This window comes from Lithobates pipiens, unplaced genomic scaffold, assembly GCF_037356315.1.
Source record: "Lithobates pipiens isolate NorthernLeopardFrog02 unplaced genomic scaffold, aLitPip1_a1.2 Scaffold_8, whole genome shotgun sequence".
Taxonomy (NCBI): Eukaryota; Metazoa; Chordata; class Amphibia; order Anura; family Ranidae; genus Lithobates; species Lithobates pipiens.
In genome coordinates, this window is record NW_027507903.1 from 631,177,081 (window position 1) to 631,240,767 (window position 63,687).

At 41.9% G+C, this 63,687-nt stretch overlaps 2 protein-coding genes across 2 annotated transcripts; both read left to right on the forward strand.

The window, feature by feature from the left end:
* The first annotated feature begins 9,402 nt into the window (after window positions 1-9,402).
* LOC143961512 (olfactory receptor 1468-like) lies at window positions 9,403-18,490 on the forward strand. Its single transcript, XM_077470807.1, has 2 exons — window positions 9,403-9,854; window positions 15,691-18,490. The coding sequence occupies exons 1-2, from the start codon at window positions 9,822-9,824 to the stop codon at window positions 16,639-16,641; spliced, it is 984 nt and encodes a 327-aa protein (XP_077326933.1). The 5' UTR covers window positions 9,403-9,821; the 3' UTR covers window positions 16,642-18,490.
* Window positions 18,491-43,250: 24,760 nt separating this feature from the next.
* Window positions 43,251-48,682, forward strand: LOC143964071 (olfactory receptor 1468-like). Its single transcript, XM_077473777.1, has 2 exons — window positions 43,251-43,774; window positions 47,404-48,682. Exons 1-2 carry the CDS (start codon window positions 43,766-43,768, stop codon window positions 48,325-48,327), a joined length of 933 nt encoding a protein of 310 aa, XP_077329903.1. The 5' UTR covers window positions 43,251-43,765; the 3' UTR covers window positions 48,328-48,682.
* The last annotated feature ends 15,005 nt before the right edge of the window (window positions 48,683-63,687 follow it).

The following is a 63,687-nucleotide window of genomic DNA, read 5'->3' on the forward strand; positions in this document are numbered from 1 at the left end:
GGGGACGCCCCCCCTCCCGCCGCCCTCCGGTACTTCTACCGACTCACCGTTTCCATCGGTGAGTCGGTCACAGGATCCGCCGGCCCCAGCAAGTGATCATAGTGATTTCCGGCAGACTAGATTGTCCCCGGAGTCTCTATGATCGCTTGGTGGTCGGGCGCGATGTTATGACGTCACGCCTGGCCTCGGTATTCAAATTAACGGCGCCAATCTGACTAGGAAGCCATGATCGTTTTATTTTTTTTATTTTTTTATTCTTCCCAGTCTAGAGGTGAGATATGGGGTCTTATTAAATAGATCCGATCGTGCCATATTCCTATTACAAGGGATGTTTACATTCCTTGTAATAGGAATAAAAGTCATCAATTTTTTTTTTTAAGTGTAAAACTAAAAAAATAAAAATTAAATTAACAATAAAAAAAAAAAAATAATTAAATCGCCCCTGTCCCCGTGAACTCGCACACAGAAGCGAACGCATACGTAAGTCCCGCCCACATATGAAAACGGTGTTCAAGCCACACATGTGAGGTATCGCTGCGAATGTTAGAGCGAGAGCAATAATTCTAGCCCTAGACCTCCTCTGTAACCCAAAATATGTAACCAGTAAAAAAATTTAAAGCGTCGCCTAACTTGGGCTAACTTTACTGTTTTTTTTTTTTTTAAGCATGAAACTGTTTTTTTTCTGAAAAAAACGCGTTCAAAAAATTGCTGTGCAAATACCGTGTGAGATAAAAAGTTGCAATGACCGCCATTGTATTCTCTAGGGTCTTTGCTAAAAAAAACATATATAATGTTTGGGGGTTCTATGTAATTTTCTAGCAAAAAAACTAGGAATTTTACATGTAGGAGAGAAATGTCAGAATTGGCCTGGGTCCGAAGTGGTTAAATATTATTTTGCAAATTGTAATTACATGCCCCTGTTAAACAGGGGCAGAAAAATTGGGCCTTGGGTGTTGGTGGTGCCAGAACACTGCAACCCCTCACAGTTACTCTTGTTGGGCGCAGGAACGGTCCATGCTGTTAAAAAAAAATCAAAAATTGTAATTACATGTCCCAGTCAAACAGGGGCAGGACAATTGAGCCCTGGGTGTTGTTGTTGCCGTAAACCAAAAATATTGTTGAAAGATAGCATCATCAAGATTCAGGAATAGAATAGACAGCATAGGCAATCTTCAAGGGATCCCAAATTCCTAGCAAATTCAATTAGTTACATTAGCATCAGGGGCTTGATAGCTGCTGAGCCAGGACTGATTCATTTTTATAAATGTGAGCCTATCAATGGAGCCTGTGGACAGGCATATACTTTGATCTGTTACAAACCCTCCAGCAGCACTGAATGTGCATTCAGAAAGCACGTTGTATGCAGGACAGGCCAGTAGCTCAATTGCATATTGAGCAAGTTCTGGCCAGTGGTCCATCCTCAAGACCCAATAACACAATGGATGCTCAGTTGGAAAGGTCTCCAAGTCTGCTCTTGACCCTAAATATTCATGCACCATATAATGCAGATGCTGCCGATAGTTGCTTAACCACTTAACAACCGCCCATAGCCGATTAACGGCTTCAGGGCAGTTGTTTAACTCTGAGAGGCCGTTAATTAACAGCCTCCCAGAATTCTGCTCTCGCGCGCCCCCTGGGGCATGCACTCGAGAACATCGTGGCCATTTGCCACGTGATCGCTCCATCAAATGACGGAGAGATCACTTGTAAACAAACCGGCGTCATGTTATGATGCCGGTTCCTCCCTCCCCTCTCTGTATCAATCAGTACAGCAGAGGGAGAAGAGATCAGTGTCAGCAGCGCTGTGGGCTGCATCTGCAGTGCCCACATCACTGCTCACCGAATTTAACCCCTTAATACCCTGGCAATACTCTGCAATACCAGCCAAAACTCTGCAATACCCAATATCCTGCCAATACTCTGCAATACCAGCCAATACTCTGCAATACCAGCCAATACTCTCCAATACCCTGCCAATACTCTCCAATACCAGCCAATACTCTCCAATACCAGCCAATACTCTCCAATACTCTGCCAATACTCTCCAATACCCTGCCAATACTCTCCAATACCAGCCAATACTCTGCAATACCCACCAATACTCTGCAATACCCACCAATACTCTGCAATACCCCGCCAATACTCTGCAATACCAGCCAATACTCTGCAATACCAGCCAATACTCTGCAATACCCAATACCCTGCCAATACTCTGCAATACCAGCCAATACTCTGCAATACCAGCCAATACTCTCCAATACCCTGCCAATACTCTCCAATACCAGCCAATACTCTCCAATACCAGCCAATACTCTCCAATACTCTGCCAATACTCTCCAATACCCTGCCAATACTCTCCAATACCAGCCAATACTCTGCAATACCCACCAATACTCTGCAATACCCGCCAATACTCTGCAATACCAGCCAATACTCTGCAATACCAGCCAATACTCTGCAATACCAGCCAATACTCTGAAATATCTCTATGAATGTGGACACAAGGTGTCAAAGGAAAAGTTACAATGGTGTCAGGAAAGTCCTGATTACCTTGGCTTGGGAAAGGAAAATCAGTCACAAAAGAGCTACAGCGCTCATGGGTCTATCCTGCCTACAGACCAAGAAGGACATGCTAACCTTCTTGTGGGTCATTGGCTACTGCCACCAATGGATGCCTGATTGTTCCTTCTATGACAACATTCTGAGACAAGCCACAGGTTCTGAAATGTCAGATATTGCATCATGGTCACCAGATATGTTAAATGCATTCTTGTACTTAAAAAATGCTATGGTTGTAGCTCCAGTGGCTGGCCTCCCAGATTATGGAAAAATGTTTCATGTATATGTAAGGGAAAATTGTAAAACCATGGCAGTGTCCTCGCCCAGGAACACAGTGGCAAGCTCCACCCTATAGCTTTTTTCTCGAAGGTGGTTACAGTTCAGGTTCAAGACATGCCTGCGTGCCTCCGAGCATTAAGCCCCTCCCGCTGCCAGGGGCTAATTAGCACCCTGTACAATGGTTGTAGGAATGGCTACATCACTTACACTCAGTAGACCAACCATTTTGTACACTACACACAATATGACCCTCTTACTTAAAAAGCATCCATACCCAACACATGTCTTCACAAAGGTTGAGCGGATATGAGGTAATCCTACTATCCAATAGTGATCTAATTATCAAGCATGCTGCCCTAGCAGCTGCCCAGCTGCAGTTCTGAAGGCTCTGCTAGGCCCTGCTAGGTCTCAATCACCCATAAATCCGTTATAAGGGGGAAAATCATTCAAATGATGGCTAAACTTAGAGCAGAACATAGAGAGGACATGATTAACCTTACTGAAGACTTCCAATCCCTCACGAAGAAACACAAACAGCACCCCTCGCAAAGAAACACAAACAGTCCCTAGCTAATCTTGACAAGGCCCGGGCCCTCCTTAACTTGACCTTAACAAAGGCTGCTAAAAAGCACCTCAGGTGGACAAGAGTGAAATTCTACTCTCAAAAGGATAGGATTGGCTCGAGACTAGCTGTTAAACTTAGCCACAAACCCCACTCCCTAGCATTCCCCAAAATCAAACTACACTCGGGAGACTTGACTCAGAACCCAACCAAGATCACGGAAGCCTTCCTTCGGTTCTATACTGACCTATACAAGCTGAACCCCCCTCGACCGACACAGACTATGTTCCTAGACTCCCTCCCCCTGCCTACCCTGTCCAGCGACCATAAGGAATAGGGATGAGCTTGATGTTTGAGTCGAACGTATGTTCGACTCGAACATCGGATGTCCGAATGTTTGGCGAATGCCGAACCTTATGGACCATTCGTGCCAAATTTATGTGGCGCTCATGACCCACGATGCACTGCGCCATCGCAGTGCATTGCTGGCTCATAATTGGCCAAGCATGCACTGTGACCCCACATGCTTGGCCAATCACAGCGCCAGCAGTGAGGAAAGCAATAATTGGCCACAGGCAAGATGCCTGTGGCCAATTATAGCTCAGGGTTGTTTAGTATATGCCCCACACTATATAAGGTCGCCAGCACTCCTTATATAAAAGGCATCTGCAGTAGTTAGTGGATGTTGTGTGCCTCCAGCACAGCACAGTATACACCTGTATCTACCCTTTATTGCTGCTGTTCTCTCATACAGGCATCTGCAGTAGTTAGTGGTTGTTGTGTTCCTCCAACACAGTACAGTATGCACATGTATCTACCCTTTATTGCTGGTGTTCTCTCATACAGGCATCTGCAGTAGTTAGTGGGTGTTGTGTGCCTCCAGCACAGCACAGTATACACCTGTATCTACCCTTTATTTCTGGTGTTCTATCATGCAGGCATCTGCAGTAGTTAGTGGGTGTTGTGTGCCTCCAGCACAGCACAGTATACACCTGTATCTACCCTTTATTGGTGGTGTTCTATCATACAGGCATCTGCAGGAGTCAGTGGGTGTTGTGTGCTTCCAGCACAATATACACTACCCAATTTATGGTTTTCCCATCTCCCTGCCAGCCATTACTATGTCTGGAAGTCCAACAAGGAGAGGCAGACAGTCACGAGCCAATAAAAGAGGGCAAGCAGGCTCTGTGTCTAGAGACAACAGTGCTGGTCGTGGATGCGTTGCATCATCATCAGCACATGGCCATGGGACACGCTTGTTCTTTTTTTCAGCAGCTGGACGTGTTGAGCTGCATAATGCTGAAGACTTGGTAGAGTGGATGACCACGCCCTCTTCATCCTCTCTCACCCAGGCTCAGGGTACTAGCAAAGCAGCTGCCAATGCATCCTCTTCCCTCGTCTCCATGTCATCATCAGTCACTCCTTCCCTAGACAGACCATGTCCTCCTGAGGAGTCCCCCGAACTGTTTGAGCACAGTGTTGAGTGCATTCTCCAGGAGGATGCCCAGTGTTTTGAAGGCTCTGATGATGATACCCAGCTAGAGGAAGGCAGTAGCATGAGTACAGAGAGAGGGGATGCTCAAGAAGGACAGAAATCTGGCAGTCATGCTCCACCAGCTGCAGCATACTGCCAGGTTTGCTCCAGTGATGAAGAGGGAGGGGATGATGAGGTCACTAACTCCAGGTGGGTGCCTGATAGGAGACAGGAGGAGGAGGAGAAGGGGGAGGCACATCTCCAACGAGGCAGGATGCCCTCCGGGGGCCAGCTTAGGGGCAGCACACCGACTGAATCACACTGCAGAGCTCTGCCTGTGCAGGGTGCTGCTTCTGTGCGTTATTCCAAAAGTTCTTTGGTGGGGCCTTTTTTGAGATGAGTGCATCAGATCGCACCGCTGCTATTTGCATATGTCTTAAGCATATCTCGTGTGGCCAAAACATCAGCCGGTTTGGCACCACATGCTTGACCAGACATATGTTGACCTGACATGCAGCTTGTTGGCAAGCGTACCTTAAAGACCCACACCAAAGAACAAAACGGACCTCTTCTTGCTCCTCATCAGCTGGGATCTCCAACCCCACTAGACCTTCAGTCTTCTCTGAAACCTGCACTAAGAGGAATGAAGGTGTAGAATTAGGTGTGTCACAGCCAAGTACTAGCAGGCACTCTGCAAGCTGTACACCCATGTCCAATTGTAGCAGGCAAATTTCCCTACCCCAGCTGCTGGACCGTCGAAAGAAGTTCACTCCCAGTCATCCACATGCCCAGTGGTTGAACGCTAGCTTGGCTAAATTGCTAGCACTTCAACTGCTGCCTTTTCAGTTGGTAGACTCGGCCCCCTTCCGTGAGTTTGTGCAATGTGCGGTTCCTCAGTGGCAGGTCCCCAAATGCCACTTTTCTCACGGAAAGCGAATCTAGCTCTCTACCGGCATGTGGAAGGCAATGTCTTTGCCTCGCTGGACAGGGCGGTCAGAGGTAAGGTGCATATTACCGCTGACTCCAGCAGGCATGGACAGGGACGTTACCTATCTTTCATGGCCCATTGGGTCAATCTTCTGGCAGCTGGGAAGGATGCAGGATAAGGTGCAGTAGTGTTGGAGGTTGTTCCGCCACCACGCCTCCAAAATGCTACTACTGGTTGTGACACACCTCTCGTCTCCATCCCTCCTCTTCTTCTTCCTCCATGGTCTCTTCCATTGCTCTGTCCTCTGAACCTGTGGTGCTCCGTAGGCGTTCAAGGGGCTACGCAAGTACGCAGGCAAAAATATGCCATGCCGTGCTTGCGCTGGTTTGTTTGGGGGACAGAAGCCACACTGGGGCAGATATTTTGTCAGCTCTGCAGGGTCAGGCTGAGAGGTGTTTGACACCACACCAGCTTAAGCCAGGAATGGTGGTTTGCGACAATGGCACCAACCTTCTCTCTGCCCTCCCACAGGGACAACTGACCCATGTGCTCTGTGTGGTCACGTCCTTAACCTGGTGGTGCAGCGGTTCTTTTGCAGCGGTTCTTTTACCCGGGCTTACAGGATGTCCTGAGGCAGGCCAGGAAAGTCTGTATGCATTTCCGCCGATCATTTAATGCCAGTGCTCAGCTGGCTGAGCTCCAAAAGGAGTTGAACCTGCCCAAGAACCGCCTTATATGTGACATGCCCACCAGGTGGAACTCAACGTTGGCCATGCTGCAGTGACTGCACATGCAGCAAAGGGCCATCAATGAATACCTGTGGGACTACGGCACCAGGGCAGGGTCAGGGGAGCTTGGTTTTTTCTCATCACGTGACACTGTATCTCTTGTCCACATGTTGGCGCATACGCTGCATGTAATAATGGACAGGGCACTTGAGGGAGAACAGAGGCAGGAAGAGGAGGCCTCCTTTATCCAGACTGCTGTCCCACTCATCACACAGGAAGAGGACAAGGAGGAGGAGGAGGAGGAGGATTGTGTCAGCATGGAGGTGGAGCCTGGCACTCAGCATCAGCAGCAGCAGTCTTTTAGGGATGGTTTACAGTCCCAGGAAACCCGTGGACTTCTACATGGCTGGGAGAAGGTGGCTGCGGATCATGTTGTCCTTAGTGACCCAGAGGACTGGCAGAATGCCTTAGCTAACCTACGCTGCATGGCCTCCCTGATCCTACAAAGCCTGCAGAAGGATCCTTGTATTCTTTGGATCAAAGAGAGGGACCATTACTGGCTGGCCCCTTTCCTTGATCCACGGTACAAGGGTAAGGTTACGGACCTTATCTTGCCATCGCAGAGGGAGCAGATGATGAGACATCTCTGGGAGGCCTTGCAGAAAGGTCTGTGCAACATGTTCCCAGAGACTGGGAGGCTACAAACTCCTGGTCCTGGACAACGTGTTGCTGAGGCTTCAGTCAGTCACAGAAGGAGCGGTGGAGAAGGTGGCTGTCTGACCGATGTGTTCAGACAATTTTTTAGTCCGCAGCCCCAAGGTGTGATCGGTTCCAGCAACCATCGCCAGCGTCTGATTTACATGGTGCAGGAATACCTAGGGGCAAGGTCAGACTTGGACACCTTTCCCACTAAAAATCCTCTGGCTTACTGGGTCTTGAGGATGGATCACTGGCCAGAGCTTGCACAGTATGCAATTGAGCTACTGGCCTGTCCTGCACCCAGCGTTCTGACAGAACGCACCTTCAGTGCTGCTGGTGGCTTTGTTACCGATCACATGGTGCACCTGTCCACTGACTCGGTTGATCGACTGACCTTCATAAAGATGAATCAGTCTTGGATCACCATCAGCTACCAAGCACCTGAAGCTGATGTAACCAAATTTTTTTTTTAAAATTTCACATCCCTTCAAGACTGCCTATGCTGATGCTGAGTGACTGTCCTGTTATGTTGACTGACTATCCTCTTCCTCCTCAATGATCCCGCTGATATCTTGGAAGAACATTTTTGGTTCTGGGTGATGCCACCAGCCCAATTTTTCATCCCCTGTTTAACAGGGGCGTGTAATTACAATTTTTGATGCAATGCTTTGCAGCAGGGCTCATTCCTGCACTCCTAATAGAGTATATGGGAGAGGTTGCAGTGTCGTGGCACCAGCACCAGTGCCTAAGGCCCAATTTTTCAGCCTCTGTTTAACAGGGGCATGTAATACAATTTTTGATGCAATGCTTTGCAGCAGGGCTCATTCCTGCACTCCAACTAGAGTATCTGGGAGAGGTTGCAGTGTTGTGGCACCAGCAAGCAGTGCCTAAGGCCCAATTTTTCAGCCCCTGGGGCATGTAATTGCAATTCTTGATATAATATTTCCCAGCAGAGCCCGTTTCTGCACCCACCAAGAGCCACTTTGAGGGCTTACAGTGTTGTGGCAACACCAACACCTTAGGCCCCCATTTCTGCAGAGTATATAGGGCAGGCCTCTACTTTCAAACATTCAACTTACAAACGTCTCCTACTTGCAAATGGAAGGAGACAACAGGAAGTGAGTTGAAAAAAGGCATGCGGAAAAAAAAAAATTATACAGGGTTAATAACCCTTCCCATGTTTTCCAAAAAGCTTAAAAATAATTTTTTTGACTGGAGCTACACTTTCAAAATGTACCAGTTCAAAATTAACACAACAAATTAAATTAACACAACAAACCTACACAGTCCCTGTCTTGTTTGCACCACCTGTATACTGCTGTTCTGAGTATATAGGGCCTGGAGGCCCCACGCCTTTCCTTTTTTTAATTTGGGTACGGGGTTCCCCTTGATATCTGTACAAGATGCAAAGGGGCTGTTAATGGGCAGGGGGGCTACCCATGCCATTTTTCGCAATGATTTTCATCCATATTGCCAGAACCAGATATTACCTTAAAACTGAAAGCAAAAGTTTTAAAAGGGACTGTTCTAAACATGGAAAACATATGCCACTTCACAGGCATACTATAGACACCCCCCAGGCACGATATTTAAAGGAATATTTCACTTTTTTTTCACTTTAATCGTCATTAAAATCAGTGCTCCCAAAAAAATGGCCAATTTTAAAAACAATTTTGGCATTGACCCATGTCCTCTGGGGCAGGAGCCAGGTCCCCAAACTCTTTTTAGGACAATATCTTGCATATTAGCCATTAAAATTAGCACTTTTTATTTTGAACGTTTGAGTCCCATAGACTTAAATGGGGTTCTAAAGCTCGCACAAATTTTCGGTCCGTTCGAAAGTTCTGGATGGAACCGAACCGGGGGTGTTCGGCTCATTCCTATTCACTATTATTATTTTTCTTAGAGGACTATTTTCATCTCAATACAGTATAGACTACATATCTATTTCAACACAGGTTCCTTTAAAATGTTACACTGGTGTTTCCTGAGCAATTATTTACTACATTGGATTTTGAAAAAATATTAAATATAATAAATACATGTTATTTTTTTATAGTTACAAACGTAAACCCAAAGAGATCTTGATTACTCTCTATGGAATCTTTAATCTGCATAGTAACATATAAATGTTTGTGTGAAAACAGGTTTCCTATTCAGTCAACTGTGCTTATCCACCGATACACATCATTTGTTTTACATTTTCAGTAGATATATAAGATACTTATTAATATTTTATCTCTCTCTCTTTCTGTTTTTTCTTTCCATTCATGACTTCATCTAGATCTTATTTTTTCCATGTTAAATAGAAAAACTCTTATGAAGACGATTAATGTAATATTGAATCAGAACAATATATAATTTTTTTTAATTACTTTGACATATTTAACATTATTTTGACTGTCACACTTTTTTATGTATTTATTGTTTTATTTATTTTTTACAATCTTCCATGTTAAATAGAAAAACTGATAAAAAAGACAGTTTGTGTCATATTGTTACATTTTTAATATTGACACTTTTCATTTTGCCGAAAATAAAATCTTATTTTTTTGTTGGTTTATTTAAACTTAAATGAAATAATAACCACATATGGATTTTCATCAGACATCATTAATGAATAGAGTAAGTAAATTTTTTTTTTTTTCAGACAAAATTCACCAACCTATAATGTTTTATGAATGAAAATAACAATGGTTATGATCAATTTGATTTTTTTTATAACTTGGTGCTTTATGTTTTTTTTTTGTTTTGTTTCCTATCACTGTTATGACATTAAACTGTACTTAAAGCCAGACAATAAAATTGTATATATAACTCAATTTTTGCCTTTTAAATGTAGTTGTGCAAAGCTTTTTTTACATATTGTGTATATATCTCTCAAGAGGTGACGAAATGAACAAAATACTACAAAAATCACCTTGTGGCGCTATAAACGCAACACTGCTAAATACCAGTGTACAAAAAGGTCCAACTGGACTCCGTGAATAATATGAACTCAAGTGCATAAATAAAACACACATTAAAGTAAATGCTAATACAATCACAGTCAAAAATCACATGTGAATGATAACAATCAAAAAAAAAAAAAAAATATCGCATGAACTTCAAATGAGTGAAAATATATATGAATCAAAAATATGTGAAAAATTAATATAGCAAATAAATCAAGCAAAATATTAACTGCTATAAAGGTGCTCAAATAACAAAGTGCAGTCCCAAAGAAAATGTGGTTTCACAAATCCAATAATAACTCAGACACACTCAATGTCTGATTGTGAAATGATGATCACAGTGATTCAAAAAATTCTTCTCCAGTGATAGTTCTAAAGCGGAGTGTCCATAAACGCAAAACCTTGACCGCACCCTCAGTGCTCGTGCCCCCCTTGTCTAGAACACTCACCAACAGTATTGCCCAGCACTCTCGTGTCGGGCAAAAAACGCTTATAATGAATACAGATGGTAGCAGTTCCTCCAGCCCAAATCTTGTACCAGACTCCGCGGCAGAGGTTAGTGGGTTAGTATCTCAGAGTTACATGAATCAAATTAAAATTAAAAGCAGGCACTTCAAATAGACATTCCACTGATCAATCAGGAGATCCTATACTCTTAGGCATTGGTGAGCACATCAGAAGCAAGTCCAGTTGACATCAAAAAGCACCGAATCTATAACAAGGCAGCTGTGCGGTACCTGACAGCAGACAGCCCAGTTTGAAAGCAGCGCCAACACGTGATAACCAGTCCTTCAATATGTACACACATATTGAAGGACTGGTTATCACGTGTTGGCGCTGCTTTCAAACTGGGCTGTCTGCTGTCAGGTACCGCACAGCTGCCTTGTTATAGATTCGGTGCTTTTTGATGTCAACTGGACTTGCTTCTGATGTGCTCACCAATGCCTAAGAGTATAGGATCTCCTGATTGATCAGTGGAATGTCTATTTGAAGTGCCTGCTTTTAATTTGATTCATGTAACTCTGAGATACTAACCCACTAACCTCTGCCGCGGAGTCTGGTACAAGATTTGGGCTGGAGGAACTGCTACCATCTGTATTCATTATAAGCGTTTTTTGCCCGACACGAGAGTGCTGGGCAATACTGTTGGTGAGTGTTCTAGACAAGGGGGGCACGAGCACTGAGGGTGCGGTGAAGGTTTTGCGTTTATGGACACTCCGCTTTAGAACTATCACTGGAGAAGAATTTTTTGAATCACTGTGATCATCATTTCACAATCAGACATTGAGTGTGTCTGAGTTATTATTGGATTTCTGAAACCACATTTTCTTTGGGACTGCACTTTGTTATTTGAGCACCTTTATAGCAGTTAATATTTTGCTTGATTTATTTGCTATATTAATTTTTCACATATTTTTGATTCATATATATTTTCACTCATTTGAAGTTCATGCGATATTTTTTTTTTTGATTGTTATCATTCACATGTGATTTTTGACTGTGATTGTATTAGCATTTACTTTAATGTGTGTTTTATTTATGCACTTGAGTTCATATTATTCACAGAGTCCAGTTGGACCTTTTTGTACACTGGTATTTAGCAGTGTTGCGTTTATAGCGCCACAAGGTGATTTTTGTATTATTTTGTTCATTTCGTCACCTCTTGAGAGATATATTTAAAAAAAATTTTAAGTGGCAGCTAGGAAGGGAAAGGGGTTTTTGAGCGCTGTGATGATATACTAGAGGGGAGGCCATTTAGAGTACCGTATATACTCGAGTATAGGCCGACCCGAATATAAGCCGAGGCCCCCAATTTACCCCCAAAAAACTGGAAAAAATTATTGACTCGTGTATAAGCCGAGGGTGAGACATGCCTGTCCATCCCTGTGTGTCCGTCCATCCCTGTGGGTCCATCCATCCCTGTGTGTGTGTCCATCCATCCGTGTGTGTGTGTGTGTGTGTCCATGCATCCGTGTGTGTGTGTCCATGCATCCGTGTGTGTGTGTGTGTGTGTGTGTGTCCATGCATCCGTGTGTGTGTGTGTGTGTGTGTGTGTGTGTGTGTGTGTGTCCGTGCAGCCTACCTGTGTCCAGCCTGCCTGTGTCCGTCCAGCCTGCGTCCCGTCCAGCCTGCGTCCCGTCCAGCCTGCGTCCCGTCCAGCCTGCGTCCCGTCCCGGCCCGGCCCGTCCCGTCCCGTCCCGAGCCGAGCCTCCGTCCTTCAGCTCTTCGTCGGCGGCCATTCTAGGATTCAAAAGCCGCGCCTCCGTCGGTGATAGGCGGAACACTCAATTTCCCACTGACTGCTGGGAAATTGAGTGTTCCGCCTATCGGATGTCCGTGATAGGCGGAACACTCAATTTCCCAGCAGCCTGTGTTCCGCCTATCACGGACATTGTCTCATCCTCGTCCGTAGTACGAGGATGAGACGATGTCCGTGATAGGCGGAACACAGGCTGCTGGGAAATTCAGTGTTCCGCCTATCACAGGCGAAGGCGGAGGCGGAGGCGCGGCGTTTGAATGTTAGAATGGCCGCTGTCTGTCTGCTCGATACGCTGATCGAGCAGGCAGACAGCGATGACTCGAGTATAAGCCGAGGGGGGCACTTTCAGCCTCAAAAAAGAGGCTGAAAATCTCGGCTTATACTCGAGTATATACGGTATATCTTGAGTCTTTTTAAATATTGTGTATATACTATACATACAGTACGTAATTTATTATTTGCCCCGCTATGTTCCACTTTATATGTGTTATAGTTAAAAGGAACGACATACTTCTCCTAAATCTGCATGTCATCTAATTCAAGAACAGAGTCTGTCCACTTAGCAAAGGAAACATTTGCTTAGCCTGTTAAACTAAATAAAGCCATTGTCACCTCAATCAACCAAATATGTGTTAGAATAAAAATATTGTCTTTTTAAAAAAATATCTTTAATGTTTTTGCTGCCAGGCCCTGCTCTCAACTTTTAAACTCAGGTGGCCAGACCAATTTTGCAATTTTTCCATGAATTTTGCAATTTTTCACTTACAGATTTCAGAGTTTGTGAAAGATCCCCCTCTCTTTCCAACCATATATGTTCTAAAAGAATGTGGCCGTTAGAATAAAAAAAAAAAATGTGCTACTGACTTTTTTAGGCCTTGTTATGTTTGCACAAATATTTATCATATCACAATTTTTACTAAAAATAAATTAAAATCATTATTAGTGGATACATATGTGGCGACATTTACAAAACCCCTGCTAAATTCCTACTAAATAAAGAAGTTAAAACTGTACTGAGTTAATAAATAACAAATATTTGTACATTTTTAATTGCGTCTCTTTGTGAAATGGTGAAAACTGAAGGTGCATAAATCTGTAGATGAAAAAAATAATAATATTTACTCTAAAAATCTGAGGTTATAATTTTTCAATTACAGCTTTCAGAATTTGTAAAAGACCCCCCAAACCATATATTTTCTAAAAAGCATATGACCTGTAGAATAATAAATAAAGTGCTACTGATTTTTAGGCCCCAGGAATAGTTGCGCAAATGTTCATCAACTCGCAATTTTTACTAAAAATACACTGAAGTTATTATTAACGCACACAAACATAATGTAACTTGCAAAATTCCTGCTAAATTGCTACTAAGGCCTCATTCACATTAGGCATACTAAAGTGTTTTCCTGTGTTTACCGGCAAGGGGATGCCATGTTTACCTTTACAGGTGTTCCATGAATCCCTGTGCAAGCAATCCTATTCATGCCAACTGAGATTCTATGGCTGCACAGGTACAACTGTTGCTCCCAATTTGACATCCATGTGGGTGTGGGTGCACAACCCCAAATACCGACTGTGAGCTCAGGACATGCACCTGGACCTACATGGATGTCAAATATTTTTTGGGGGGCAGGAGATTTGTTGATTTTGATGAGATATCAGAGGTCTAAACTTACCACTGATGTCTATTTTTTGAGACAGAGAAAAAAGGACTGAAGTCAGTCTCTTTCTCTGCAACCTGAGCTGCACTGTACATGAATGAATAGAAGTCTTTATAGAGGCTCCTATTCATAAACAAAACAGAAGCATAGTAAGGATAGATAAAGGAGCAATCGTTAGTGATTGTTCACTGTGCCCATTCAAGTTAAGAAAAGGGGCTGGTAAATACATGTTTACCACCCCCCTCCCCGCTCCCTACCTGACAGCTTGTCTGTGTGCCCCAGAATCTGCAGCTGGCATAAGGAGGAAGACAGAGAGCCAGCCAGCAGTACAGTGGGACCAGAGCCGGACAAGAGCAGGACTGATGCCAGGGGATCGTTAAGAGGGGAGGTATTGCGGGGGGGGGGGTCAGAGTGACAGATAGAAATGTAAAAGCTGGCAGGATGTCAAAGCCGATGAGAAGGATAAAGAATCCAGCCGCCGGCAGGATGACAGAGCCGGTGCTGGCAATGTGGACATTTACAGTGATTAGGGATCAGGGAGGGGTAAAGAGAGGGACACTGGAGGGGGGGGCACTGTAGGGGGGCACTGGATGGAGACACTGAAGGGGGACACTGTAGGAAACATTGTAGGGAGGCACTGGATGAAGACACTGTAGGGGACACTGAAGGGGGACACTGGAGGGGGGCACTGGATGGAGACACAACACTGAAGGAGGACACTGTAGAGGACACTGGAGGGGGGCACTGGGTGGAGACACTGAAGGAGGACATTGCACGGGACACTGGAGGGGAGAACTGGATGGAGACACTGAAGAGGGACACTGTAGGGGACACTGGAGGGCAGAACTGGATGGAGACACTGAAGAGGGACACTGTAGGGGACACTGGAGGGCAGAACTGGATGGAGACACTAAAGAGGGCACTGTAGGGGACACTGAAGGGGGGTACTGGATGGAGACACTGAAAGGGGACACTGTAGGGGACAAGGGCAAGTAAAAAGAGCACACTTCTGGCATGTGGATGCAATCTGCAGCCATGCTGCTGCTTGATTACATTTAATCAGAAGCTTGTTAGCTGCTGATTACCTTCATTCAGTAAAATACAAAGTGGCAGCTTCCATTTGAGTGTAAATTCATGGTTGTTGAAGCAACCATGAGCAACCATGAGTTTACAGGCACAGAAAATGCAAGGTCTATATGGCATACAGACCTGTCCAGCTGGAAGAAGTTTTCAATGTACTGGCAGAAAAAGGGTTAAAAGTGGTTGGGTATTAAAGCCACAGGTTCCCCTTATCTACTAATAATCATTCCGCAAACTGAACATACATTGTCCCTACTATGGTTAATACTTATAAATATTATATAAATCTTTTCTGCTTCCATACAGACCACACATAAAGGTAATGTCACCACATTCTTTAATGGATGGATTTAACAGCAAGACTGTATATAATCTGCTGCTCTTCACCAGTAAACTTGTTCTCCTTATTTACTATGATTCATTAAGCAACATGAACATAGATGTATTTTTGTACTGCTAAAATAAATAAATATTACATTAATAATTTGTTTTCTTATGTCACACAGACCACTCATAAAGGTAATGTCACCACTTTCTTTTTTTTGGGATTCAATAGCAATGCTGTATATAATCTGCTGCTCTTCACCTTGGTCCTTATTATATGTATAGTGACAATATGTGGAAACTTTTTGATCATCATGTTGGTATATTATAGCAAGACCCTTCATTCTCCCATGTACTTCTTCCTCTCCCAACTCTCTATATCTGACATCTTGCTGACCACAGATATTGCTCCTAACATGTTAAATATTATTCTACATGAGATGACCTCCATATCATTTTCTGGTTGCATCACTCAATATTATGTCTTTGCTTCAACAGAAGCATTTGAATGTTACCTTCTGACAGTGATGTCCTATGACCGCTATCTGGCCATCTGCTCTCCTCTGCATTATACCTCCATTATGAAACAAACACTTTGCATTAAATTTGTTTTTGCATCCTGGATTTTCAGCTGTTCTTTGGTATCAACATTAACATTTGCCATAAGTCAACTAGAATTCTGTGGACCAAATGTTATTGACTATTTATATTGTGATTTCAATCCTCTTGTGGAACTTTCCTGTTCAGATACATCCAGTATTCAAATGGAAAAAACCTTGTTGTGTGTTCCTGTGATAATCTTACCCTTCCCAGTGATAGTGGTTTCATATATTTATATTGTTTTAACACTGTTAAAGATACCTTCCATTTCTGGAAGACAGAAATGCTTTTCCACTTGTAGCTCCCATCTCACTGTTGTGTTTCTATTTTATGGAACCCTAATTGCTGCATATCTGATTCCAAAGGAAGGGCAATCACAAATTATCAGTAAGATAATGTCCTTGTTGTATACAGTATTTACTCCCTTGATAAATCCTTTCATATACAGCTTGAGGAATAAAGATATCAAGGACAGTTTAAAAATATTGTATAGAAAAAAAAGTAATTTTTATTCAAAACATATGCAAAAGTAGATAATTAAAATATAGGGAACATGGGGTGCACCGGTCTCACCACCACGCAGAAGCGATGCCTAATAATTAATTGATACTAGAATTCAAGCCTCTCAACATGGTTCCTGAAAAGGCTAACACCCTTCAGACTTTCATGCCACAATTAGTTTTTATGACTTGCTATTTACACAGCTGGCAAGACTTTTTTTTATAGGGGTGGGCCGAACACTCCATGGTCAGACAAAACAGACAAAAAAATTGTGCGAACATGCAAATCCTATTAAAGTCTAAGGGACACAAGCATGAAAAATCAAAAGTGCTAATTTGCAAGTTATTGCCATAAAAAGTGTGTGGGGACCGGGGTACTGCCCCAGGGGACATGCATTCATTTTTCAGGAGCAGTGATTTTAATAATGCTTAAAGTGAAACAATAAAAATGAAATATTCCTTTAAATATCATGCCTGGGTGGGGGGGTTCCCCTTAGTCTGTCTGTAAAGTGGCGCATCTGTGTGATGTGTATTACAGTACAACAGCAAAATAACATTTCTAAAAAAAAAAAAATTAGATAGCCCTAAATGATATAGCACATAGATAAAGAAAATAGCAAGAAAATAATAATTCATGTAGGAAAGAGGGTTTTTTCTTACCAGCTATTTTTAGTAGCAGGGATAAACAATGCTGAATTGCTGGTAAGCAATTAAGTACACTTTTGTAACCAGGAACCTAAACCGGTGTCAAGCAGAAGGCTGAGAGGTAGCCAAGTTCGATGGTAATTACCAACATGTGTATATTAACAGTCTGTTTTTATAGTAGCGAACACAGAACTGAAGGTTCACAGAGGTTGGCATCTGAAATAGGAGACAGGTGAGATGGCTTAAATAGCTCAAATAGATTTAAAATAAATATCAGAAAAAATCTGAGAGAGAAAAAGGCTAAAGCATTGGTAGACGCAAGCACAGGAATGGTTACCTCCTCAGGTATTATCAGCCCACAATATAGATAAAAAAAAAATCAAGGAAAAAATTGGTGTGGAGTCCCCCCCAGTCCATACCAGGCAATTTGGGTCTGGTATGTATTTTAAGGGGAACTCCATGCCAAAATGTAAAAAAAAAATGGCGCAGGGCCCCCCCAAAATCTATACCAGACCCTTATCTGAGCATGCAGCCTGGAGGACAGGATAGAGGGGGCGAGCAAGTTCCCCCCTCCTGAACAATAGCAGGTCACATGCCCTCAACATGTTGAGGATGACCCAGCCCCTCTCTGATGTCACATTACATCACTGGGTGGACCCACCTTTGCCTATATAACAGCTGTCACAGCCAAGAGACAGCAGTTGCCGGAAGGCCTCCCATTGAGGCTGAGCTTTTTTATATATTCTTTGGATCCGTCAGGCGGCGTGATTGAAGATGGATCGATATTGCAGGACACTTTTTTTCTTTAAATAAAGGAATTGTCAAAAACTGTCTATTGTGGCTTTTATTTTTTAACACTATTTTTGGTGAATGGGTAGGGATACAATGCACCTAACACCCATTTACATATGGGGTGGGATCTGGGGGCCCCCTTGTTAAAGGGGGCTTCCATATTCTGAGAAGCCCCCTACCCACAGACCCCGACAACCACAGGGCAAGAGTTGTCAGAAAGAGGCCCTTGTCCCCATTAACATGGGGGCAAGGTGCTTTGGGGGGACCCTCCCTCTTTTGAGGGCAAGTGACCTAGTATGGTTTTGGGGGGGTGCTCGCTCATCCCCCCTTTGGGGGGAATTCCCCTTAAAATCTATGCCAGACCCAAAGGGTCTGGTATGGATTTTGGGGGGGGGGGCCCTATTTTGTTTTTTAAATTTATTCTGTCATAGGGTTCCCCTTAACCACTTCAGTACATCATATTATATAATCTGCACTGCACATTATATACCCTGCACTGTAATATATATATATATATATATATATATATATATATATATATATATATATATATATATATATATATATATATATATATATATATATATATATATATATACTATACAGACTGATCTATATACGCTGAACTGCATTATATATACTATACTATATATATACTATATGGATTGTACTATATAGTCTGCAGAAAAATTGGACCTTAGGTGTTGGTGGTGCCAGAATACTATAACCCCTCACAGTTACTCTTGTTGGGTGCAGAATTGGTCCCTGCTTTTAAAAATTATTGTAATTACACGCCCAAGTCAAAAAGGTCCACAAAAATTGGACCTTGGGTGTTGGTGGTGCCACAACAATGTAACCCCTCAGAGTTACTCTTGTAGAGGTTAATAGAGTGATCTGGCAGGAGCTCCAAGCTAGACCATTTAGAAAGGGAGGCATTTCAAGATTCTATGCCCATCTACAACCTGACGTTGGCTGTATCAAAACGACCCCTATGCTGGCATGGGAAAGAGAGTTAGGCACCACTTTCAGCCATTTGGAATGGAATTAAGCCAGAGGACTTACCTTTAAGGCATCCAGATGTGTCAATCACTGGGATGAATTCCTAAAATGCTAGAAGCAAAAACAGAAGCTATCGTGCCCCCCTTAGGTTAGCCAAAATCTTTCCTGACTCTACAGCCGAATGTAGGAGAAGATGTGGAGATACGGGAACTATGTTCCATGTGTTTTGAAAATGCAGATGCCTATGCAGCTTCTGGAATGGGAAATTCTCCCTAATATCCAAGGTCACAGGCTTCTTCACCTCCCCTACACCAGAGATGGTTCTCTTGCATCTAAAATAAGATATAGTTCCTAAACTATCTCCCGCCTCGACTACTGCAACTCCCTTCTCATTGGCTTACCTCTACATAGTCTATCACCTCTTCAATCCTTCATGAATGCCGCTGCCAGACTCATCCACCTTACCAATCGCTCGGTGTCTGCTACTCCTCTCTGTCAATCCCTCCACTGGCTTCCACTCAGCCAAAGAATTAAATTCAAAATACTAACAACTACATACAAAGCCATCCACAACTCTGCCCCCAGCTACATCACTAGCTTAGTCTCTAAATACCAACCTACTCGTTCTCTTCGTTCCTCTCAAGACCTCCTGCTCTCTAGCTCCCTCATCACCTCCTCCCATACTTGCCTCCAGGACTTTTCCAAAGCCTCTCCAATCCTATGGAATGCCCTACCCCAATCTGTCCGCCTATCTCCTACTTTATTAGCTTTTAGACAATCCCTGAAAACACTTCTCTTCAGAGAAGCCTACCCCACACATAGCTGTATTTTCATTTTCTCCATCAGCTCATCCCCCCCACAGTTATTACCTTTTGTTTCAACTTGACCCTCCCTTCTAGATTGTAAGCTCTAATGAGCAGGGCCCTCTGATCCCTACTGTATTGATTTGTATTGCAAGTGTACTGTCTGCCCTCATATTGTAAAGCGCTGCGCAAACTGTTGGCGCTATATAAATCCTGAATAATAATAATAATAAACAAGTTTCCTGATTGTACAAATTCTAACAGCAGCTCGTATGGCTGTAGCTTATCTTTGGAAAACTATTACAGCCCCTAATGTGTCAGAAACTATCAAAAAAGTGCAGAATTCTGCCCAATATGAACAGACATTAGCTTATGGTACAGACTCTATGCAAAAATTTCACAATAATTGGAATTGTTGGATCAGCAGATTCCCGATAATGGATACATAACCTGAAATCTACCACAAGATTTTGGAATTCTTTATGTCTTAGCATTATATGGTGTCTATGTTATGTTTTGTTCTGTTTTCTTAATTTTGATAACCACTTTGCTTTCTGTAACCCTTAGTTTTAACAAATAAATCACCCCCCTAATTATTGGGGAACAGAGTTATAGTTGATAATCTATCTGATCTTAATTGTTCAAAGTTTTCTTTTTTTTTTCTTTTTGCATCAGTAGGCAGCGGGTCTATTATACTGATTTCCATCGCTGAGGTATGCTCGCCTCGGTTTATCCGCCCGTTCATTATCTCACCCGCGTGAAATTTACCAAGACTGCCAACCATCATCTGCATATATTCTTTCATGTTTTTTTTATATATTTTTAACCCACAATTTACCTTTATTCTTATCCTTAATATATTAAATAGCCATATAGCAACCTTTCAAAATAGAAACCCTTACTTTCCTTATTCATAATCACGCCCCCACCCCTCCCCTCTCTCTCTCTCGCCCCTCACCCCCCCCCCCCCCCGAACTTCCCTCACCCTCTTTCCTCCTTCCTCTCTCTCCTTCCCATCTTTCTAACCCTCCGACATTTCCAGATGTTTTACTGTCTTTTTAAACTCCAACCATCTTCCCCATATCTCGTAGAATATTTCTACCTGATCTTCCTCTCTAAGCCCTTGTACACATGGTCGGAGATTCTGCCAATCAAATCCGTCGGATTTTGTCCCTCAGATTTAGTCTGATGGATTGTGTCTGAAACTGTTGCATACACATGGTCGGACTAAGTTGTCGAAAAATCCGATCTTTCAGAACGTAATGACATAATTTCGTTACGATGGGACTACATTCAGGCTAGTAGCCAATAGCTTTGATGTAGGAATTTGATCTGAGCATGCCTGGCACTTGGTCTGATCAAAATTCTCTACACATGATCGGATTACGTCCGACCGGCCCAGTTGGTCGGGAAATATTTCCAACATGTTGGAAAATTGGGTCCGACGGAGATTCGGACGGAATCAGTCCGATGCATACCACACACAGTCGGACTATCTGACGACACGGTCCGATAAGACGCATTCCGATGGATTCTCCGACCGTGTGTACGCGGCATAAGTCTGGTTTCCTCGATCGATCTTATCCAATCAATCCTCTCTATCCACTCCTTAATTGAAAGAGGGTTAAGGGCTCCCCAAGCTTTTGGAATTAAACTTTTAGCTGCATTCAACATATGGGGTATCAATGTTTTTTTATAGTGCGCTATAGTTTTATCCGTGTCATGGAACAAGCACACCCTTCCTGACTTGTTCTCCTGTTATCTGTTGTATGTTATCTATAATCATTTCCCAGTAAAGTTGAATCTTCGGACAGTCCCACCAAATATGTGCATAAGTCCCGGGGTGCTACACCCCCTCCAGCACAATGCTGAAGTCTCTGCTCTGATTTTCTGTGCTCTTTGCGGGACTATATACCACCTTGCCATCAATTTATATGCCATTTCAACTGTCCTAGTATCTCCAGAGGTAGTACATACAGCTCTCAAAATCCTACCTCTATGATCCTCATCCCTCAGAGCTCCCAGTTCTTCCTCCCACTTCTTCAAGTAGGGTGGGTCCCCCACTTCCCCTTCTTCTCCCGGAATTCCATATATTTTGGATATAGTCTGTCTCCGGCACTCGGGGGAGGAGAGAAATCTCTCCATAGGTCTCAACTCTCCCTCCCCCCGTAGTGGCTGAGGCAGCGCCCGTGCAAAGTGCTGTATTTGTACATATCTCCAATTATCTAACGATCTAATTCCCCATTGTTGTCTTAATTCACTCAAAGTACGTAATCTATTTCCACACATCACATCTTTTAACTTTATGTCATCTTTCTTTGCCCACCTCGTGAAATATATGTGTTCTTCCTTCCCAGGTTTAAAGTAATTTGTCTCTAATAGAGAAATTAACGGAGAATTGAATTCCCAATGATATAGTTTTCCCAGCTCATCCCATATTTTAAAAACGTTTAGTGTTAGTGGTTTTGTGCTTCTTGCAAGTTCCCTGTGCTCCCTTGGAACCCATATATTTTTCCCTAAATCAGCCATGCTTTGTGCTTCCTCGATATCCACCCATCCCTTACTCCCCCTATTGTGTAGCCAACCTGTGATTCGTGATATAATAATTGCCTGATAGTATCTCTTAAAATTTGGCGCTGCCAATCCCCCCTTTCCTTTGGCCCTTTCCAATATAGCGCATGAAATTTTAGGATTCCTACGTCCCCATAAAAATGTAATTATCAGAGATCTTAATTTCACAAAAAATTCTTGTGGGATTTTTATTGGGACCATCTGGAAGACGTACGTTAGCTTAGGCAGTATAAACATTTTTAGCGCATTTATCCTACCAATCATTGATAATGGTTTATATTTCATATGTCTTAAAAAATCTCTGATCTTATTAAGGGTCGGGACATAATTGGCCGCATATGCAGACGAAAGTGATGCCGTCAGCGTCACTCCCAGGTACCCTAACTCCCCCTCACACCAAGGGAAAGGCAGTGACGCCTGAAGTACCTGTCGCTCCTTTTCCGTTACTGTAATATTAAAAATTTCAGTTTTAGATACGTTAATCTTGAAGTTTGTTAATTTTCCATATCTATTCAGTTCCTTCATTATATTCGGTATTGTAATCCTAGGATCCGACACATAAAACAACAGATCGTCCGCATATGTGACCACCTTATATTCCTCTTTTCCCACCCTAATCCCTCTTATATTCCTGTTTTTTCCTAATTGCAGCCAGTAGGGGCTCGAGAGCTAGTACAAAGAGCATCAGGGACAGGGGGCAACCCTGTCTGGTTCCATTATGCAGCTCTAAGGACGGAGACAAACTTCCATATATTTTTTTTTTGCTGTTGGATGATGGTAAAAGGCCATGATCCACCTCATCATTCTATCCTTTATTCCCAGATGTCTCAGGCTGTCCCTCATGAAGCCCCAGTCGACCCTGTCAAAGGCCTTCTCAGCATCTATTGACAACAGGACGACTGGGGCTCCCCTCCCTCCAGCTTCATGTATCAACAACAAAGATTTAAGGCAGTTGTCCTTCCCTTCCCTCCCTGTGACAAAGCCCACCTGATCACTAGAGATCCAGTATGGCAGTACAACTTTTAACCTTTCTGCTATAACTTTTGCAAAGATCTTAATGTCGGTGTTCAGCAGAGATATTGGCCTGTAACTCTCTGGGGCCAAAGGATCTTTACTTTCCTTCAGTATCAAGGTGACATACACCATCAAGGCCTCTTCCCTTAAATTTTCTCCCTCTGCCATTGCGTTCATATAGTCGCATAACGAGGCACCAAGATCTTTCCAAACTTCCTGTAGTACATGATAGAATACCCATCTGGGCCCGGACTTTTCCCAGTTGGCATCTCCCTAACTGCTCTCAAAACGTCTTCTTGTGTTATTGGTGCCTCTAGGAGATCCAGTTCCTCCCCCGGAGGGCCTGCAAAGTCAAGTTACTCGAGGTAACCCCTAGCTTCATCCTGATTTCTTCCCCTATCTTCTTGACCCACATTATACAGCCGACTATAGAAACTATGAAAGACTTTAGCTATTTCCGGGGTTGAGTGTCTAATTTCCCCACCCTCGTTTCTGATTTTAGCTATAAAGGAGGCCTTTTTTTTTCCTTTACTACCCTCGCCATCCATTTCCCACATTTATTTCCCTCTTGGTATCTCTTTTTGTCTACTATGTGGAAAGCCCGTTTTCTTTCCTGCTCCATCAATTCTCTCAGTTCTTCTCTTTTATTTCTCAGCTCCAGCCTCTCTGGGATCCCCTTAGATCTTGTTTGTTGCTCTAACTCTTGTATTTCCTTCCGTAGATCCCCCATTTTCTTTCCTTTTTCTTTCTTTTTCCCAGTCCCAATGCTTATCAAGATACCTCTTATATAGGCTTTATGGGCCTCCCATATAATACCTCTGGGGATACCTGGTGTCTCATTCCTACAAAAAAATTCCTCTAATTCCTTCTCTATTTTCTTTTCTACCTCTAAATCTCAGATCAGAGAGTCATTGATCTTCCACATCCCACCTTTGAAGCACTCTGTAGTTATTTCTATCTGCATTATAACAGGAGCATGATCTGAGAGGGTCATCGGCTTTATTCCCACATCTTTTAGCTGAGGGAGCATTTGATGCTCTAATAACACATAATCAATTCTGGAATATGTCCCATGTACTGCCGAATAGAACGTGTAGTCTCTAATACCCGGGTGTCTAACCCTCCAAGCATCTATCAGTTGATGCTCAGTTAGCAGATGCTTCAATCCGTTTTGTTTTGCCACCGAGTCACGGGCAAACGCCCGTATAGAGTCCCTCCGAGGCTCCACACTCAAATTGAAGTCTCCTGCCACTACTAATTTCCCCCTTTTAAATTCTGCTAGCTTACTCAAAGTTTTCCTCAAAAACCTTTCTGTATTTCTATTCGGTGCATAAATATTTACTATGGTATATTCTGAATTGAATAATTTCCCTCTTATAAAAAGATACCTTCCCTCTAGATCTACTATTTGCTCCTCCAACTCAAAAGTTACTCTCCTGTCAAACCCTATTGCTACACCCCTAGCATAACTTGATGTGGAGTCCCCATAAAACCAGTTAGGGAATTGCCAAGAGATGAGTCTCCCTCCTATTCCATGTACTATATGTGTCTGCTGCAGACATATCACGTTTGCCCCATAGTCCCGTAGCTCTCTGCTAACCATAAATCTTTTCTTTACATTGTTTATTCCCCTTACATTGTATGATATTACGTTTAACGTAGTCATTTAATATCCGAGAGCCACCGCCCCCTCCTCCACCCTTCTCACCTCTCTGAGGGCCCCAATACGGGTTCTCCTCCCGGGGAGAGATTACAAACATAGGGGGGAGGAGGGGGAGGGGAGAGAGAGAGACAAACCCCACACTACCCCCTTTTTTTACTTGCCTTACCCCTCATTTCCTGGGCCTTCTTCTTCAGGAATCCAATGTCCAACCCCTCCTGCTACTTCTTTGGTGATCGGCGGGTAAACGTAAGGAACCCTGCTTTTGCTCCCCCGTATCTTAATTTACATGGGTCCGATTTTTTAACCCCAAGTACCCGTCAAGTCAGATCCCGGTTTTACCCTGGAGTTTTAAACTGGGGCCCTCGTCCCTTTTTATTCCTCCTTATCCACTCAATGCCAAATACTACAGAGCTTTATGGGGATACTCAGGAGATTAATTTACCAGCAGTTTTGATCACAACCCTCTCAAGGATACCCTCAGATACTGCAAAACTTACTGAGACATTTAAATCATCAGCCATTCCATGCGTCTGATATGTTAGATACATTTGGCATACGCCATCATCGTCCTACTCAGTTCCATTCATAATATCATATACCTCCCTGAGTCTGTTGCGGCAAGAGAGGGGGAGTTCACATAAACACTCCTTTGGTAAATTGCTGCTATTAGGTTGTCCTTATTCTTTTGATCTTTAACAAATCCACCACTCCCATTCAAAACAGCACTCCAGATACCCAGTATGCCAAACTTATGGAGTTAATCAAAGACATCAAATCACATTACCATTTCCAGCCGTCCGTCCAGGGGGTGTCTTCTGCTGCATGTCACATTCAAAACAGTACTCCGGATACCCAGTATGCCAAACTTCAAACTTATGGGGTTTATCAGAGACATAAAATCACATTACCGTTTCTGCTACATGTCCCACACTTACTTTTGTTTTGTGTGTCCGCCTTTCCGTCCAGCGCCCTCTCCGGTTGTCCACTCGAGAGGGGGGAGAGAAAGGGGGGGAGAGAGGGGGGGGCACACTCCGCTTCAGGCTGCGAGCTCACCACCCGGCGGGTCCGCTGACCCCGTTGCTGCGTGCGGGAGAGGGAGCTCAGACAGCGTGTCACGCTGCCTCTCATCTCCGATGGATCCGCTGGCCCCGTTGCTGCATGCATGAGAGGGAGCTCAGGCAGCGTGTGTAACGCTGCCTCTCATCTCTTCCGGGTCTCCGTCCTAGGCAGGTGAACGCACGCTGGGAGAGAGGCACAGCGCAGCCCGTGTCCACTACGTGCAAACGGCTCCTCCCATCCCCGAAAAAAGGGTTCCTGCCACCTATGGTTCTGCTCAAAGTTGTTTAATAGCATTTCTGGATTAATCTTTATAATTCACAAGATGATGCCCCAGTCAAACAGGGACAGGAAAATTGAGCCTTGTGTGTTGGTGTTGCCCTAAACCAAAAATATTTTTGAAAGCTAGCATCATCAAGATTCAGGAACTGGATAGGCAGCATAGGCAATCTTCAAGGGATCCCAGATTCCTAGCAAATTCAATTAGTGACATCAGCTTCAGAGGCTTGACAGCTGCTGAGCCAGGACTGATTCATTTTTATAAATGTAGCCTATCAATGAAGCCTGTGGACAGGCACACTCTTTGATCCATTACAAACCCTCCAGCAGCACTGAATGTGCATTCAGAAAGCATGCTGTATGAAGGACAGGCCAGTATCTCAATTGCATATTGAGCAAGTTCTGGCCAGTGGTCCATCCTCAAAACCCAATAACACAGTGGATGCTCAGTTGGAAAGGACTCCAAGTCTGCTCTTAACCCTAGATATTCTTGCACCATATAATGCAGATGCTGCCAATAGTTGCTTAAACCTATCAGCCCTGGGTGCTGAAGACTAAAAAATAGTTTAAAGGGATTGGTCAGCCGGCCACCTTCTCCACTGTTCTTCCTCTGACCGAACAAAGCCTCAGAAACACGTTGTCCAGCACCAGGAAGTGGTAACCTCCCAGGGTCTGGAAAAGCATTACACAAAGTTTTCTTCAAGGAGATGGTTCATCCTCTGCTCCCTCTGCAAAGGCAGAATGAGCTCTGCAAATTTACCATTGTAACTTTGATCAAGAAGGGTTGCCAGCCAGTAATGATCCCTCTCCTTGATACCACAAATCCTAGGGTCCTTTCGCAGGCTTTGAAGAATCAGGGAGCCCATGCAGTGTAAGTTTGCAGAGGCATGAGATTCTGAGTCCTCTGGGTCACTAAGGATGACATTGTCAGGAACTACCTTCTCCCAGCCATGTACAACTTTCTGGGTACTGAAATCCATCTCATCCTGAAAACTGCTGCGTGTTATCCACAACCATGCTAACCAAATCCTCCTCCTCTTCTTCCTGTGTGTTTGGCGGCCCCCAGGAATGCTATCTGCATAAATGGAGCCTTGAGAGGAAAGGAAGTCCACGTCCTCCTCCCCGTGTTCTGCCTCAAGTGCCCTGTCAATGATTCCACAGAGCGCATGCTCAGGCAGGAAGACTAGAGGGAGAGTGTCACTGATGCATGCATTGTTACTGCTCACCACCCTTGTGGTCTCCTCAAATGGTGACAGGACAATGCAGCATCCTTAATCAGTAGCCACTGGCATGAAGAAAAGAAGCCAAGCTCCCTTGAACCTGCCCTGGTGCCATACTCACATACAGTAGGTACTCATTTATGGCCCTCTGCTCTGTGTGCAGCCACTGCAGCATTGCCAAAGTTGAGTTCCACCTGGTGGTCATGTCCCAAATGAGGTGGTTTGTGGGCAGGCTGAATTCCTGTTGAATGTCAGTCAGCCTAGCACTGGCATTGTATGACTGCCGGAAATGACCACACACTTTTCTGGCCTGCCTCAAAAGTACCTGTAAGCCTGGGTACCTGGTCAAGAAATGCTGCACCACCAAATTCAGAATGTGTGCCAAGCCTGGAACATGGGTCAAGTGTCCTTGTCAGAGGGCAGAGAGAAGGTTGGTGCCATTGTCACATGCAACCATTCTTGGCTCAAGCTGCCATGGCGTTAACCACCTCTGAGCCGGCCCCTGCAGAGCTGACAGAATCTCTGCTTCAGTGTGGCTCATGTCCCCTAGGCAGACCAACTGAAGCACTGCATGGCATCTTTTGGCCTAACTGCTTGTGTAGCCCCTTGAATTCTTGGGGAGCACAGCTGGTTCAGAGGAAAATTCAGTGTAAGAGGCTATAGAGGAAGAAGAAGAGGAGGGGTTGGAGCAGAGAGATGTGGCAGAATCACAACCAGCTTTTTGGAGGCATGGTGATTGAGCAAGCTCCAACACTGCATCCTTCCCAGCTGTTAGCAGACTTACCCAGTGTGCCTTGAAGGAAAGGTAATGTCCCTTACCATGCCTGCTGGACCATGAGATGTGATACAGCACATTCCACAAATTCACAAAAGGGGGGGACATGGCTGCTAGTTTCTTGTCCTTCTGTGGCTCAACCTGGGAACCAACATTGGAGACTTCAAATTGCTGCGCATCCTCGAGCAGTATATAACCGGCACTATGGTCGAATAATTCTGGTGACTCCTCCGTGCATGATGGTGGGGCTATGGAAGGTGTAACTGTGGACAAGGAGCCGGTGGAATAGTCCACTTTGGCAGCTGCGTTGGAAGGCAAACTAGTATAAGCCTGGGTAACAGAGGATAAGGAGGATGAGGATGGCTTAGCAATCCACTTCACCAACTCTTCTGATTGTTGTGGCTCCATAACATGGGCAGCAGCAGAAAAAAAAAAAAAAAGTGTGCCCCGCCTGCAGTGGATGCACCATGTCCGCGACCACCACTTTTCACTGTAGACACAGAGGCAGCTTGCCCTCTTTTAGTGGCCTGTGAGTGTCTGCCTCTCCTTGTTGGCCTTCTAGACATGATGGGGTTTTTTTTCACACCACACCACACTGTATTATATACTGTAAACCGACTATACTGTATTATATGCTGTGTACACCACCTGCAATGTATTATGTACTGTACACCGGTGTTGTTATTATTTATTTATATATATTTTTTTTCACACGCTTTTTTTTTCTCTCTGTAAGAAGAAAGATACAATGTATCTTTCCTCTCCATTCACAGAGAGAGAAAAACACAAGGGTGGGCTTCACTGTGACTGATCACTGTTTTAGCCAAGCAAAGGTTACCACAGTGATCAGGTGAACTGGAATCGGGAGTTCTTGGTCCAGATCATTAGTACGGGACCTGGCGCTCTCGATGAAACCTCCATCTCTGTACTGGGAAGGTGCTGTGCGTTGTGTTCCCAGCTCAGAGACAGATTTGCATATATGCAGCCCAACGGCAAAAAACATTCCATAGGTGTCTATTCTGACGTACGACTGGGACTTCCGTTTCCGGGGGGTGTGTGCTGAGCATGGAGGAGTGAGGAGGCTCGTGTGAGCGGTGACCGTGCTTACAGACAGCGTGTATTACACAGCAGCGGACCGGAGAGACTCTCTGTTCATGCCGGGCCGTGGGCGGAAGACAAAGCAGCTGAATGCTCCCGTCCGCTCGTATATCACGAGGTATCTGGTGAAGAGCGGAGGGGGTACAGCGGTGGAGGAGGAGGAAAAGCTAAAGGCTAGGACGGTGAAGAGCGGGGGAAGAGAGGAGAGTGGCGTGACAGCTGACACAGCTAAGATCATTAAATCCTCGCAAACCCCGGCATGTGATACTGCATTCCTCTCTTCAAAGACTGCTTTGTATACTGGCATTAACCCTATGCAGAGCTGGGACACAGAGGAGATAGCGAAGGCTAAAGATATCCCTGCACAGATGGAGAAGTGCATAAGAGGAGGACGGCTGGATCAAAACGAAAGTGAAAGGTCAATCTTGTATCCACTTTCAGATAATATCCCTGCCTCAGTCCAGAAAATGTCAGAAACAGACCGGCAGATATATCAGGCACCAGTAACAGGCACAGATTTAAAAGAGATGGGAGGAGGAGAACAGGGGCTTAGACAGTTGATTCAAGCCCTACCCACAAAGGATGATATACAGGCATTAATGTGTAATCTGCTGGGTCCATTAAAGGAGGAAGTGGGTGAGGTACGGAAGAAAATAGAGGCAATAGACTATAAATTGCATAACTGTGAATTATCCCAAAATAAAGTAGAAATACGGATGGAAGAACTAGAGAAAAAATGTATAGAGCAATCGCAGAGAATGACTACTATGCAGCTACATTTGGAGGAATTTGAGAATAAAAGCAGAAGGAATAATCTGCGGATAAAAGGTATTACAGAAACGGTGTCAGCTACAGAGCTAAGAGGAGTATTACTGAATATTTTTAATGAACTGTTGGGTAATCCCCCTGATACGCAGATTGAGCTTGATCGTGTGCATAGGATTCCGGTGTCTCAGAAAATAGCCATGAAAGCTCCCAGGGACGTTCTCTGCAGAGTACACTTTTATAAAACGAAAGAGGAGATAATAAGAGCGGCTTGGAGAAAGAGCCCAGTCGAGTTTGATAAACATGAGATACAAATCTATTCAGATCTTTGCCGACAGACGAGAGACAGACGCCGAGTGTTGAAGCCATTATTAGATCATGTGCTACTTAAGGGGGCAACATATCGATGGGGGTACCCAATTTCATTGATAATTAAAAAAGAAGGACTAATGTTTTCTCTATACGACCATAAGCAGTTACCCGATTTGTTTCAATTTCTGGGATCAGAGATGATTGAGATACCTAACTGGAAAGACCCCTTGATAATAGGAGAAGAGAAAGATTTCCTGAATAAAAGGAAGAACAGAATGGTAGAAAGGAGGGACCAATCAGAGGGACCAAGCTGTGGATCACCAAAGTGAAGCTGAAGTAGAAGAAGTAGAAGAAAAGATAGACCCTGTATTAAGAGGCAAAGGACCTCCTCCCCCAATTAACTTTTTGCTTTTGGGACTCCCCCTTTCTTTATTTTTCTATTTATTTATTTATTTATTTTTTTCCCCGAGAAATACTATCTCTGGGATTTGTGTGTTTATTTTTTGTATTTTTTATTTCTTTTTTTTTTTTTTTTTTTTCTTCTCCTCCCTCCCTGCGTCTCAGAGGGGTAGATGGTGGCATGTATTGCTGTGTGGTGGAAAGAGGCAATGTGGATTAATTATTTTTTATTATTTTTATTAATTTTTTTTTTTTTTTTTTTAGATATATAGATGTGCATACACGCAAAAGCATGGATAAAGGGTAAGGGAGGGGGGAAGGAAAAAAAAAAGAAAAGAAAAGGAAAAGGGGGTTGGAAAGTTCTTTTTTTTATTTTTTTTTTTTTTTATTTTTTTTTTTAGTGCACGAATAAGGAATATGAAACGTAGATGAAGGGCGATAATAGAGTATATTATATAATTATTATTATTTTTTTATTTTTTTTTTTTCTTATTTATTTATTTATTTATTTATTTATTTATTTATTTTTTTTTTTTTTTTTGTATGATACACATATAAAAAGTAGAGTGATCTAATAGGACTTTTTACAAATGGAGAAGTGGGTATGGTAGGTTAAAGGGACTGGGAGGAGGGTGGGATGGTAAAATGGAAGCGTGAGATAATGTGTGCACTCTGATATACACGGTTTTGGATTTATGTTAAGGGATGTGGTAGGGGGAGGGGATGGGAAAGGAAACTATAAGTATTTTTGTGGTTTATGTATGTATGTATATATGTATATGTATATATATGTATGTATATATATATATATATATATATATTTTTATTTTTATTTTATTTTTTTGTGATTGCACGGATATGACACAAATGACACAAAATGTGGATTGATTTAATAGGACTCCCTTGGAGGGGAGAAGTAGGATGGGGAAGTAGAGTGAATAGAGAGGGGGGTGAAGGTTTATTCGGTTTTGGAGGGTGAAGGGGAGGGGATGGGGGAGGGGAGGGGGAGATTGTGTTTTTTTTTTTTTTTTTTTTCTCCTGTTTTTTACTTTTTTAGTAGAGTGATCTAATAGGACTTCTTACAAATGGAGAAGTGGGTATGGTAGGTTAAAGGGATTGGGAGGAGGGTGGGATGGTAAAATGGAAGTGTGAGATAATGTGTGCACTCTGATATACACGGTTTTGGATTTATGATAGGGGATGTGGTAGGGGGAGGGGATGGGAAAGGAAATTATAAGTATCCTTATGGTTTATATATATATATATATATATATATATATATATTTTTTTTTTTGATTGCATGGATATGACACAAATGACACAAAATGTGGATTGATTTAATAGGACTCCCTTAGGGGGGAGAGGTGGGATGGGGAAGTAGAGTGAATAAAGAGGGGGGGTGAAGGTTTACTCGGTTTTGGAGGGGGAAGGGGAGGGGAGGGGGAGATTGTGTTTTGTTTTTTGTTTTTTTTGTGTCCCCCGCACATCTTCCCCTCCTGCCCTCCCTTTCCTGTTGATAGCGGGGGGGGGGGGGGGGGTTGAGGGGAGAGTAATTTATTTAAGGAAAAGAAGAGAGGGGTAGCAGTAGAAATGATGAGGGGGAGGAGGGAGAGAAGGGAGAGAAGATGGGAAAGAGAAAGAGAAAGGGAAAAGAAATAAAGGTGAAGAATAGAGATAATATGTGAAAAGTAAAGGATTAAGTAAAGATAATGATAAACATCATGTCTATGTTAACAAGAAAAAGATGAATGTGGTAGAAAAATAATTATTGTTAGTGTGGAGAACGCTGATTGTGGGCGCGGTTCACTTGCTCCTCTTTTGCTCACTAACACCCCCATATTAAACGCCTCTCCTCCAGGTGGAGGAAAAGTCGGAGGCGTTGGGTTTTTTTTTTTTTTTTTTTTTTTTTTCTTGGGGGACACCTCCGGATATAGTATCTGTCTCTCATTTATCTGAAAGAAGGGGTTGTTTTGGGGCGTGGATTGGGTTTTATTTTTATATATTTATTTATTTTTCGTCTCCTCTCTTTTTCCCTCCCCCCCCCCCCGAACTGACAATAAAAATGACTAAAATAAGTTTCACATCATACAATGTTAAGGGACTAAACACCCCAGAGAAACGTACACGATTAATAATGGAGTTGAAAAGATTTAAATCTCAAATAGTTTTCTTACAGGAAACTCATTTTAAAAAGGATAGGATCCCTTGGAGTAAAGGTCACTATTTCCCCTGGGTATATCATAGCACCTCACAGAATTCGAAATCCTGTGGGGTATCTATTTTAATAGCAAGACAGACACCATGGAAGGAACAAGGGGTATACATGGATGAGGAAGGTCGCCTCCTGATAGTAAAAGGTACATTGGGCTGCCAAAAAGTGACATTGGTAAATATATATCTGCCAAATGAAAACCAAATAACCTCTCTAGAAATCTATTTACAGATTATTCAACAACATAAAGAGGGAATACTAGTGTTAGGAGGCGACCTAAATATGGCTTTGGATCCAATAAAAGACACATCAAAAGGCTCGTCTCATCTATCTTATGTCAAATTAAGGAAAGTAAAGAGAATGATGCAAGAATTGCAGCTGATCGACAGCTGGAGGGCTGTTCACACACAGAGCAGAGATTATACTTTTTTCTCGGCAAAATATAAATCTTACTCTAGAATTGACTATATTTTAATCTCCCAGAATGTGATTACATCCCTAGTGGAAGCCTCAATTGGCCTATTTACACTATCAGATCACGCCCCGACGAGTTGTGTGATTGAATTAGGGGAAGCTGAACCAAGGGAATGGCAATGGAAGTTAAATGAAACATTACTAAAGGATAATGAATATAAGGTAAAATTAGAACAAGAACTGGATGTTTTTTTTGCAACAAATAAAGTAGGAGAAACAACACCTTTTTGTATATGGGAAGCACATAAATGTGTCATGAGAGGAATATTTATATCCATGGGAGCACATAGAAAACGCAGAATGAATGAAACGATTGATAACTTGCTTAAAGAGATTAGGGAACTAGAAACAGTACATAAAAAATCACAAGCACAATCAGTAGAACAGAAATTAGATGGTCTGCGTGAAAAATTAAATCTCCAATTAATAGATAAAGCGAAAGCAAAGCTAACTCGAGGGAAACGGAGATTCTATGAATTTGGGAATAAACCAGGGAGACTGTTGGCAAACGCCCTCAGAGAAAGCACAACTAGGAATTCAATTACACAAATTAAGACACAGAGAGATGAAATGGTTAATACATCGGAGAAAATCGCTCAGGTATTCAAAGAATACTATGAGAAGCTATATCAGTTGGAAAAGAAGTCTACGTTGGCAGAGGAGTTAAAAAAAGGAGAGATCGCTAGAGAATATATTGAAAGGACAGAAATGCCAAAAATAACAGAGGAAATGGCCAGAGAAATAGATGTACCAATCACTCTAGAGGAAGTTGCAAAAGCATTAAAAATATTGAAATTAGGTAAATCACCAGGTCCAGATGGATTTACTTTGTCATATTATAGAATGTTCGCGGAGAAACTGGCTCCGAGATTCGTGGAAGCTTATAATTCAATACGGGAAGGGAAGCAAATTCCAACAGAAACGTTACTGGCGCATATAACAGTAATACCGAAAGAAGGAAAGGATCCCTCTCAGTGTCCCAGCTACCGACCTATTTCGTTGTTGAATGTGGACCTTAAATTGTTCACAAAAATATTAGCCATGAGATTGATAAATTTGATACCGGAACTAATACACCCAGATCAAGTGGGATTCGTCCCAGGGAGAGAAGGAAGAGAAAATACGCAACGAGTGGTGAACACAATTTACCTGGTACAAAAATTGCATAAGTCAATGGTGATAGTATCTGCGGATGCAGAAAAAGCGTTTGATCGGGTGGATTGGATATTCTTAAAAGCAGTACTACAACATATAGGCCTGGGGGAGGGGATGCTGAGATGGATCCTAAACTTATATTCAAAACCAAGTGCTAGGGTGAAAGTGAATGACAGATTATCAGAGCCATTCTCCATTTTAAATGGAACACGCCAGGGATGTCCCCTCTCACCCCTGATATTCATTTTGACAATAGAACCTTTTTTAAGGAAAATACGTGCCAATGTGGATATCAGGGGGGTAAAAATAAAAAATGAAGATCAGAAGTTGGCAGCTTATGCAGATGATTTGATCTTTTTTGTAACGTCCCCAATTACATCTCTCCCATCTTTACTAATGGAGCTACGAGAATATGGGAAAATATCCAACTTTAGAATAAACTATGGAAAATCGGAGGCAATGGGAGTAGAGATGGATTCGCCTCAGTTGCAAGCAGTGTCCACGCAATTTGATTTTAGATGGACGAATTCATATATAAGTTACTTAGGAACAAAAATGTCAAAAAATCTAAATGAACTGTTCGAACTTAACTATATCCCACTGGTAAGACAGATCAAAAGTGATCTTCAAAAATGGGACAAAGAGATTTTTACATGGTTCGGGAGAACCAATATTATTAAGATGAATGTGATGCCCAGACTGTTATACATAATTCAAACTATACCAATTAAGATCCCTTCAAGTTTGTTTAAGGATCTTAGATCAAGATTTATGAAGTTCATCTGGGCTGGGAAACCAGCAAGAGTACGTCGAGATATTTTAGTACTCCCCAAAGGAAAAGGAGGGATAGGACTTCCAGATCCAATAAAATACCAGGAGGCTTCACACTTAACTAGAGTAGTGGAATGGTGTAGGCTTAAAAACGAAAAACCGTGGATACAGACAGAACAAGCAGCGACAGATATCCCATTGGAAGGATTAGTGTGGATTCCAGATACAGAAATACCAATGGGATTGAGAAAACACCCAATACTAGGGGAGACATTACGAATAACTAAAAGAGTATTCAGGAAAACATCTATTTCAAGAATTCCCAGTCCGCTCCTTCCTATCCTTGGTACCCCAGCATTTCTACCGGGAATGACAGATCCAAAGTTTAAAACAATACAAGATAGAGGTATGAGTAGAATTTGTCATTTCTCGGTAGGCAATCGGTTAATGACTAAAAAAGATATTGAAAAAGGAATGACATTAGGATTAGACCCTTTCAGAATGAGGCAATTAGAAGCCTTTATTAGATCTAAATCAAAGGTATACGTAGAAATAAGGGCATTGACTGAGTTTGAAGAGATCTGTTTGAAAGGAGAGGAACTGAGACATCTGATGTCTTATTTTTATAGTATGTTAATAGAACAGGAGACTTCACAAGATTTGCCCTTTTTACAGGCTTGGGAAAGAGATTTAGGGACTACGTTTTCCCCAGAACAAAAGGATAAGATGCTGTTGTTTAATCAAAAGGCCTCGATGGCAAGCAGATATCAAGAAGGGGGATACAAGATCCTTACTAGGTGGTATAGAACACCAAAAGTGTTACATCAAATTTACCCCCAGATATCAGAGACATGTTGGAGATGTCATGGAGCAGAAGGAACATTATTACATATATTTTGGGAATGTCCAAAAATTAGAGTGTTCTGGGAGATGGTAGCCGATACTATTGTAAGGATTACAGGAATTGACCTGGGAGATAAACCGGCAACTTTTCTGCTGCTGGACATCCCAATGGCAATAGAAAGATTCAAAAATTCTTTGCTGAGACATTTATTGATAGCAGCAAGGGCATGTATCCCGGTTCTGTGGAAAAAAAGCAACCCTCCAGCTAGAGCACAGTGGTTTCAGAGAATTGCAGAAATCCAACAAATGGAAAATTTAACAATGACAATGAGAGATCAAGATGAGAAATATCAGAAGATCTGGGCTCCATATCTAAATTATAGAGAAAGTATGATGTGAAACATTTCGAAATATGATAGAGCAGGCGGGTGGTGGTGGGGGGGGGGAGTGAGGGGGGGGGATTATAGTGAAAATTCAAACATTTTTTTTTTTTTTTGTTTGTATATTTATTTATTTATTTTTTTCTGGGAGGGAAGGGTGAGGGAGGGGGGAGGATGACGGGGAATTGAGGTATGGATTGAAATATTATAAGACTGTTATAGCTGTTAAAGAAGTTGTAGATGTATAACGAAATGTAATGTGAAATCTATGGAAAGAAAAGATGAAAAAATAAAGAATTTATAAAAAAAAAAAACATTCCATAAATGCCGCATATATGTGTTATGTCAGCATTAGGGGACTTTGGCCTATCCTATGTTGTGCATATTCATTTGTACATTTATGTATCAAGACATGCATGTCTCAAGGCAAATTCATAGATACGCTGAGAATATATCTGAGGGTAGGGCTCATAATAGCAGACATCCCCATGAGCTTCACTCCTTATGCAGTAAATTCATGTTGGGCTAGAGAACCCAAATGGCCAAGCAAGAAGCAGGGTCTCCTCAAAAAGATTAGAATTGTACAATAATAGGCATTAGGCAAGCCTGATACAGAGATGATTAGAGGAAATAGTTCCCCCGCTAAGACTACAGCAGAGGAGTAAGCAGTCCACTTGCCATGAAAAAACACATGGCGTAAGGCATTGCATTGAGTAGAACTTCCAAATGTCCAAAATGAGAAGAGAATCAATGTCAAGTAGTAACTATATGTCAGAGAACAGTAGATTATACTTCACCTCATTTAGACCAAAATCTGTATCACACTCATACAACTTTGCACATAATCCAGTTTGAAAAGATAAACCCCAAATACATGTGACAATGTGTCTGGGGATGACAATGCCAGTGTACACAACGTATTTCTTCACCCACATTGCGAATTTCTCAAGCACACCGGTGTACTTTTTCTAAAAGGGATTTATGAAACCTATCTATATATTGTTGTTATCGCTATTTATTTTTGGAGTATTCTCCTCTTTACTTTCCTGACCTCCCTTTTTTTTACCCATGGTAGTTTGGGAAGCTTTATGTGCTTTATTTATGTATTTATTTTATTTATTTTTTTCATTTGGGTTTGGATTTTTCCATAGAACTGTTTACCTCCCTTTTTATACAAATTAAACCAGCTCTGTAATCATTTGTATGCTGACTAAGCACTTAAGGACCAAGCCTCTTTCTGAGATTTGATGTTTACAAGCATTTTTTTTGCTAGAAAACTACTTTAGAACATCCAAACGTTATATCTATTTTATTTTAACAACCTAGAGAATAAAATTCAATACTTTCTGTCACACCATATTTTCACAGCAATCTTACAAGTGCACTTTTTTTTGAGAAAATACACTTTTTTTTAAATTAAAAAATAAGACAACAGTAAAGTTAGCCAGATTTTGTTTTTATATTGTGAAAGATAATGTTACGCTGAGTAAATTGATACCCAACAGGGTTCTGCGCTGTGACCAATCCTGTTTAATTTGTTCATAAACATCCTGGAGGATGGGGTAAACAGTTAAATCTCTGTATTTGCGGACGATACTAAGCTAAGCAGGGCAATAACTTCTCCACAGGATGTGGATATCTTGCAAAAAGATCTGAACAAATTAATGGGGTGGGCAACTACATGGCAAATGAGGTTCAATGTAGAAAAATGTAAAATAATGCATTTGGGTGGCAAAAATATGAATACAATCTATACACTGGGAGGAGAACCTCCTAGGGGAATCTAAGATGGAAGAGGACCTGGGGGCCCTAGTAGATGATAGACTCAGCAATGGCATGCAATGCCAAGCTGCTGCTAACAAAGCAAACAGAATATTGGCATGCATTAAAAAGGGGATAAACTCCAGAGATAAAACGATAATTCTCTCACTCTACAAGAAGTCCGGCAGCACCTGGAGTATGCTGTCCATTTCTGGGTACCAGTCTTCAGGAAGGATGTACTGGAAATGGAGTGAGTACAAAGAAGGGCAACAAAGCTAATAAAGGGTCTGGAGGATATTAGTTATGAGGAAAGGTTGCAAGGACTGAACTTATTCTCTCTGGAGAAGAGACCCTTGAGAGGGGATATGATTTCAATATACAAATACCGTACTGGTGACCCCACAATAGGGATAAAACTTTTTTGCAGAAGGGAGTTTAACAAGACTCGTGGCCACTCATTAAAATTAGAAGAAAATAGGTTTAACCTATTTAACCTACATAGAGAGTTCTTTACTGTATGAGTGGCAAGGATGTGGAATTCCCTTCCACAGGCGGTGGTCTCAGCAGGGGTGACATTGATAGTTTCAAGAAACTATTAGATAAGCACCCGACCGACCGAAACATACAGGGATATGCAATGTAATACTGACATATAATCACACACATAGGTTGGACTTCATGGTCTTTTTTCAACCTCACCTACTACGTAACATGTCACACTTCAAAATTGTGCCCGCTCGTGGAATGGCGACAAACTTTTAGCCTTAAAATCTCCAAAGGAGACATTTTAAAAATTCTACAGGTTGTATACAAAAAATATACACAGGGAAGGAGGTGACAAACCTCCAGGGACTTTTAATGGTATCAAATTACAGATTAGTTTATGAGAACCAGTAATGATCAAAAAACAGACCATGGGTAAAAATAAAATCTATAAATTTATTAACAACTACATAATGTTCAAATTATCTAAAAACACAATGAATGTGAATACATCCAGCAGACAGCAAAATTTTCAACAATTCAATCAATTTGAGTCAGGATAACTTTTACCACACTCGACATGCTTCACTCAAATCGAGTTTCATCGGGAGCTTTTTGTGGTACAAATTGCTTGTAATGCTGTATTGGATGATAAATGCAAAGAAAAGGGGAAGAGACATTTAATAAATACAATTGAAACATAACTAAAAAATGTTACAAAAACATATGATCTGGTATTCTGGGTTAAGCATAGATATATAAAATATAATAATTTGGTGGTGCAGCGGTTATTGGGCAGGTACCCGGGCTTACAGGATGTTCTAAGGCAGGCCAGGAAAGTCTGTGTGCATTTCCACTGATCATTTAATGCCAGTGCTCGGCTGGCTGAGCTCCAAAAGGAGTTGAACCTGCCCAAGAACTACCTTATATGTAACATGCCCACCAGGTGGAACTCAATGTTGGCCATGCTGCAATGGCTGCACATGCAGCAGAGGGCCATCAATGAGTACCTGTGCGACTACGGCACCAGGACAGGGTCAGGGGAGCTCAGTTTTTTCTCATCACGCCAGTGGGGCATGATCAGGGATGCATGCTCTGTCCTGTCACCATTTGAGGATGCCACAAGGATGGTGAGCAGTGACACTGCATGCATCAGTGAAGTGACATGTACCTCTTGTCCACCTCTTGGAGCATATGCTGCATGGAATAATGGATAGGGCACTTGAGGCAGAACAGAGACAGGAAGAGGAGCACTTCCTCTCCTCTCAAGGCCCCCTTTATCCAGACAGTGTTCCTTCTGTCCCACCCATCACACAGGAAAAGGATGAGGAGGAGGAGGAGGAGGATTGTGTCAGAATGGAGGTGGAGTCTGGCACTCAGCATCAGCAGTCTTTTAGGGATGATTTACAGTCCCAAGAAACCTGTGGACTTCTACGTGGCTGGGAGGAGGTGGTTGCGGATCATGTTGTCCTTAGTGACCCAGAGGACTCCAGACCGAATGTCTAAGCTAACCTATGCTGCATGGCCTCCCTGATCCTGCAAAGCCTGCAGAAGGATCCTCGTATTCTTCAGATCAAGGAGAGGGACCATTACTGGCTGGCCACTCTCCTTATCCACAGTACAAGGGTAAGGTTGCAGATCTTATCTTGCCATCGCAGAGGGAGCAGAGGATGAGACATCTCTAGGAGGCCTTGCAGAAAGGTCTGTGCAACACGTTCCCAGAGACTGGGAGGTTACAAACTCCTGGTCCTGGACAACGTCTTGCTAAGGCTTCGGTCAGTCACAGAAGGAGCGGTGGAGAAGGTGGCCGTTTGACCTTTGTGCTCAGACAATTTTTTAGTCCGCAGCCCCAAGGTATGATCGGTTCCAGCAACCATCGCCAGCGTCTGATTTACATGGTGCAGGAATACCTAGGGGCAAGGTCAGACTTGGACACCTTTCCCACTGAAAATCCTCTGGCTTACTGGGTCTTGAGGATAGATCACTGGCTAGAGCTTGCGCAGTATGCAATTGAGCTACTGGCCTGTCCTGCATCCAGCTTTCTTTCAGAACGCATCTTCAGTGCTGCTGGTGGCTTTGTAACCGATCACAGGGTGCACCTGTCCACTGACTCGGTTGATCGACTGACCTTCATAAAGATGAATCAGTCTTGGATCACTACCAGCTACCAAGCACCTGAAGCTGATGTAACCGAATCATTTTTTTGAAATGTCACATCCCTTCAAGACTGCCTATGCTGATGCTGAGTGACTGTCCTGTTATGCTGACTGACTATCCTCTTCCTCCTCAATGATCCCACTGATATCTTGTTAGAACATTTTTGGTTCTGGGTGATGCCACCAGCCCAATTTTTCATCCCCTGTTTAACAGGGGTGTGTAATTAAAATTTTTGATGCAATGCTTTGCAGCAGGGCTCATTCCTGCACTCCAAATAGAGTATATGGGAGAGGTTGCAGTGTCGTGGCACCAGCACCAGTGCCTAAGGCCCAATTTTTCAGCCCCTGTTTAACAGGGGCATGTAATTACAATTTTTGATGCAGTGCTTTAAAGCAGGGCTCATTCCTGCACTCCAACTAGAGTATCTGGGAGAGGTTGCAGTGTCGTGGCACCAGCACCAGCGCCTAAGGTCCAATTTTTCAGTTTCTGTTTAACAGGGGCATGTAATACAATGTTTGAAACAATGCTTTGTAGCAGGGCTCATTCCTGCACTCCAACTAGAGTATATGGTAGAGGTTGCAGTGTATAGGCCTAATTTTTCAGCCCCTGTTTAAAAGGGGCATGTAATACAATTTTTGATACAATGCTTTGCAGTAGGGCTCATTCCTGCACTCCAACTAGAGTATCTGGGAGCGGTTGCAGTGTCGTGGCACCAGCAAGCAGTGCCTAAGGCCCAATTTTTCAGACCTTGTTTAACAGGGGCATGTCATTTCCATTCTTGATATAATATTTCATAGCAGGGCCCATTCCTGCGCCCACCGAGAGTAACTGTGAGGACTTATAGTGTTGTGGCACCAGCACCACCACCACAACCACCAAAGGCCCAATTTTTTTACCACTGTTTAACAATGGCATGTAATTACAATTTTTGATATAATTGTTCACAGCAGGGCGCTCCAGCGCCCAACAAGAGTCATTTTGAGGGCTTACAGTGTTGTGGCAACACCAACACCTTAGGCCCCCATTTCTGCAGAGCTTATAGGGAAGGCCCCTACTTTCAAACATCCATCGTACAAACGTCTCCTACTTGCAAATGGAAGGAGACAACAGGAATTGAGTTGAAAAAAGACGTACGGAAAAAAGAAATTATACAGGGTTAATAACTCTTCCCATGTTTTCCAAAAAGCTCAAAAATGCTTTTTTTGACTGGAGCTACACTTTCAAAATGTACCAGTCCCTGTCTTTTTTGCACCACCTCTATACTGCTGTTCTGAGTATATAGGGCCTGGGAGCACCACGCCTTTCCTTTTTTTTAATTTGGGTATGGGATTCCACTTAATATCCGTACAAGACCCAAAGGGGCTGGTAATGGGCAGGGGGGGCTACCCATGCCATTTTTCTCAATGATTTTTATCCATATTGCCGGAACCAGATATTACATTAAAACCGAAAGCAGTTTTAAATGACTTTTTCTTTAAATGTAATTTTGTGCAGGGACTGTTCTAAACACTTTAATCGTCATTAAAATCAGTGCTCCCGAAAAAACGTCCCTTTTTAAAAACAATTTTGCCATTGACCCATGTCCCCTGGGGCAGGAGCCAGGTCCCCAAACCCTTTTTAGGACAATATCTTGCATATTAGCCATTAAAATTAGCACTTTTTATTCTAAACATTCGAGTCCCATAGACTTCAGTGGGGTTCTAAAGTTTGCACGAATTTTCGGTCCGTTCGAAAGTTCTGGTGCAAACCGAACCGGGGGGTGTTCAGCTCATCCCTATTCACTATTATTATTTTTCTTAGAGAACTATTTTCATCTCAATACAGTATATACTACATATCTATTTCAACACAGGTTCCTTTAAAATGTTACACTGGTGTTTCCTGAGCAATTATTTACTACATTGGATTTTGAAAAAATATTATATATAATAAATACGTGTTATTTTTTTATAGTTACAAACGTAAACCCAAAGAGATCTTGATTACTCTCTATGGAATCTTCAATCTGCAAAGTAACATATAAATGTTTGTGTGAAAACAGGTTTCCTATTCAGTAAACTGAGCTTATCCACTGATACACATCATATGTTTTACATTTTCAGTAGATATATAAGATACTTATTATTATTTTATCTCTCTCTCTCTTTCTGTTTTTTCTTTACATTCATGACTTCATCTAGATCTTATTTTTTATATATGATATATATATATATATATGTGTTAAATAGAAAAACTCTTATGAAGACGATTAATGTAATATTGAATCAGAACAATATATTATTTTTTAAATTACTTTGACATATTTAACATTATTTTAACTCTCACTCTTTTTTATTTATTTATTGTTTTATTTATTTTTTACAATCTGCCGTGTTAAATAGAAAAACTGATAAAAAAGACAGTTTGTGTCATATTGTTACATTTTTTGTTACAAATTTTTCATTTTTCCAATATTAAAATCTTAATTTTTTTGTTGGTTTATTTAAACTTAAATTAAATAATAACCACATATGGATTTTCATCAGACATAATGAATAGAGTAAGCAATTTTTTTTTTTTATTTTAGACAAAATTCACCAACCTATAATGTTTTATGAATGAAAATAATAATGGTTATGATCAATTTGATTTTTTTTTATAACTTGGTGCTTTATGTTTTTTTTTTTGTTTTGTTTTGTTTCCTATCACTGTTATGGCATTAAACTGTACTTAAAGCCAGACAATAAAATTATATATATATAACTAAATTTTTGCCTTTTAAATGTACAGTAGTTGTGCAAAGCTTTTTTTACATATTGTGTATATACTATACATACAGTACGTCATTTTCTATTTGCCCCGCTATGTTGCACTTTATATGTGTTATAGTTAAAAGGAACGAGATAGTTCTCCTAAATCTGCATGTCATCTAGTACAAAAACAGAGACTGTCCACTTAGCAAAGGAAACATTTGCTGAGTCTATTAAACTAAATAAAGCAATTTTCACCTCAATTAATCAAATATGTGTAAAGCCGCGTACACACGGGCGGACTGTCTGGCCAACTAAGTCCGTCAGACAATCCGACGGACAGTCCGTCCTACTTTCGAATGAACGGACTTGACCACACACGATGAACAGACAGTCCGTCGAAAGCTTGCGCGATGACGTGTACAGCACGTACGATGGGACTAGAAATAGGACGTCCAATACACAGCAATGCAACCTTTCGCCGTGTAAATCCTTTCTGAGCATGCGCCATACTTAGTCCGTCCAACTAGCCTACTCACGAGCGGACTGTCCGCTGAAACCAAAGTTGGATGGACAATATTACGGAAATTCTGAAATACTTAGTCCGCCAGACTGCACGCTGAAAAAGTCCGCTGAAGCCCACACACGAGCGGACTGTCCGCTGAAATGTGTTTCAGCGGACTAAGTTGGACAGGCAGTCCGCCCGTGTGTACGCGGCTTTAGAATAAAAATCTTGTCTTTTAAAAAAAAATCTTTAATCTTTTCACTGCCAGGCCCTGCTCTCAACTTTTAAACTCTGGTGGCCAGACCAATTTTGCAATTTTATCAACAATTTTGCAATTTTTCACTTACAGATTCCAGAGTTTGTGAAAGATCCCCCCCCCTTTCCAACCATATATTTTCTAAAAGAATGTGTCTGTTAGAATAAAAAAAAATGGTCCTACTGACATTTTTAGGCCTTATTATGTTTGTACAAATATTTATCATATCACTATTTTTACTAAAAATACATTAAAATCATTATTAGTGGATACATATGTGGCGACATTTACAAAATCCCTGCTAAATTCCTACTAAATAAAGAAGTTAAACCTGTACTGAGCTAATAAATGACAAATATTTATAAATTTTTAATTGCGTCTCTTTGTGAAATGGTGAAAACTGAAGGTGCGCAAATCTGTAAATGAAAAAAAAAAAAAATTTCTCTAAAAATCTGTTATACTTTTTCAATTACAGCTTTCAGAATTTGTAAAAGACCCCTCAAACCATATATTTTCAAAAAAGTATATAACCTGTAGAATAATAAATAAAGTGCTACTGATTTTTAGGCCCCGGAATAGATTCGCAAATGTTCATCAAATCGCAATTTGTACTAAAAATACACTGGAATCATTATTAGCGCACACAAACATAAGGTAACTTGCAAAATTCCTGCTAAATTGCTACTAAGGCCTCATTCACATTAGGCATACTAAAGTGTTTTCCTGTGTTTACCGGCAAGGGGATGCCATGTTTATCCATCCTATTCATGCCAATTCAGATACAATAGCTGCACAGGTACAACTGTTGCTCCCAATTTGACATCCATGTGGGTGTGGGTGCACAACCCCAAATACAGACTGTGTGAGCTCAGGACATGCACCTGGACCCACATGGATGTCAAATATTTTTGAAGATGCAGGAGATGTGTTGATTTTGATGAGATATCAGAGGTCTAAACTTACCACTGATGTCTATTTTTTGAGACAGAGAAAAGGACTGAAGACAGTGCCTTTCTCTGCAGCCTGAGCTGCACTGTACATGAATGAATAGGAGTCTTTATAGAGGCTCCTATTCATAAACAAAACAGAAGCATAGTAAGGATAGTAAATGATGAATAGATAAAGGAGCAATCATTAGTGATTGTTCACTGTGCCCATTCAAGGTAAAAAAGGGGCTCGTAAATACATGTTTACCACCCCCCTCCCTGCTCCCTACCTGACAACTTGTCTGTGTGCCCCAGAAGCTGCAGCTGGCATAAGGAGGAAGACGGAGAGCTAGCCAGCGGTACAGTGGGACCAGAGCCGGACAAGAGCAGGACTGATGCCAGGGGATCATTAAGAGGGGAGGTATTGCGGGGGGGGGGGGGGGTCAGAGTGACAGATAGAAATTTAAAAGCTGGCAGGATGTCAAAGCCGATGAGAAGGATAAAGAATCCAGCCGCCGGCAGGATGACAGAGCCGGTGCTGGCAATGTGGACATTTACAGTGATTAAGTATTCCGGGAGGGGCAAAGAGAGGGACACTGGAGGGGGGCACTGTAGGGGGGCACTGGATGGAGACACTGTAGGGGGACACTGTAGGAAACATTGGAGGGGGCCACTGGATGGAGACACTGTAGGGGACACTGAAGGGGGACACTGGAGGGGGGCACTGGATGGAGTCACCGAAGAAGGACACTGTAGAGGACACTGGAGGGGGGCACTGGGTGGAGACACTGAAGGAGGACACTGTAGGGGACACTGGAGGGTGGAACTGGATGGAGACACTGAAGAAGGACACTGTAGGGGACACTGGAGGGTGGAACTGGATGGAGACACTGAAGGAGGACACTGTACGGGACACTGGAGGGGGGAACTGAATGGAGACACTGAAGGGGGACACTGGATGGGGCACTGGGGGGAGACACTGAAGGGGGACACTGTAGGGAGGTCACTGGATAGAGACACTAAAGAGGGCACTGTAGGGGACACTGAAGGGGGGTACTGGATGGAGACACTGAAAGGGGACACTGTAGGAGACAAGGGCAAGTAAAAAGAGCACACTTTCGGCATGTGGATGCAATCTGCAGCCATGCTGCTGCTTGATTACCTTAAAAAATCTGTGCAGTGGAGCCGCGCTAGAACCACCGAATTTACACACTGTTTGCATGTAGTCAGAAGCATGTTAGCTGCTGATTACCTTCATTCAGTAAAATACAAAGTGTCAGCTTCCATTTGAGTGTAAATTCATGGTTGTTGAAGCAACCATGAGCAACCATGAGTTTACAGGCACAGAAAATGCAAGGTCTGTACGGCATACGGACCTGTCCAGCTGGAAGAAGTTTTCACTGTACTGGCAGAAGGTTAAAAGTGGTTGGGTATTAAAGCCACAGGTTCCCCTTATCTACTAATAATCATTCTGCAAAGTGAACATACATTGTCCCTACTATGGTTAATACTGATAAATATTATATAAATCTTTTCTGCTTCCATACAGACCACACATAAAGGTAATGTCACCACATTCTTCTTTATGGGATTTAACAGCAAGACTGTACAGTATATAATCTGCTGCTCTTCTCCAGTAAACAGGTTCTCCTTGTTTACTATGATTCATTAAGCAACATGAACATACATGTATTTTTTACTGCTAAAATAAATAAATATTACATTAATAATTTGTTTTCTTATGTCACACAGACCACCCATAAAGGTAATGTCACCACTTTCTTTTTTTTGGGATTCAATAGCAATGCTGTATATAATCTTCTGCTCTTCACCTTGGTCCTTATTATATGTATAGTGACAATATGTGGAAACCTTTTTATCATCATGTTGGTATATTATAGCAAGACCCTTCATTCTCCCATGTACTTCTTCCTCTCTCAACTCTCTATATCTGACATCATACTTATCACCGATATTGCTCCTAACATGTTAAATATTGTTCTACATGAGAGGACCTCCATATCCTTTTTTGGTTGCATCACTCAATATTATATCTTTGGTTCAACAGAAGTTTTTGAATGTTACCTTCTGACAGTGATGTCCTATGACCGCTATCTGGCCATCTGCTCTCCTCTGCATTATACCTCCATTATGAAACAATCACTTTGCATTGAAATAGTTCTTGCATCCTGGATTTTCAGCTGTTCTTTGGCATCAATATCAACATTTTCCATAAGTCAACTAGAATTCTGTGGACCAAATGCTATTGACTATTTATATTGTGATTTCAATCCTCTTGTGGAACTTTCTTGTTCAGATACATCCAGTATTCAAATGGAAAAAACCTTGTTGTGTGTTCCTGTGATAGTCTTACCCTTCCTAGTGATAGTAGTTTCATATATTTATATTGTTTTAATGCTGTTAAAGATACCTTCCATTTCTGGAAAACAGAAATGCTTTTCCACTTGTAGCTCCCATCTCACTGTTGTGTTTCTATTTTATGGAACCCTAATTGCTGCATATCTGATTCCAAAGAAAGGGAAATCACAAATCATCAGTAAGATAATGCCATTGTTGTATACAGTATTTACTCCCTTTATAAATCCTTTCATATACAGCTTGAGGAATAAAGATATCAAGGACAGTTTAAAAATATTGTATAAAAAAAAAAAGTAATTTTTATTCAAAACATTTGGAAAATAGATAATTAAAATATAGGGAACATGGGGTGCACTGGTCTCACCACCACACAGAAGTGATGCCTAATAATTAATTGATTCTAGAATTCAAGCCTCTCAACATGGTTCCTGAAAAGGCTAACACCCTTCAGACTTTTCATGCCACAATTAGTTTTTATGACTTGCTATTTACACAGCTGGCAAGACTTTTTTATAGGGGTGGGCCGAACACCCCATGGTTCGGTGCGCACTAGAACGCGTGAACAGACAAAGAAATTGTGCTAACATGCAATTCCTATTAAGGTCTAAGGGACACGAGTATGAAAAATCAAAAGTGCTCATTTGCAAGTTATTGCCATAAAAAGTGTGTGGGGACCGGGGTACTGCCCCAGGGGACATGCATCAATTTTTTAGGAGCAGTGATTTTAATAATGCTTAAAGTGAAACAATAAAAATTAAATATTCCTTTAAATATCATGCCTGGGTGGGGGGGTCCCCTTAGTCTGCCTGTAAAGTGGCGCATCTGTGTGATGTGTATTACAGTACAACAGCAAAATGACATTTCTAAAAAAAAAATGTCATTCAAAATTGCTTATGGCTGTAATGTATTGCCGACTCCCAGCAATATAGATAAAAATATTTAGATTGAAATATGCTTTCACAGGGTGACACTGTGAATACACAGACTAGTAATGTGCCAACGTCCCAATATTGCTTAAAGAAGGAAGGAAAACAAATTGGTTGGACTTTTAAAGGCACATAAATAACAGGTCTAAAAATGGTTACATTTATTAATCAAGTCAAATATATAAAAAAGAACATAATTACATATAAAGAATCAATAAAATTGGTATTGACACACCCTTAACACACCAGTTCTGACACCAGAAAATATAATATCAAATGATAGTAAGACAATACAAAACCACATCCAACAACAAAAACCAGAATGAGATTTTAGAGGTTCATCTCCAGGTAAGGATGTGGATATTTCAAAAGTATTGGGTCAGAGTGTGAGTCTGAAACAGTCAGTGGCTCGGCATGTTCCGCATAAAAGTACGCTTCTTTAGGAGAATTTGATTCTGATAAAGTATATATAAAAAACATCACAAAAATTAACAAAATATAAAAATGAAAAATACATCACAGAAAACATACTCATAAGTACACTTTTTTTTTTCTACATGCAAAACTCCCCCCAGTGCTCTAGACTGGTACTGTAGATAACCCTAAATGATATAGCACATAGATAAAGAAAATAGCAAGAAAGTAATAATTAATGTAGGAAAGAGGGTTTTTTCTTAACAGCTATTTTTAGTAGCAGGGATAAACAATGCTGAATTGCTGGTAAGCAATTAAGTACACTTTTGTATCCAGGAACCTAAACCGGTGTCAAGCAGAAGGCTGAGAGGTAACCAAGTTCGATGGTAATTACCAACATGTGTATATTAACAGTCGGTTTTTATAGTAGCGAACACAGAACTGAAGGTTCACAGAGGTTGGCATCTGAAATAGGAGACAGACGATATGGCTTAAATTGCTCAAACAGATTTAAAATAAATATTAGAAAAAAGCAGAGAGAGAAAAAGGCTAAAGCATTGGTAGACAAAAGCACAGAAATGGTTACCTCCTCAGGTATTATCAGCCCAAAATATAGATAAAAAAATTAGTGTGGAGTCCCCCCAGTCCATACCAGGCCCTTTGGGTCTGGTATGTATTTTAAGGGGAACTCCATGCCAAAATGTAAAAAAAAAATGCCGTGGGGGTCCCCCCCCAAAATCCATACCAGACCCTTATCTGAGCATGCAGCCTGGAGGACAGGATATAGGGGGCGAGCGAGTGCCCCCCTCCTGAACAATACCAGGCCACATGCCCTCAACATGTTGAGGATGACCCAGCCCCTCTCTGATGTCACATTACATCACCGGGTGGCCCCGCCCTTGCCTATATAACAGTTGTCACAGCCAAGAGACAGCAGTTGCCAGGAAACCTCCCATTGAGGCTGAGCTTTTTTTATATATTCTTTGGGTCTGTCGGGCGGCTTGATTGAAGATGGATCGATATTGCAGGACACAAGGAATTGTCAATAACTGTCTATTGTGGCTTTATTTTTTAACACTATTTTTGGTGAATGGGTACCCAACACCCATTTACATAGGGGGCAGGATCTGGGGGCCCCCTTGTTAAAGAGGGCTTCCATATTCTGATAAGCCCCCACTCACAGACCCCGACAACCACAGAGCAAGGGTTGTCAGGAAGAGGCCCTTGTGCCCATTAACATGGGGACAAGGTGCTTTGGGGGGACCCTCCCCCTTTTGAGGGCAAGTGACCTAGTATGGTTTTGGGGGGTGTTCGCTCATCCCCCCTTTCTGGCCTGCCATGCTGCTTGCTTGGATAAGGGTCTGGTATGGATTTTGGGGGGGACCCTATTTCATTTTTTAAATAAATTCTGTCATAGGGTTCCCCTTAACCACTTCAGTACATTATATTATATAATCTGCACTGCATTATATACCCTGCACTGTATTTTATATATATATATATATATATATATATATATATACTGTATATATATATATATATATATATATATATATATATATATATATATATACTATACAGACTGCACTATATACTCTGAACTGCATTATGTATACTATATGGATTTTACTATATAGTCTGCAGAAAAATGGACCTTAGGTGTTGGTGGTGCCAGAACACTGTAACCCCTCACAGTTACTCTTGTTGGGTGTAGAATTGGCCCCTGCTTTTAAATTTTTTTATAATTGCACGCCCCAGTCAAAAAGGTCCACAAAAATTGGACCTTGGGTGTTGGTGGTGCCACAACAATGCAACCCCTCATAGTTACTCTTGTAGAGGTTAATAGAGAGATCTGGCAGGAGCTCAAAGCTAGACCATTTGGAAAGGGAGGCATTTCAAGATTCTATGCCCATTTACAACCTGACGTTAGCTGTATCAAAACGACCCCTATGCTAGCATGGGAAAGAGATTTAGGCACCACTTTCAGCCATTTGGAATGGAATTAAGCTAGAGGACTTATTTTAAGGCATCCGGATGTGTCAATCACTGGGATAAATTCCTAAAAATGCTAGAAGCAAAAACAGAAGCTATTGTGTCCCCCTTAGGTTATCCAAAATCTTTCCTGACTCTACAGCCGAGTGTTGGAGAAGATGTGGAGATATGGGAACTATGTTCCATGTGTTTTGGGAATGCAGATGCCTATGCAGCTTCTGGAATGGGAAATTCTCCCTAATATCCAAGGTCACAGGCTTCTTTACCTCCCCTACACCACAGATGGCTCTCTTGCATCTAAAATAAGATACAGTTCCAAAAAAAATCAGTTTCCTGATTGTACAAATTGTAACAGCAGCTCGTATGACTATAGCTTATCTTTGGAAAACTAATAAAGCCCCTAATGTGTCAGAAACTATAAAAAAAAGTCCAGAATTCTGCCCAATATGAACTGACATTAGCTTATGGTACAGACTTTATGCAAACATTTCACAATAATTGGAATTGTTGGCTCAGCAGATTCCCGATAAGGGATACATAACCTGAAATCTACCACAAGATCTTGAAATTCTTTATGTCTTGGCATTATATGGTGTCTATGTTATGTTTTGTTCTGTTTTCTTAATTTTGATAACCACTTTGCTTTCTGTAATCCTTAGTTTTAACAAATGAATCACCCCCTAATTGGGGAACAGAGTTATAGTTGATAATCTATCTGATCTTAATTGCTCAAAGTAGTTTAATAGCATTTCTGGATTAATCTTTATAATTCACAAGATGATTTACTGAATACATCTGTATAACTTGCAACTATTCAATAAAAAACAATTGAAAAGAGTTACTCTTGTTGGGAACAGGAATGGGCCCTGCTGTTAAATATAATTTCAAAAATGATGATTACATTCCCCTGTCAAACAGGGGCAGAAAAATTGGGCCTTAGGTGTTGGTGGTACCAGAACACTGTAACCCCTCACAGTTACTTTTGTTGGATGCATAAACGGTCCCCGCTGTTAAAAATTATTTCAAAAATTGTAATTACATGCCCCAGTCAAACAGGGACAAGCAAATTGAGCCTTGGGTGTTGGTGTTGCCCTAAACCAAAAATATTTTTGAAAGCTAGCATCATCAAGATTCAGGAACTGGATAGGCAGCATAGGCAATCTTCAAGGGATCCCAGGATCCTAGCAAATTCAATTAGTGACATCAGCATCAGAGGCTTGACAGCTGCTGAGCCAGGACTGATTCATTTTTATAAATGTGAGCCTATCAATGGAGTCTGTGGACAGGCACACTCTTTGATCCATTACAAACCCTCCAGCAGCACTGAATGTACATTCAGAAAGCACGCTGTATGAAGGACAGGCCAATAGCTCAATTGCATATTGAGCAAGTTCTGGCCAGTGGTCCATCCTCAAAACCCAATAACACAGTGGATGCTCAGTTGGAAAGGTCTCCAAGTCTGCACTTAACCCTAGATATTCCTGCACCATATAATGCAGATGCTGCCAATAGTTGCTTAAACCTATCAGCCCTGGGTGCTGAGGACTAAAAAATTGTTTAAAGGGATTGGTCAGCTGGCCACCTTCTCCACTGTTCTTCCGTTGTCCAGCATGAGGAAATGGTAACCTCCCAGTGTCTGGAAAAGCATTACACAAACTTTTCTTCAAGGAGATGGTTCATCCTTTGCTCCTTTTGCAAAGGCAGAATGAGCTTTGCAAATTTACATTGTAGCATTGATCAAGAAGGGTTGCCAACCAGTAATGATCCCTCTCCTTGATACCACAAATCCTAGGGTCCATGCAGCGTAAGTTTGCAGAGGCATGAGATTCTGAGTCCTCTGGATCTCCAAGGATGACATTGTCAGGAACTACCTTCTCCCAGTCATGTACAACTCATTGTATTTCTGGGGACTGAAAACCGTCCCATCCTGAAAACTGCTGCGTGTTATCTACATCCATTCTAACCAAATCCTCCTCCTCTTCTTCCTGTGTGTTTGACATCCCCCAGGAATGCTATCTGCATAAATGGGGCCTTGAGATGAAAGGAAGTCCATGTCTTCCTCCCGATGTTCTGCTTCAAGTGTCCTGTCAATGATTCCACAGAGCACATGCTCAAGCAGGAAGACTAGAGGGAGAGTGTCACTGATGCATGCATTGTTACTGCTCACAATCCTTGTGGCCTCTTCAAATGGTGACAGGACAGTGCAGCATCCTTAATCAGTAGCCACTGGCATGGCGAAAAGAAGCCAAGCTCCTCTAAACCTGCCCTGGTGCCATACTCACACAGGTACTCATTTATGGCCCTCTGCTCTGTGTGCAGCCAATGTTAAGATCCACCTGGTGGGCATGTCACAAATGAGGCGGTTTGTGGGCAGGTTGAATTCCTGTTGAATGTCAGTCGGCCTAGCACTGGCATTGTAGGACTGCCAGAAATTACCTCAAACTTTTCTGGCCTGCCTCAGAAGTTCCTGTAAGCCTGGATACCTGGTCAAGAAATGCTGCACCACCAAATTCAGAATGTGTGCCAAGCCTGGAACATGGGTCAAGTGTCACTGTCAGAGGGCGGAGAGAAGGTTGGTGCCATTGTTGCATACAACCATTCTTGGCTCAAGCTGCCATGGCGTTTACCACCTCTGAGCCGGCCCCTGACAGAACCTCTGCCCCAGTGTGGCTCATGTCCCCTAGGCAGACCAACTGAAGCACTGCATGGCATCTTTTGGCCTAACTGCTTGTGTAGCCCCTTGAATTTTTAGGGACCACTGCTGGTTCAGGGGAAAATTCTGTGGAAGAGGCTATAGAGGAAGAAGAAGAGGAGGGGTTGGAGCAGAGAGATGTGGCAGAATCACCACCAGCTTTTTGGAGGCATGGTGACTGAACAAGCTCCAACACTGAACCCTGTCCTGCATCCTTCCCAGCTGTCAGCAGACTTACCCAGTGTGCCTTGAAGGAAAGGTAATGTCCCTTACCATGCCTGCTGGACCATGAGATGTGATACAGCACATTCCACAAATTTGCAAAAGGGGGCCGAGTCTACCAGCTGAAAAGGCAGCAGCTGCAGTGCAAGCAATTTGGCCAAGCTAGCATATAGACGCTGAGCATGTGGATGGCTGGGATAGTATTTTTTGATGGTCCAGCAACTGGGACAGTGAAATTTTCCTGCTGATATCAACTGGTGGTATACTGCCAGCAGATTGGCTGCAAGTACTCCTGACACCTATTGCTATACCTTCATTTCTCTCAGTGCAGGTTTTTGAGAGGACTGGAGGTATAGTAGGGGTTGAGATCACAGATATTAAGCAAGGAGAAGTCTTCCTTTTTTATTATGTGGGTCTTTCAGGTGCTGTTGCCAATAAACTGTCAATGAACTGCATATCAGGTTGTTATAAGTCTTGTCAAGCATGTGGTGCCCAAGCGGGTGCTGTTCTGGCCACGCTTGATTTGCTTCAGACATAGATTGCTAACACTACTGCACATGTGTCAAAAAAAGCCCACACCAATGACATTTTGGAAGTCAGCAGGGAATTAGCAGTGCCCTCTACCTGTGGAGCTCTATGGTGTGATGTAATAAAGTGGCTGGCTTTAAGCTGGCCCCTGGAGGACATCCTGCCTCATTGGAGTTGTGCCTCCTCCTCCTCCTCCTCCTCCTCACTTCCCTACTCTCTTCTCACAGTCACCCAAGTACAGTCAGTGACCTCATCATCCCCTCCCTACTCATCACTGGAGCAAACTTCACAGTATGCTGCAGCTGGGGGAACATGGCTTCTAGTTTCTTGTCCTTCTGTGGCTCAACCTGGTAACCAACATTGGAGACTTCAAATTGCTGTGCATCCTCCAGCAGCATGTAACCGGCACTATGGTCGAATAATTATGGTGACTCCTCCGTGCATGATGGTGGGGCTACGGAAGGTGTAACTGTGGACAAGGAGCCAGTGGAATAGTCCACTTTGGCAGCTGCATTGGAAGGCAAACTAGTATGAGCCTGGGTGACAGAGGATGAGGAGGATGAGGATGGCTTAGCTATCCACTTCACCAACTCTTCTGCATGTTGTGGCTCAATAACATGGCCAGCAGCAGAAAAAAGAAGACAATTGTGCCCCGCCTGCAGTGGATGCACCATGTCTGCAACCACCACTTTTCACAGAGGCAGCTTGCCCTCTTTTAGTGGCCTGTGAGTGTCTGTCTCTCCTTGGTGGCCTTCCGGACATGATGGGGATTTTTTTTTCACACCGTACCACACTGTATTATATACTGTACATCATTCTCATGAAGTAACTTACCAATCATATATCTTACCCCCTATGTTACATGTTGAATTTATTAACATACCATTTGCTTTCGGAGTGGTCTCCTCCCTCCACAACCTTTATACATACTTCCCCCACCCTTGCTTTCCCCACACCCTTTCCTTTTACTATATATGGATATACAAGCTAAATGAATCATCTATATCTTTCCTGATGTTATTACTATAGGGGAGATTTTAGGGATGGTTTAATTAAATGAATGAATTAATTCTTTTATTCAGGGAATAACCAAGGCACATGGTTGGATCTTGGGCCCTGAATTATCTACTTACCTCTCTATACCACCCTGGTAACAACCATTCTTTTACCCTATATTATACTAAATGTCCTCCAACCCTAAATCTTGACATTACTATTTGTATTATGTATTTAATATTGTTATTAAATGTTATACATGTTTATCTTTATCTAAAATGTGTTAAACAAATATATCCCAAATTACATGACTTTATTATAGGATTTACCTCCTGATAATATACTGAGAAGCATAATTTCACACTTTTATGCATCTTACTTAACTACAAACCTATTGTATGACTCTTTTTATTGTATTGTATTCAATAAAATATTTGAAAAGAAAAAAGCATGACAGGACCTCTTAAATATGAGATCTGGGGTCAAAAAGACCTCACATCTCATATTTACACTAAAATGCAATAAAAAATGTTTTTCATTGAATGTCATTTGAAAAAAAAAAAAAAAGTCTCTTTAAGCCCTTGTACACACGATTGGACATTCCGACAACAAAATCCAGCGGATTTTTTCAGACGGATTTTGTCCAAATCTGGTGTTGCATACACACGTTTGGACAAAGTTGCCAGAAAATCCGATCGTACGGAACATGGTGGTGTTCGGTCATTACGACAGGACTATGTTCAGGCTAGTAGCCAATAGCTTTGGTCTCATAATTTTATCTGAGCATGCGTGGCACTTTGCCCGATCGGAATTCTCTACAAACGATTGGATAAAGTCTGATCGGATCATGTTGTCGTAAAATTTCATATCCAGCTCTCAAACTTTGTTGGTCAGACATTCCGACGGAAAAAGTCAGATGGAGTCCACACATTATCCGACAACATGATCCAATCAGACATTTTCCGTTGGAATAGCCCTTGTACACACGATTGGACATTCCGACAACAAAATCCATCAGATTTTGTCTGAAAGTGGTGTTGCATACACACGGTTGGACAAAGTTGTTGGAAAATCTGATCGTTCGGAACGTGATGACGTTTGGTTGTTGCGACGGGACTACGTTGCAGCTGGTAGCCAATAGCTTTGGTCTCGTAATTTGATCTGAGCATGCATGACACTTTGTTCAATCAGAATTCTCTACAAATGATCGGACAAAGTCCGATCGGATCAAGTTGTCGGAACATTTTATATCCAGCTCTCAAACTTTGTTGGACATTCCGATGGAAAAAGTCAGATGTAGCCCACACACAGCCAGATTATCCAACAACATGGTCCGATCAGACCTTTTCCATTGGAATGTCCGACCGTGTGTACAAGTGCTTAGAGCTATGGTCAGAAGTGACGTTTTGATGTCACTTCCACCCTGCAATGGTATGGAGACGGGTGGGTGCCATCTTCCCCTCACTCGTCTCCAAACCTAACAGGACACAGGACCCAATTGCCTCCGCTGCTACTGATGGCTCCTGTAAGTGGCGGATAAAAGTGATCTTGCAGCAAATCCGCTACAGAGACCACATTTTTCTGAAAGCGGACCGCCTGCTGAAGAAGAGGATACCGGGGTTATGGTAGCTAGTAGACATGTGCATTCGTTTTCGTCCAAATGCATTTTCGTCCGAATTTCAGGTATTTTCGTTTTCGTTTTGACAAACGATAACGAAAGTGCAGATTCCGAAAAACGAAAGATCCGACATAAATAAATGCTTTTTTTCATTTTCGTTGTTACAACAGTTCGATATAGAATAGGAGATTCGAAGTGACCGTTCGATATAGAATAGGAGATTCGACGTGACTCCATATGTCTATTGAACCTGTGGTCGAATGTGCCTAAGTTTCGTTTACCTCTATTAGTCCTATTATATAGAAAAGCTTCGACAGAGAGTAAATATTCGACATAGAGAGAACAGAATCGACAGAGAGAAACGATACTGGAATTGGGTGGGGGAAGTAAATTAAAAAAAAATAATGATAATATTCGACGGGATCGTTGCACGTTTATAATAATATTCGACGGGATCGTTGCACGTTTATAATAATATTCGACGGGATCGTTGCACGTTTATAATAATATTCGACGGGATCGTCGCAACTATACGACACTGCAATCGTACATTTCGGCAATCGAATGCTCCGCCTATAGGCTATATAGTTTAGCAGCTCCATCGAATCTTCTTTATCCATTCGACAGATACCATAAGCCTTCCAAGACAGATTCGACCGTAATTCATGTGGATTTTCGGACGAATGCAATTTTTGCACGAAAAACGAAATAAATTAAAACGAATTTCGGGAGTAACTAAATAAATAAAATTTACGGACGAAAACGAAAAAACGAAACGAAATATTCTAGTCTGCACATGTCTAGTAGCTAGCTGCTGCCTTAACAAACAAATTCCTCTTCAAAGTACGGACGTATAACGACGGTGGGCGGTCCGTAAGTGGTTAAATGTATTTTGTAAATGCAAGCAGTGAAGGCACCTCACCTTAACCTGGTGTTGGCATTGTATGATCTACTGTACAGTTTCATACAGATCTCATACAGGATGCTGGAGAAGCAGCACAAGAAGCCAGTCAGGTATTCTGCAATGCAAGGAACGTGGTGACATGAGGAGAGAGCAAAGTGATAGAGAGATGAGCTCTTCAATCTGCTGCTTTTTCATTTGATTGCCAAGTCATAGTTACATAGTTTAAAAAAAAAAATCTACAGGTTGCATGTTTTGAGTTACAGAGGAGGTCTAGGGCTAGAATTATTGCTCTCACTCTAACGATCGTGGTGATACCTCACATGTGTAGTTTGAACACTGTTTTCATATGCGGGTGCTAATCACATATGCCTATAGGGAGGTTTGTTTCGGTTCCCATAGATAGTGCCTCTATTTCACGCTGTGTTCTTAGCATTAGTATATACTTTTTATGGTATCTTCTGGGGTCAACCCGGAATTCCTTTTTGGGGGGATTATCATACCAACCCCCTGATGAACTGTGGTCTCGCAGTATAACTCACTTTACGAGAGTTGTGGCCATTTTTTTAGTATAATTTTTTTGTTTTTTCCTTTTTTTGTTGTGCTGTTTTTTGCCTCTTATGGTTTGTTTTTTATATATAAAATTTTTTATATTTATTGTGCCAATAAATCATTTTTTATGGATTACACTATGGAGGCTTCCATTTTTTTCTCATGAGGACTTATGGAATCCATGCTGATACATGTTCAGTCATCTATCACAAAATAAAGAACGGGACATCTGGAGATTGATCTTTAAAGCGTACAACCCCTGCAGGGGTACTTACTTCTGGTGAGTAGGATTCCTGGTGGGGGAGCACAGAAGTCACAGTGAAGACTGCATAGGAAGCACCAAAGTCACTTTAAAGATTTTCTAAGGACTTTTTTGAATTAGCACCATTGAACATTGATTTGGGACTTATTCCACATACATATATTTTGTCCTGTATACTTCACGTATATATATTTTTTGCATATTTTTCTGCATTTTATTTTTATATTTTTATTTTTTATTATTTTTTATTTTTTATTTTATTATATTTTTTATTTTATTTTTTCACTTTTTTACGTGTATATGCACCTTTCACATATATATATATTATGGTTTAGAGCATTTTTTAGCTTTTATCACTAAAAGGTTTTGGTATATTTTTTCACCCTTTGTGTGCACTAATACACACACACTTCTTATTTACAATTGTCTGATTTCTGGTATATGAAGTGTTTACATATTCCCTATATTTAATTATTAGGCCTATATATATATTTTTGTCACGCTACACAGGCTTTACATAGACACTGGTTTAGGTTATATATATATATATTTCTGTCACTTAACACTCTTTGAGTATACATATGTGATTTTAGGTTGATTATTAATGAATGTCATACTAAACATACACAGATACCTCTATCACTATACACTGGTTTGGTGCACTTATGGTATTGTTGTTAGTAGGTTTACCATTGAGTGACACTTTTTTCGCACTGTTGCGACTTGATTTATAATCGCATTAGGTTGCACATGTAGTTTGGTACACGTGACTTTCAGGTTTTTTGGCCTAAAGGTATAATTTATTTGAGATTGAGGGTTTGTTTATCCCTTGTAAGGAAATACTCTAGCCTGTTCCAACATCGTCAGTTCCTGTATTCCCGTCATTTTGGAGATTTAATATGCAATGGGTGTGATTACTAGTCCCCAATACTAGGATTCTAGGTTTCGTGTCCACTGTCCCTGGTGGCCTATAGATTTACTACACCCATTGTTTGATATAACCTTTTCAGGGTGAAGTTGAGGTTCCCTCTGGTTTTCTGGGTTCATTAACATAGAGCCTCAGTAGATCGAGGGACACTATTGGGCTCTTTGAAAAAAGACCTTGATTTTTATTTCTACCCATTTATACTCCATGAGTCCACTTTGGAATGGAAACCTGTGTTTAGGTGGCGCCATTTAACCCGACACTATTTCAGTAAATCCACTCTTAAAAGGAATCTTATTAAGGGATCCCCTTTTTTCCGGGTGGCAGCAGCCTATGTAGTGTTTTACATACAGGTATACTATATCTATACAGAGGTTTTATTTTTATTTATCTGGCTTAAGCTACCCCCGGTGGGGAATAGCGCGGTTTTTCTACTTTTGCTAATCACATATGCGTTTGCTTCTGCACGCAAGCTCGGCGGGATGGAGCACGTTAAAAAAATGTTTTTTTTTCTTATTTATTTTACCTTTTATTTTTTTATTTTTACATAGTAGGGGCAGGGAAGACAATTTTAAGTAAAAAGAAAAACTGATGGGCTGGAGCAATGTCAATATGAGAACTGGATGCACATAAATGTAATTTCTTGATCTGTAAATCATCTCATATATATATATATATATATATATATATATATATATATATATATATATATATATATATATATATATATATATCCCGTATGTGTATTTTATCTGAATTTTTAGCTATTGGCCTGGAGTTTAGTTTTAAGGGTGAAGGGCCGACAAATAATAATAATAATAATCTAGACTGAGGTTCAGTGAACCGACATGAACCAAAATTCACTTTAGTTTAGTAATAATGAACCATAGAATTTAAAATAACGTATAGACAGGCAAATTAACCCTTTAAAGCCGCCTTCTGACAGTTTTTTAAAGTCAAATTCCAGCTTAAACTTAACTAGCCTTAAAAAAAGTCCCCACCATCCTAGTTTCATCCAACACTAGAGTTGTGCGGACACCTGGATGTTCGGGTTTGACAGGTTCGGCCGAACTTCACAAAAAAGTTTGAGTTCGGGACCCGAACTTGACCCCAAACCCGAACCCCATTGAAGTCAATGGGGACCCGAACTTTTGAGGACTAAAATGGCTCTAAAAAAGTAATGGAAAGGGCTAGAGGGCTGCAAATGGTAGCAAAATGTTGTTAAGAGCATGGCAAGTGCTCTGCAAACAAATGTGGATAGGGAAATAACTTAAAATAACATAAAATACATAAAAATAAAAATAATATACTGGAGGCCCCCTTCTCAGAAGAAGAGGTACAGGAAGTCATTAAGAACCTCAAATCAGGTTCTGCTTCAGGCCCCGATGGTCTCCCTAACCTCTACTACAAAACATTTACCACCACCCAGACTCCACATTTGACAAAAAATTTTAACGCAAAGACCGAGGGAACCCCACTTGATCCTCACCTAAACACAGCCTACATTGCAGTAATACTGAAACTGGATAAAAACCCAGAAGAAGTCAGTAATTATAGACCCATCTCCCTCATCAATAGCAACTTAAAAATCGTCTAACTTCCAGGTATGCAGGAAATGCACCAAAAACATTTTTTGGCCCTAAATTATTTTTTTTTATTTTTTTTGAATAGCACAATAGAAGAACAATATCTAAAGTGTGTATCTCACACATACAGATATGCAGGAAACACTAGAAAATATATTTTTTGCCCTAAATTGGTGTTTTTAGAATAGCAGAATAGAGCAACTGTAAAGGCGTATATCACAGTAACATATGCAGAGCTTGCATAAAATGCCCGCGGATGCCAACCTAACTAACAGACAGATAAAAGTTATATTTTCTCTGGCACTGGGCTCAGGGCAGTGTAAAAAAATTGTGCACTGCACCCACACAAGGAAATCAAGGTAGATCGCTGAGTAATTTGATTTCTGAAGCAGGACTCCTATCTAATTCTTTCCTTCAAAGCAGCAGCAGCAGCAACCTTTCCCTACACTATCTAAAGCAGAGTGACGTGCTGTGCTGTGTGCCTCTAGCTTATATAGAGGCTGGGTCACATGCTGCACTGGCCAATCACAGCCATGCCATTAGTAGGCATGGCTGTGATGGCTTCTAAGGGCACACGAGTTAATTTAATGTTAATTGGCTGCCCTGTAGCTGTTAAAAAAGTGCCATTACATTAATGAACACCGAACCCGAACATACAGTAAATTGTTCGGGTTTGGGTCTGGGACCCAAAACCCCAAAAGTCCGGTACGGACCCAAACTTTACAGTTCGGGCTCGCTCAACCCTATCTAACACCTATGTTGAATAACCTTTCTAAAAAAAAAAGATAAACATATACTTACCTATTTTTAGTCTGCTTTTCTCTGGTCACTTGATCCCCTGAGTCAGACAGCTGTGGCTGTGGGGGAGAGGAGCAAATTCTCCGGCCAAGGCTAGTAAAGCCTAGAGCAGTGTGAGGAACCCCTGGCAAAAGGTTTTAGATCTCGGGGAACCCCTAAAATAGCTTTCAGGTCTACAGTTCATGGAACATTGCTGTGATTAGCGAGCTGTGATATGACAAAAAGTATTTTAAGAAATAGCATTAAATAATAGAAATAATAGAACTTATCTATTTTATGTGAGACTTGTGCTGTTTTTCTTCTGCACAGATGCTCAAGTCTGGGTTTAACTTGAGATAAGCAGTGTACGGAGGGCAGGAGGTCAGGACACAATACAGGGGGGACAGCAGGGCACATTATGGGGCACCACAAGGGCAAATTACAGGGGGGGACACAGCAGAACATTGAGCACATTATAGGTCATTCAGCAGGGCATAGGGCACACAGCAGAACACGGGGCACATCATGGGGCACAGGGCATGGTGCACACCATGGGCTAAACAGCAGAACATGGGGTAGACAGCAGGGCATATCACAAGGCACACAGCAGGGCATGGGGCACACAGCATGGTACAGGGCACAGGGGGCACATAGTAGGGTACAGGGTACACACACAACATGGTACAGGGCACCCGATATTATACAGGTCACACAGCATGAAACAGGGTGCACAGCATTATACAGGGCACACAACAGGGCCAAAAACATGGTACAAGGCACAGCAGGGTACAGGACACACAACATGATACAGGGTGGTGCAGGCACACAGCAGAGTACAGGGTACACAACATGGTACAAGGGACACTAGGGCACACAATATGGTACAGGCACACAGCGGGGTATAGGGCACATAGCATGGTAGAGGGCACACAGAGTACACAACATGGTACAAGGCACAGCAGGGCACATACCAGGATACAGGGCACCCAATATTGTACAGGGCACACGGCAGGGTATGCAACATGGTACAGGGCACATAGCAGGGTACAGGGCACACAATATGGCACAGGGCACGCAGCAGGGTATACAACATGGTACAGGGCACACAATATGGTAGAGGGCACAGGCAAACAACATGAGACATGGCGGTGTAGGGCACAAGCCACACAGCAGGGTACAGGACATGGGCACACAGCAGGGCACTGGCATTCAGTAGGGTACAGGACACAGTATACAGCAGGGCACAGGAAACATGAGGGTACGGAT

Bases quoted from the DNA above. Each gene is read 5' to 3' on its own strand.
- LOC143961512 (XM_077470807.1), top strand. From the start codon at position 9,822: ATGGATTTTCATCAGACATCATTAATGAATAGA. The intron at 9,855-15,690 runs GTAAGTAAATTT...TATGTCACACAG, and splicing joins AGACATCATTAATGAATAGA to ACCACTCATAAAGGTAATGT.